At 43.7% G+C, this 72089-nt stretch overlaps 2 protein-coding genes and 1 long non-coding RNA gene across 3 annotated transcripts in view; all 3 read right to left on the bottom strand.

Moving 5' to 3' along the window:
- The window catches only part of LOC144529763 (uncharacterized), a 12092-nt gene extending 9084 nt beyond the window's left edge, over nt 1-3008 (bottom strand). Inside the window, exons 1-3 of the mRNA XM_078269042.1 lie at nt 2816-3008; nt 2155-2387; nt 1-708 (exon numbers count right to left, since the gene is read on the bottom strand). The exon at nt 1-708 is cut by the window's left edge and continues 9084 nt beyond it. Coding sequence (XP_078125168.1) covers nt 457-708; nt 2155-2387; nt 2816-2906 — 576 coding nt within the window. The 5' untranslated portion in view covers nt 2907-3008 and the 3' untranslated portion in view covers nt 1-456. The remainder of the gene's footprint in view (nt 709-2154; nt 2388-2815) is intronic.
- A 27146-nt stretch (nt 3009-30154) lies between these two features.
- On the bottom strand, nt 30155-53437 carry LOC144529761 (keratin, type I cytoskeletal 13-like). Its single transcript, XM_078269039.1, has 8 exons — nt 52887-53437; nt 49159-49241; nt 47701-47857; nt 46558-46719; nt 46045-46170; nt 37094-37329; nt 34889-34914; nt 30155-31043 (listed from the first exon to the last, which is right to left on the bottom strand). Exons 1-8 carry the CDS (start codon nt 53310-53312, stop codon nt 30511-30513), a joined length of 1749 nt encoding a protein of 582 aa, XP_078125165.1. The 5' UTR covers nt 53313-53437; the 3' UTR covers nt 30155-30510.
- A 12457-nt stretch (nt 53438-65894) lies between these two features.
- The window catches only part of LOC144529766 (uncharacterized), a 16591-nt gene continuing 10396 nt past the window's right edge, over nt 65895-72089 (bottom strand). Inside the window, exons 2-3 of the long non-coding RNA XR_013503049.1 lie at nt 69559-69584; nt 65895-68954 (exon numbers count right to left, since the gene is read on the bottom strand). This is a non-coding gene — a long non-coding RNA (uncharacterized LOC144529766). The remainder of the gene's footprint in view (nt 68955-69558; nt 69585-72089) is intronic.

Raw genomic sequence — 72089 nt, 5'->3', positions numbered from 1 at the left:
CTACGTGGCTATGTTTTTTTGACAGCCGACCAATGACAAGCGGAGTAGCCAGACCTGTCGTTTCCTTAGCAACACAGCGAGTTATATGATATGACTGGACGCTCTAAAGATGCAACTAAAGACACTCTCGAGCTGCTTTTAGGAACCGTAACGCCGCCACAAAAGCACCCCTATAGTAAAAAAAAAAAAAAAAGACGCCAAGTGTGATCATGGCCTGAGCGGATTCTTCTGGGATGATTCAATATGTTTGCACCGATTGGCGATGGGGATTTCGAGGCAGTTTCTGGCTGAAACAAAAAGGGCTTCGGGACTTTTTTCCTCTCCGGATCCCGACGCGTTTCCCGTGTTATAGTTTCTGTTCCTGCTCCGTGGACTCTGGTCTAGTTTCTGTTGGGCTTGTTTGTCGGACTCCGTTGATCCCTTTTCCTTTCCTGTCGGGGATATTTTGGACTTTCCTCAAGTCCGGTTGCCGGGGTGCTGGGTCCGGATGTGGCTGTGGAGGCGCGTCGTCGAGGAGAACCTCTTCCCGCAGTGCGAGCAGCGTAGCACCGAGGCGCCGGTGCCTCCGGGCGGGGATGGAGGAGATGATGTGTCGGCGGCGCCGGTGTTGTCGGCGCCGTGAGTCTGACGGTGAGCCTTCAGGAGAGACATCCGGCTGAACCGCCGCCCGCACTCCTCACACTCAGACCAAACCCTCCGCCTCTTCTTCTGCACACACGGGACAAAATAACACCTTACATTAAACATTCCCCCTCTCATTCCCCCTGCTCTGGCGTTCCCCCCCCTCTCATTCCCCCTGCTCTGGCGATTCCCCCTCTCATTCCCCCTGCTCTGGCGTTCCCCCCTCTCATTCCCCCTGCTCTGGCGTTCCCCCCTCTCATTCCCCCCATCTCTGGTGTTTTCCCCCTCTCATTCCCCCCATCTCTGGTGTTTTCCCCTCTCATTCCCCCATCTCTGGTGTTTCCCCCTCTCATTCCCCCCCCATCTCTGGTGTTTCCCCCTCTCATTCCCCCATCTCTGGTGTTTCCCCTCTCATTCCCCCATCTCTGGTGTTTCCATCTCTGGCGTTCCCTCTCATTCCCCCCATCTCTGGCGTTCCCCCTCTCATTCTCCCATCTCTGGCGTTCCCCCCTCTCATTCCCCCATCTCTGGCGCTTTCCCCCTCTCATTCCCCCCCATCTCTGGTGTTTCCCCCTCTCATTCCCCCTGCTCTGGCGTTTCCCCCCTCTCATTCCCCCCTGCTCTGGCGTTTCCCTCTCATTCCCCCCTGCTCTGGCGTTTCCCCCTCTCATTCCCCCTGCTCTGGCGATTCCCCCTCTCATTCCCCCTGCTCTGGCGTTCCCCCCTCTCATTCCCCCCCATCTCTGGTGTTTTCCCCCTCTCATTCCCCCCATCTCTGGTGTTTCCCCCTCTCATTCCCCCCATCTCTGGTGTTTCCCCCTCTCATTCCCCCCATCTCTGGTGTTTCCCCCATCTCTGGCGTTCCCCCCTCTCATTCCCCCATCTCTGGCGTTCCCCCCTCTCATTCTCCCATCTCTGGCGTTCCCCCCTCTCATTCCCCCATCTCTGGCGTTCCCCCCTCTCATTCCCCCATCTCTGGCGTTTCCCCCTCTCATTCTCCCCATCTCTGGTGTTTCCCCCTCTCATTCCCCCATCTCTGGCGTTTCCCCCTCTCATTCCCCCCATCTCTGGTGTTTCCCCTCTCATTCCCCCCATCTCTGGTGTTTCCCCCCTCATTCCCCCTGCTCTGGTGTTTCCCCCTCTCATTCCCCCATCTCTGGCCTTTCCCCCTCTCATTCCCTCTGCTCTGGCATTCCCCCCTCTCATTCCCCCATCTCTGGCATTCCCCCCTCTCATTCCCCCCATCTCTGGTGTTCCCCCCTCTCATTCCCCCATCTCTGGTGTTCCCCCCTCTCATTCCCCCATCTCTGGTGTTCCCCCCTCTCATTCCCCCTGCTCTGGTGTTTCCCCTTCTCATTCCCCCTGCTCTGGTGTTTCCCCCTCTCATTCCCCCTGCTCTGGTGTTTCCCCCTCTCATTCCCCCATCTCTGGCGTCTCCCCCCCTCATTCCCCCTGCTCTGGCGTTCCCCCCTCTCAATAAAACATCTCAGCTGTCCCTTTAAAAAACTGAAACACTCGTATTCCCTGCCTCACCTTCCTCCCTTTGTCCTCGTCCTCTTCTCCCTCCTCCTCTTCCTCATCCTCCCTGGTTGCCGGGGGTGATGGGCCGGGCTCCACGCTGCCTCGGCGGTCGCTGAAGCCTTCAATGGCCAGCGCGGCGATCGTCTCGTTGGCGGCGGCGTCCTCATCGTCGTCCTCCAGCAGCTGAGACGGCAGCGTGAGGAGGCGGTGGAGCATCGACGCCGAGGAGCGGCGGCCCGAAGATCCTGAAAGAACACACGCCATTTATATGAACTTATATTAGTTAGTTATACATGTGTGTGTTACTGTGTGTGTGTGTGTGTGTGTGTGTTACTGTGTGTGTGTGTGTGTGTGTGTGTGTGTGTGTATATATGTGTGTTGGTTAAACGTGTGTGTGTTAGTGTGTGTGTGTGTGTTGGTTAAACATGTGTGTGTTACTGTGTGTGTGTGTGTGTGTTGGTTAAACGTGTGTGTGTGTGTGTGTGTGTGTGGGGGGGAATGTTCCCTGTATGTGTCCAGTGGAGGGCAGTAAAGACGCACGTGTGTGTGTGTGTGTGTATCAGTTTTTGCTTTAATCAGCATGTATGTGTATGTATATATATAAAAATTATATGTATATATAAATAAACACACACACACACACACACACACACACACACAGTATATAGTTTACCTTTGGGGCTGAGCGGGGGTCCCGGCGGCGGGGGTGCGGTGCTCTTCCTCTGGCCATCTGCAGCATCGTCGTCCGGAGAAAACACCTCCATGTCCTCCAGCGGAGTCCAGCGGGGGTCCTGCTGCGGGGAGGACGGGGATGGCTCCAGGGTCAAAGCGGGGGGGGCCAGCGACGCCCCCAGACTCCACCCCCCTGCGCCTGCTCTCCCTCCCCCTCCCCCACCTCCACCACCTCCCCCTCGCTCCTTGATCTGCCAGAGGTCGCTGCACCACTTCTGACCGAAGACTTTGTCCAGGATGGGAACCCAGTCCTGGGAGACGGAGAGGACAGGGGGGCGCTCTGGGTCTGGGGGGGGGGTAGATGAAGAGGATAGTAGACAAGGAGAAGGGTAGAGAGAAAGGAGGGAAAAGTGAGAGGAGAGACTTCAAGGCCCAGTTAGAAGCATGTCTTTGCAGTCTAACGTGCTTTGAGGTTGACTATAAAGTGAAAAAAAAACCTGGTCTAAAGTCAATAACGCAGCATTTCATTGTTATTTTAACAGAGCATTAGTAAAATGCTCCTAGACTCGTGCACAGCGCGCGCACACTATGCTTGTTACACACACAGGGACGCACAGCAGCACACACACATGCAGAAGATTACAAATACAAATATTACGGTGCAAATCCTCCATCATAACAGCAATGCTCCAAGGTCCAAACACGCCTGGCTTTTAAAGGGAATGGGAGATGATCTCTGATTGGTTGATTGCATGTTACGCCCAAAACACACCTCTGATTAATGAAGACACTAAGTACAACCATGTCGAACCACGGACCCTTTTTCCCCCCGTCAAACTAGCAACAGTGGATTTGGACATGATACGTTTGAGAAACCCTGGTACAAACTGAGACTAGTTCTGCTACTGGAGCTAAACAACACTAACTAACTAACTAAACTAACTCAAACGTAGCTGTAGCCTTAAACGTACATAAACACAGACTTTTGATGACTTGGGAGTTGTAGTTTAATACAATTGCCGATTAAAATAGATCTGTTCACGGATAGGTGTTACGTTTAGTAACGTCTATTCATGTCATTCTGATAAAATAGCTGCAGTTTTCCGCACACAATTACGTTTTCTTGATTCTATTTGTATTGGTAGCTAACGTTAGCTAGCTAGCTAGCTGACCAGTTAGCAAGCAAGCAAGCTAGTCACCATTTGTGGGTCAAACATAACTGTAAAGAAGACCGCTACACGCTAAAGGGGGTAGAATTTCAGCACAACACCGCGGCCAGTCAGACTCGGATGCCAGGGGTGATCTGGTACGTTTCCCCGACGGAACATAGTAGTTTACTGCAGTCTCGTCGCATTGTGTGACATTGTGACTGTCTTCCTTTTAGGGTGTTCAGAGCAGGGACAGACAGCTGAGAGACACTGAAGTCAGGGGACAGAGGACAGAGTCATATCAGCCACACCCAAAATGAACAGAACTCTCTCCTTCCAAGAGCGGTGGTACAAGGACTTTCCCTGGTGGTACAAGGACTTTCCCTGGCTGAAAACAGTCATTTCTTTAAGGCAGAAGATGATGTCCTTTTAGCCAAATGGTTGCAGAGGTCCCAGAAAGACTACATCAGTCCACAGATCCAGAATGAAATTCTGTCTACAAAGAGCAACAATATTGTTAGTGGAATAGCTGATACAATCAGAGATCTACCAGTTCTTCAGTATGCAGTTATTATGGATGGAACACAAGACATTTCCGGGCAAGAACAAGAAAGTATTTGCCTGCGTTATGTTGACAACGACCTGAAGCCCCATGAAGAGTTCATTGGTTTGTATTCTGTTTCTGATACAACAGGAAAAAGCCTTGCTGGAGTAGTTAAAGATGTGCTGCTGAGATTAAACTTACCAAGGCATGGTTTACGAGGTCAAACTTATGACGGGGCAGCTAATATGGCTGGGAAGCATGCTGGTGCACAGGCACTGCTAAAACAAGAGCAGCCACTAGCACTTTATGTTCATTGTGGGGCCCACTGTACTAATTTAATCACACAGAAAGCTTGCTTAGCCTCAGTTCTCATCAGAGACTCATTGGATTGGGTCAACCAGCTTGGAGCCCTTTTGTCTCATACAGGGAAGTTTAAGGCGATCCATGCAGCAATAGCACATGCAGAGAATCCATCATGCACGGCAATAAAACCCCCGTGTCCCACGAGATGGACAACACGGGGCAAAGCCATCACAGCTGTTCTGTTGCAGGAGACGGCTTGTGGTGCCTCAAATACTGCATCTACTGCTAACGGCCTGCTAGGGCAGTTTGGGAAAGGCCAAACTGTTTTGGGTCTCCTCCTTGCCTCACCAGTGGTTTGTGAGCGTGAATGCCTGAACATCTCTTTTCAGAAGAGAAGTGAAACCACTGCTGGCATGAGGGCTGCTGTCAACGTTGTTAGGAGCTCACTCGAGGCCAAAAGAGATGAGGCAAGTTTCAAAAGTCTGTTTGAAGAGGAGACGGCTGTGGTTCAGTCTTCAGGGGTTAAGCCCGTTACCACTCCACAGACCAGACCACCCCCAAAACGCTTCATTGAAGGAGCGGAGGCACATCAGCCTAAAAGTGCCAAGGACCACTACAGAGTACTGACAGGCATGAACTGGGTATGAACGTTGTTGGAAACATTTGGGATGGTGTAAGTACACAACTCAACAAACTATAGAACATAGGTGTGGCAATTATTAGACATTTTAAAGCAGCTCTGGACTCACCGTGTGTCTCCGGCGTGCGTTTGGTCGCGGCGGTGACATCGGCCGGTTCGTCCCGGGTGTCTTCAGAGCCGCTGGGCGACACCGAGTCGTTCTCCGAGCCCCTCCTCCTCCCCCCCCCCGCCGCCCCCTCCTCCTCCCCCACCTCTCTTGTCCCTGCGGTCCAGGTTCTCCTCCAGGACCTGGTGCTCCCGCTCCATCTTGGTGATCTCCAGCAGCAGGTCGTCGAACGACGCCTCCACGATCTTCGTCAGCTCGTGGACCGCAAAGTCCAGAACCTGCTCCATCACGGCCTTCAGCTGGTCTGCACACACACACGGTATTATACAGGTTATTATACACTGGTTACACACACACACACACACACACACACACACACACACACAGAGACAACCACACACACACACACACACACACACACACAGAGACACACACGCAGACACACACACAGACACAGACACACACAGAGACACACACACACACACACACACACACAGAGACACACACACACAGACACGTTCATCTCCACATGCAGAGACATGTGAGATGAACTTGCACGCATGCATGCACACATCTGCACACTTGAACAGACAAACACACGGCTGACACGCAACGCGGCCCCTCCCGCCTCTCTTCTCTCCGCCGCTGTCACGCCACGGTCAGAGAGGATCTCGGGTCAGACAGTGACATCACAACGGGGGGGGCCAATCACATTCCTGACCTGACCTGGATTTTATTCTAAACATCGTGTGCGTGTGTGTGTGTGTCTGCGTGTCCATCTGTCTGTGTGTGTGTGTCTGTTCGTGTGTGTGCGTGTGTGTGTCTGTGTGCCTTTGTAAGTGCGTGCGTCTGTCTGTGTGCGTCCGTTTGTGTGTGTGTGTCCGTCTGTTTGTGTGTGTGTCCGTCTGTGTGTGTGTCTCTCTGTGTGCGTGTGTGTCTCTCTGTGTGCCTATGTGTGTGTGTGCATGTGTAAGTGCGTGTCTCTGTCTGTGTGTGTGTGTGTGTGTGTGTGTGTGTGTGTGTGTGTGTGTGTGTGTGTGTGTGTTAGGGCTGAACGATTAATTGCATTTGCAATAATATCGCGATATGTTAAGACGCAATTTCCTAATCGCAAAGGCTGCGATTTGGTCACATGACTCGCAAGAGCAAATCAGTCTGCACCCGCAGAGAAAGCATCAACTTAGCACGCTAACGCTACGCCGTACCTTGAGCAGATTTCTGTCATTCAAACAACTCTGAGTTGTAGTTTAAAACTTTTAGAGCCATTTTAATAAAATGAAGGGTTTTATTCGGGCTGGAGTCCATACGTGCCGTTAATGGATACAGGCACGCAGAACTGAAGGCTCGGTTAGCAACCATTAGCTCTGATTAGCGGTTAGCTCCAGTTAGCTAGCTCCGTTATAAAGATATGGAGTAGAGGAGACTGCCACGGAGAGGGGCAACAACCAGACTCTGATAAATGACGTTCGGGGAGCTTTCACAGCAGCGTGGCTGTGGTGTTTCAACGGTTGTATTAGTACAGTTAATCCCACGGCAAGACCAGCAGCAGCATGCTACTGCTAACGTAACGATAGCCTCTCTGTCTCTGAGTGGGAGTGCAGTGTTGACGCCGTCATGCACGCGGCACGCCACTTCATGAGGGGAGGGGGGGGCTGGAGGCATAAAAATACACCATTGTATATACTGTATACTATATTTTTACTTATTTCACTGTGTAGCAAAGTTCAAAGACAGTGCAATCCACGTTATTTATTTTTATATATATATATATATATATTTTACAGTAAATGATAATTAAATGTGAGGTAAAGTGTGGTAAAGCCACATATTTGTTTTTATATTTCTGCAATCTGCCCTTTAGTGTGTGTGATTAGTTTCTGACTTTCATATGAATGTTTACCAGGCGTGGTCAGTGCTCAGTATACTACTGGGACTGAAGTAGTTAAATAAAAGATGTCATTCATATAAATTCATGCATCACCTAATTTCATCATCACATACAGGCCTCCAGAAGAAGAATCTTGTATTGTTCATACTATACAATGATTTATTGCTTGTCTTTGTTCAATAATACAGAAGACAAAGAGCTTACAAAATAATTGCATATTGAATCGCAGTATTTTTGAAGAAAAAAAAAAAAAAAAATCGCAATTATTTTCAAAAATCGTTCAGCCCTAGTGTGTGTGTCCGTCTGTCTGTGTGTGTGTGCCTATGTGCTGTTTGTGTCTGTGTGTATAAGTAGGTGTCTCTGTATGTCTCTGTGTGTGTGTTTGTGTGTCTCTCTGTGCGTGTGCATGTGTGTGTGTGTGTGTGTGTTTGTTTTGCATACTGAAACACACCCTAACAAACCAACAGCATGACATCTGATGAAGTCAGTCCTGTTCTGATTAGTTTCATCCGGATGAGCTCGTTTACGTCTTTTATTGATGCAGCTAATATAGGTAGCTCTTCTCACACCAGCGCTGCAGCCCTGAAGCTCTCCAACATTACCCGTTGTTGAAATGACAAGAAAATAGGGACGGGTTTTCTGAATCGATGCAATTCACAGGATCCCGATTTGATCCTGTATCGATTGGATCAGTTCAGTGTCAGAATGTTCTGGAGATACGTGGCTTGTTGAAGAATAGTGTGTGTGTGTGTGTGTGTGTGTGTGTGTGTGTGTGTGTGTGTGTGTGTGTGTGTGTGTTCAGTGTCAGAATGTTCTGGAGATACGTGGCTTGTTGTAGTGTGGTGTGTGTGTGTGTGTGTGTGTGTGTGTGTTCAGTGCCAGAATATTCTGGAGATACGTGGCTTGTTGAAGAACGGCTCCAATATTGACTTTGGTGCCTACGGGGCGAAAGAATCGCCCATGATCTGTGTTCACGGTCACTTCTGCCGCTGGGACTCAAAAAACTCCCGCTAGTCTCCTAAAGAGGCGTGGTGGCCAACAACCCCCCGGGGACGCCCAGACAGGAGGTCACTGAGTCGGGGCGCCTCACTTCTAAACCGTCTGACACTGTGTATTTGTTCACCTCAGCTGTTTTCTTCCCCACAGAAACGGCGATTGTAACCCTCGCTGTGGTCCGCCCGGAGGTCTGGAAACTGTAAATCTTATTTTACGATCTCTGCGAGCGTTCTGACATTTATACCACTGCAGCGTTTGTTTTTACAACCTGCATTTCCCCCACCCCCCTCACGATGTAGATCAGGGTTTCCCAAAGCCCAAGATGACGTCTTGTTTTGTCACTTTTTTCGACGTTGATGTCCCTTTTTCTAATTTTTTATTTTTTTTTTTAACTCCCACTTTTTTCAACGTTTAGGTCCATTTTTCCGATGTTTTTTTCAAACCTTAAAAAAGGAGAATTCAGGCCAATTTTTACGTTAATCTTTCGTAAGTACTTTCGATTGAAAAAAACCCGACCTGGATCGGTCCTAGCAAACTGGATTAGCTGCAGCTACCTCTACCAGCTTCCACTGAGCTAACACGGCAGTTGTCGGGGCAGGTTTTAGAGAGCCTTTGTGCCTCTTAACAGACACAAAATGCAATTAAAATGCACACTGCTTACCTTTTCCTGCTACACTGGGACTTCAGCACGAGACTACAGCTACCTTCTCTAACGCTATCAGTGTGCAAGCCACAGACATCATTTGGCCCGTTTCCATGTAGTTACATAGTCACTGATGCTCAATTACCTATTTTTGAGGGGGAATAAACTTGACCTGTCCTCTGGAGGACATCCACCAGACCACCGGGCGCTCACTGGGTTGTTTTCGGGAGCGGGAGGCAACGAAGGCAGGGAGAAATCAGAAGCGAGGATGCCCGGTCGGGCCTGCTAGCGCAGGCTACCACACAAATCGACACTGCCAAGCCTCCTACTCACCAACACCAGATCAATCACACACAAAATGGATGAGCTACAAATACACACGGAACTGCTGCATGACGATTATGACAGAGCCTGATTGAACACTCTTATCACGGACGGCAGCTAACAGCTAGCAGCTATCAGGGCGAGCTAGCTCCCGGCACTTACCTGTGCATGGAGGACCGCACATTTTCTACGAGTAGTAAACATTAGCTTCAGGCTAACGCCAGCTCCATGGCTACCTCCACACCTGGCGAGTCCCCATTTCCCCACAGGATTTTCTCGTTGCTTGAAAATGCAAACAAAGAAATTTCTGACCTTAGGGAAGACGTTCGTCGGCTCTCTGAGGACTTAAAAACCAAAGATGCCTTGTTAACCGCCTACCTGGACGTTGCTCAAAATCAATCGCTCCAAATCACAACTCTCTCAGTGGCCTTCCAGGATACTGCGCTCTGGGACCCATCCGCCTGCCCACATCCATCTTCTTGCTCGACGCCGACCATCAGGCCATCCTGGACTAAAGTGGTTTGCGGCCGAAAGAGCCTCGGGTAGGGCTCCATCGCCTCCTGCCCTCAGCCTCTCCAGTCGCTTCGATGCCCTGTCGAAGCCGAACGTTCCCCCGGTAACGACCAATGTGGTTACCCGGGCTTGCCCCGCTTCAAAGCCGACTGACCAGCTGTCGTCGCGGGAGAGGACCGCTGCCTCGCGGCGAAAACTTCTGAGGGATGCGGTAGTCAGACGGTCCGATGGCCTCCCTTGCCTGAACCGGCCAAATGACAACGTTCCTCAAAAACACTCATCTCCCCCACCGAATGGTAAGCAATATTCCTTTTCTTTTTCTTGTCCATCTGAAACCAATACTGCCACCAGCCATTCACGCCCCCAACACTCCTCGTCCGCTCTTCCCCCCAACCACAATAATTATTGGTGACTCCATCACCCGGGATATACGGTTTTTTAATGCTGCCACACACTGCTTTCCTGGAGCCAAAGTTGCAGACATCCTGGCTAAAGCTGTGGACCTGATACCCTCACTCCCGACCTCTATTAAACACATCGTGGTCCATTGTGGACATAACGACATGTCCTATCAGCAGAGTGAACGCACAAAGAAAGACTTTGGTACTCTCATTGAAGCTTTAAAAAGCACTGGGAAGAAGACTTTTATTTCGGGCCCACTTCCATCTCGAGGTCGCGGAGTATGCCTTTTTAGCAGACTACTCACCCTCAACGCCTGGCTCCAGCATACATGCAACATCCACAACATAGGTTTTATTGACAATTTTAATCTGTTTTGGGAACATGGCTCCCTGTTCAGCAGGGACGGGATTCATCCTAATAGACGCGTGCAGACCCAGACCTTAGATTGACTGTCTGCACCCCGTAAACACACGCACAAGCACACTTCCCAGTCTCACTCTCCCATAAGCTCTCACTCCTTTTCAAATAACTCTGCTAACCCACAGACCAGCTATATCATTCCAGTAAGAATCAGTAATATCAGTAATCACAGGTACAGCGCTACACGCTCCTCTGTGCTTCCTTTGGAGCAGCCACCCATCCATAATCCCATAACTACGGTGTCTGTCCCCCAACTGAGATCGGTAAAATCAAACGTAAACCAGCGAGGTGCTATACTTAACAACCTAATTGGAATTAAAACAACCACTGCAACGATAGAACAGAATAGGAGAATCAAATGTGGACTATTAAATATTAGATCTCTGTCTTCTAAAGCAATATTAGTAAACAATTTGATATTAGATAATCAAATTGATCTATTCTGTCTTACTGAAACCTGGCTTTTTTTTATCTGAATTCTCAGAGTTTTTGTCATGTGTAGTCCTAAAAATCAGATAAAGTACTTATTGTAGGTAATTTTAATATCCATGTGGACGTTGACAGCAATAGCCTTAGTACTGCTTTCAACTCACTACTAGATTCAATTGGCTTCAGTCAGAGTGTGCATAAGGCCACGCACTGTTTTAACCACACACTCGACCTTGTGTTGTCATATGGCATCAAAATTGAAGATTTAATAGTATTTCCACAGAATCCTTTATTATCAGACCATTTTTTAATAACTTTTGAATTCTTACTACCCGACTATATGAAATTAAATAAAACCTTCTACACTAGATGCCTATCTGACAGTGCTATAGCTAAATTTAAGGAAAATATTCCAACAGCCTTTAACTCAATGTCATGTTTTAATATAACAGAGGACCTTTATGTTAACTTTAGTCCCTCCCAAATTGATCATTTTGTAGACGCTGCTACGGCCTGCCTACGGACGACTTTAGACTCTGTTGCTCCCCTCAAAAAGAAGATGATGAAGCAAAGGAAACTAACACCTTGGTATAACTCCCAAACTCGCAAATTAAAACAAATCTCACGAAAACTTGAAAGTAAATGGCGTTCCTCCAAACTGGAAGAATCTCGTTTAGTTTGGCAAGACAGTCTGAAAACATATAGGAAGGCCATCAGAAATGCCAGATCAGACTATTACTCATCACTGATAGAAGAAAGCCATCTATTCCTATAGCTCTTAGTAGTGACGACTTCATGAGTTTCTTTAATGATGAAATTATAACAATTAGAGATAAAATTCATCAGCTTTTGCCCTTAACTTCTAACGGTTCACTTTTGAATGCAGGAGTGCTAGAAAGAACGACAGGACCTGACATATACTTAGACTGCTTTTTTCCTATAGACCATCAACAATTAATGCTAAAGGTCTCTTCAGCAAAGCCATCTACCTGTCTTAGACCCCATCCCAACGAGGCTACTTAAAGAAGCGTTACCCGTGGTAAACACCACATTATTAGACATGATCAATATGTCTTTATTAACAGGTTATGTACTGCAGTCATTTAAAGTAGCTGTGATAAAACCTCTTCTGAAAAAACCCACCCTCGATCCCGAGGTCTTAGCCAACTATAGACCTATATCTAACCTTCCCTTTCTCTCCAAGATCCTTGAGAAAGTAGTCGCTAATCAGTTATGTGACTTTTTACGTAGGAATAGTCTATTTGAGGACTTTCAGTCAGGATTTAGAAAGCATCATAGCACAGAGACGGCACTGGTGAAAAATACTAACGACCTTCCAACTGCTGCTGACAAAGGACTTGTCTCCATACTTGTCTTATTAGATCTTAGTGCTGCATTCAACACTATTGACCATACCATCCTGTTACAGAGACTGGAACATTTAGTTGGCATTAAAGGAATCGCACTAAGCTGGTTTAAGTCCTATCTTTCTGAGCGATCCCAATTTGTCAATATCAACGATAAATCCTCCAAGTACGCTAAAGTTAGCCATGGCTTTCCTCAAGGCTTGGTGCTTGGACCAATTCTTTTCTCCTTGTATATGCTTCCTCTAGGCAATATTATTAGGAAACACTCAATTAACTTTCACTGTTATGTGGATGACACCCAATTATACTTATCAATCAAGCCAGACGAAACCAGTCAGTTAGCTAAACTTCAAGTATGCATTAGACATATCAAATCATGGATGACCGACAATTTTGTGATGCTAAACTCAAACAAAACTGAAGTTATTGTGCTGGGCCCTAAACTAGAGCTGGGGGTAAACGATTATTTATTAAACGATTAATCGGGCGATTATTTTATCGATTAGTCGACTAATCTAACGACTAATTGGACGATTAATATAACGATTAATTTTCTGTTGCTCGATTAATAAAAACCATAATGTATCTCAAATAAATACCAAAAAATTCATAATAATATACTTTATTAAACAACAATTTTGCACAGCAAAAAATCTTCTGCTTTACACAAAATAAAATAAATAATTATTTTACTGTTATACAAAATGAAAGGCCAGCCTGTTTACTCTTTTACAGTACCAACATAACTCTCTTGTTCAAAAAAATCAAGGTGTAGTGCAAAAACAAACACTGTGCAGTTTACAGTATAGACATTCCTGAGAGTGTTTAACACAATATAACAGTCCCAACATAAAACCTGATGTATAATAAAACTGACTCTCTTAACTGCTATTCTGTAAGTTTACATGCTAATGCAGCTGTGCCCTTTGGTGGTGCTAGGCTAACCAACGCATCTTAGCTCTCTGTGCAGTTTGTTCGTGCTAGGTTAGTAGCTAATGTTCACGTTAGCTAACGTTAGCTACTATAGATAGCTGTGTTCTGCAGCCGTAAGCTAGCTATGATCCAAGCCAACATTAGATGACAACTAACGTTAGCTAAACACAGCTGTCTAGGCGCCAGTAGCTAGCTAACGTTAACATTAGCTACTAACCTAGCACGAACAAACTGCACGGAGAGCTAAGATAGTTAGCTAGCACCACCGAAGTGTGCAGAGCTCAGGCTACACAACACAAACTTATTTGTTTATTTATAAATTTAGCCAACGTTAGTACTTAGTTGGTATTGTCTCCTTCACGAGTGACAGTGGGGTGCCTCCGTTTCAGATGCTCCCACATTGCTGTTGTGCTGGTGTGGTATGACAACTCCATTTGGCAAAGAGCGCAAATAACGACACCTTTACGTTTGGGACTATATTTGAAGTATTCCCATACCTTCAATGATTAAGGGCGAGCTGTTTTTTTAGGACTTTTTCTTTTATTGGGGCTTTTAGCAGGGCTTTGTTGGGAATTATGTGAGGAGGTTGCTGTTTCGTCCTCCATCCTGCAATGTTTTGGTCTCCCACGTGTGTGTGGCGAAGCGTCAACGCAAATTTGACATCGACGCGTCGCTACAGGCCTAGCCTAAACACCTCCGAACATCTTTATCCTAAGATATAATTATTCTAGATGGCATTGCCCTGGCCTCCAGCACTACTGCTCCCAGAATGCAGAGTTACTTGTGGTTCCTAGAGTCTCTAAAAGTAGGATGGGAACCAGAGCATTTAGCTATCAGGCTCCTCTCCTGTGGAACCAGCTCCCAGTCTGGGTTTGGGGGGCAGACACCGTCACCACCTTTAAGAGTAAACTTAAAACTCTCCTCTTCGATAAAGCTTATAGTTAGGGAGTGAGGAGTTGCAGCGTCCGCCTAGACCGGCGAGGGAAGGTGTGTAGCCACAGTCATGACGCACCGCCTCCCTATGTCCCCTTCTCTGCAGCTCCTAGTTATGCGGTTATAGTTCTAGACTACCGGGGTACCTCCTTGGACACACTGAGCTTCTCTCTCCTCTCTCTTTCCATCTGTGTGTATTCGTGTCACAGAAATGCTTGTTACTAACATAGCTCCGGGGAGCTTATTCTCCGGAGTCCTTCCGCCCAGCATCATCATCTTGGATCATGGTGGCAGCTGTCGCCATGGTTGCCCTGCCCTGCCCTCGCCCTGCTGTGCCCTATTACACCCTGCTACGCCCTGCTGTGCCCTATTACACCCTGCTACGCCCTATTACACCCTGCTACGCACTGCAATGCCTGGCTTCAACTTGCTATGTCCGGCCAACGCCCTGCCACGCCCTGTTACGCCCTGCTGTGCTCTACGACACCATGAACTATTATAACTATTACAATATCTTTATTGTGACTATTATTGCCATTGTTCATCACACCCCCAACCGGCACCGTCAGACACCGCCTACCAAGAGCCTGGGTCTGTCCCAGGTTTCTCCCTAAAAGGGAGTTTTTCCTCGCCACTGTCGCACTTACGCATTCATGGGGGAATCACTGGAATTGTTGGGTCCTTGTAAATTATAGAGTGTGGTCTAGACCTACTCTATCTGTAAAGTGTCCTGAGATAATTCCTGTTATGATTTGACACTATAAATAAAATTGAATTGAGTTGAGAATGCATCTTGTTGTCATGTAAGGGCCCTGTTCATGTTGCACAGATATTTTAATTGCATTTTGTGTCTGTTAAGAGGCACAAAGGCTCTCTAAAACCTGCCCCGACAACTGCCGTGTTAGCTCAGTGGAAGCTGGTAGAGGTAGCTGCAGCTGCTCTGTGTTGACCACACCGATTCAGGTCGCTTTTTTTTTATATCGACTGTATTCGCATATTTATAGCGATCAAGATTAACGTAAAAATTGGCCGGAATTCTCCTTTAATTTCAAACTTTTTTCCCCCCGCTTTTTCCAACGTTTATGTCCATTTTTCAATTTCTTTCACCGTTTTAGATGCTTTTTGTGACATCCTCAAATGTCTCGTTTTGTCCACAACTCAATGATATTCAGTTTCCTGTCCCAGGGGAGAGAAGAGACTAGAACATACTCACATTTGACAAGCTGACATCACACAAGTTTATACTGTTTATTTCTGTTTATACTTTTAAAAAAAAGACTCAAACTGATTAATGGATTATCTAAATAGTTGCAGATTAATTTAATAGTTAACTAATCTATTAATCTTTGCAGCTCTACACTTTATGCCAGTATGTAAGGAGGTAATATTTCTGTTTATTTTTATATCTACTTAAATATAACTGATGTATTACGTTTTTTTCCACATATTTGTAAATAAAAAAACATTTTCAATGTTGTAAAGTGTATGTTTTGTATGCTGTTTATTTATATACAATAATAAAAAGTTCTGTTCACTCATAACCCTTAAATTCGTCCCGCAGAGTTACGCAACGTGGCTGAGACCCAGGGACAGAGGGAGGAGTGTTTGTTCGGTTGTATAACAGGAGTGTCTAACTCACCCACGACCCGTCCCCGCTGCTCCAGGCGGCGTGTGTCTGTAGGGACGCCGGGCTCGGTGCCCTGCCCTCCGTGGGCGTGTAGCTGCTGTTGCTGCTGCTGCGGATACTCGGGCTTTGTCCTGCCGCTGTCTGCCCTACCGGGCGCCGTAGACCCTCCGCCGTCCGAAGGGTTACAGTTGGGGTTCGCGGTTCCTTTCCCTCGGCCTCCGTTCTTCTCCCGCGACTGCAGCTGGAGCCTGAGCCGCCGATTTTCCTGCTCTTTCACGGCCGTTTCCAGCAGCAGGGTGTTCAGGCTGGAGCCCACCGTCTTGCTGATTTCCTGGACGGCGAGTTGAACGACTTGCTCCAGCACGGACTCCAGTTGGCCCTGGAAAAACGAAATATACACGGCCCCGTTCATGTTTACGCCCCCTCCGGTAGGAGGGCTCTTTCATTCTTTATGTACCGGAGCACCCAGCCCACCCCCCTTGCCCGGTGTCCCCGGTTTCCCCGACGGAAAACTGGGTAAAATCAGTCCCGGGGTCGCTCGGTTGTTCCGGGCGGCTGCTCGCTCTGCTACTTCGGCTGCTGCCGCGTGCACCGCCGCGCGTGTTCATCCGCTTTTGGCTGAGCTGCCGGAAAGACCCGAGTAAAAGCGCAGCAGCATTTTCCCGCCCACATGTCGCTCCGTGAACGCTCGCGCCCTTGCAGTTGCAGTCAGATACAGCAGCCGCGCCATTTTGGCTTTCAGAAAATAACATCAGTCATTCCCAAATGTCAGCAAGACTCCGAGCCAACCGTGTTATTACACCAAAATACCCCAAAATTACACACAGTGGCTGCACAGCACTGCGATAACAGTACTTATACTTAACTACCGCCATTAAAAACACCTCAGGACGTTACTTATGGCGTTCAGGCTACTAAAATCATTAGTTTAGCTTAAGATGTTCTTGTTTAGTGTTTCTGCCCCTTTATGTTTTACCTGGGAATCACTTTTGTAAAACTGATGTGTTGATTCATTGATAAATACATAAAGTTAATTAGCCTTTGAGATATTCAGGCTACGTAGACAAGGCTACGTATACTCAAGTACTGTCCTTAAGTACTGTACTTAAGTCCAAATGTTGAGGAACTTGTACTTTACTTGAGTCTTTTTTTTTTCATGCCACTTCTATCTGATGATACTTACACACTTTCACTTAAGTAACATTTCCAGTGGAGGACTTTTACTATCACAGTGTGGTGTTAGTAGGCCTACTTTTACTGCAGTAAAGGATCTGAATAGGCCTACTTCTTCCACCGCTGCCCTGCAGGAGCAATGAGTTTCCTCTACAAACAACGTTTCTAAGGAAGGGCTTGTATCCAAGGAGGAGACAATACAATATCTGTTGGAACAGTCTATAGGATTACCCACCCCCACACACACACACACACACACACACACACACACATATATATACAGGCCTATACGGGCACACACATGCCTCATGAAACCGGCTGGGCCTCTCTGCTCCACGTCAGCCACAAAAACCTCTGTACAGTTTACTTTCTCTAAAGATAAAACCCAGAGGATCCCTGTTGGAGGAGTGTGGAAAGCTTCAGGGGAAATAAACTTAATATGTAAGTTTGTAACTTTAAAGAAAGTAAATAAAGCCAAATGAAACAAAGAAACCTGCCAGTACAACAGCACGGTCATGGTTTGATGACAGATGTATGGAAGCACTTTACTGCAAGAAAAATAAACATCAGGTTAAAGGTATACGTGTCCACCGGCAGCGTTATTTCTACATTTTCCATTCGTTGTTCTAGTAAGCAGCCAGGCAATGCATTCTGGTAGTGTGTGTGTCTGTGTGTGTGTGTGTGTTATTCTGTTTATGAAGTAATAATAATAAACTGCTCATCCCACAAATGCATGTTCCTTACAAATGGGGCACCATTTGAAAGAGAACTAAACAGGCTTTCCAACGGTATAAGAATTATTGCCAAAAAGCATTGTTACCACAGAGAAATAATCTTCCAAACACAAATGTCCTTACTTTTTGTAATAACTTTACTTTCCACCCACACTGACTCATAATTGTGACTTTATTATCTCGAAAGTTTGACGTAAGCAGTCACAATTTTCTATTTCAATGTTAAAAATCTTAATCTTTATTTGCAGTGTTAGTTTTTACCTTCCCATGAGCATGTGGAATGGATCGATTACTGAACTACTGACTCAACATTCACATCAAGAGCCAGACATTCATAGTTTATTGACATGCTTTTATTTTTGAAAAAGTCAAATATCTTTGACTGTATTGTTGCATGTCTTCATGTAGTATTCTCTCTTACAGTTTGGTCGACATAAAGCCCAAAAATATACACATAAGAACTGCAAAAAACAACACACAAATGTCAAAAAATAGATTTATTGAAATTTATTGAAAACATTTCTGGTACAGGATATAAAATACTCTATTCCAGACTCAAGCAACACAAAACAAATATATATATATATATATATATAAACATTTTAAAATGTTTTCATAAAACACATTCATTTCATGATTGAAATTTTCTAATGAGTAACTAAGTTACATAAATTACAAAATACATTACACCTTTTGACAGGCAAAACGCATCCAACCTATTCTTAAGAGATGATATACAAAAAGATGCCATACAACTACAAAAAGATGCAAAATGACTAAAAGTAGTCTCTGAGTTTGGGTATCTTGTTCTTCTGTAGACAGGGTGGGGTGGGGGTGGGGGGCTCTAACATGCCCGTGCCCATTGTCTCACTAGGTGCTTTCCGACCGGATAGTACTTTTTAGAGGAAAAGTACACTTCTAAGCAGTTCTAAGAACTACTCTCCCCCAAAGTATTTTTTTCCGTTTGCATTCCCACTGGCCAAGTGGCCATAGGGACTGGTAGGAGGGGTAAGGGAGTGACGCAAGCACGGCAACGGTCTTTGTCGGTGAGCTGCAGGACACGCTTGTGGAGTTTAACTCTGAAAAGACAGTTAACCACAGGTTCCCGTTAATCTTATGATGGACATGTGTTGTGATATTTAAACAAACGAACCGTCAACGGCGAAATAAAAGCCTCTTATTTACGAGAGCGGTCTGAGAGACCTCCAGCTCACAGCGGGGTCTCTGAGCAGGACTGGCCCAGCGACGAGCTAGCAGCCGGGACAGGCGCCTGCTGGCTGTCGCCTCACTTCATGGAGGTTCTCAACTCACAAATCTAAACAGTTAATTTCTCGCCTAAAACGTTGTCAGAAGTGAATTTAATGATGAATAAGATGGTGAAAATTGTTAAAAATGTCCCGTTGTTGGTTGTTGCTCTGACTACAAGTTCCGAGTTGGCAGTGGGCGTGACTTATAAGTTCGACCAAGGAAAAGAGAAAAGGGAAAAGGGAAAAGACCCTGCTCTGAAGTAGGAGCTAAAAAAGTACGCTTCTGCAGCCAGAGGAACTTAAAAATCCCCACATTTTTCCTGTCGGAACACGACAAAAAAAGTGTTCTAGGATCGTTTAGTTCTAAGAACTGCAAAAGCCCCTATTATCCACCTATAAGAGTACTTTTATTGTTTGTTTGTTTTTGTTTGTCATCTTTGACATTTTACCCCTTTGTTTTTCACCCTGGCAGAAATCTGCTTCCATACATGACAATATGCCAAAAAAAGACATATGTGTGTACAGGGTTATGTAACACTTCATTGTGATCCTTAAAAACCTCATAGCTCAAAGTCACATAGGCCTACTTAAATATACATAGGCTATTAAATAAGATAATATTGTCTTATGCCCTTCAGTTTGCTCTTGTAATGATGATTAAAGGGATTCAAATGGATCATTTCTGTTTATGTTTAAAAGACCAGCTCATACATATATCAGATTAGAGGCTCTGCAGCATCTTAAAGAGTGCGTGTGCAGTTAAAGTGATGATTCACGCGTTTTGAAAGGGCACTGATGCATGCAAAACCCAAAACCAGAAGGAAATGATTGAAACCACTTCCATATTGCATGAGCAATGTACTGAAAACACACTGGTGACATAACAGCGTTGCACGCACATGTTACATTCACACCACAGGCCTGCAAACGGAAAAAAAAGGCAGGCCGCTGACATGGGTAGATCGCGCCCATCGGCCGTACTGCGCATGCGCCTTCGGCCATTGCGGACGGAGATCGTTGTAGTTTGGAGTATAGCGGCACTTTCTACTGGTATAAATCATCAATACGTGCGTTTAAACCAAAATCCTCACATGTGGACATGTCCCAGAAGCGATGTGATCTTGAAATTGGGGAGAAATTACCAACGTTGGCAGCCAAGATGACGTTAGCATGTAGCTAGTAGTTAGTATACATGCTAACGTTAGCATGGGAATGACTGTTACGGAATATAGCAAATAAAAGGCTTCCAAAACAAACACTACACAGTCGAACATGTTTATGAAATGTGATCCGAATTTTGGGGGAGAAATGCACAACAACATCGACAACCAAGACTGTTTGTTGGATATAAACACTGCAGTAACGTCTGTGTTGACTGCTGTTAGTGTTGATGCCTGCGCAGTAGCATCTTACCGCTGATACCCAGCCAGCGGGCCGCTGCTTGAGCTGAGGCCGCCTCACGGTTCCACACAGGCGGCCGCAGAGGGAGCGTGGCCCCGGTGAGAGGGGCCGGTGCTCCTTTTGTTTTGTTTTCATTTTTTATTGTACAAAAGCTCATACACAAAGGCCCAAACACATAGATAGACAGCACAACAGTCCAAAACGGGAACAAAAGACAACATATTTACATTTTATAATGCCATGTTAATTTCTTATTAATGTTTAATGTGTGTGTGTGTGTCTGTATATGTTTATATGTGTGTGTGTGTGTGTGTGTGTGTGTGTGTGCGTGCACTAATGACCAAGGCAAATTCTACATAGGTGTAACAATATACACAGAAACAAATATATACATAAATAACTGGGAATGGGATGAGTGCAAAATGTGCAAATAGTTCATAGTATGTGAAATGCAGATGACTTTATATTGCTGAAATTCATTCATAAAGTGCAGGGGAGTTGCACATACACACACACAAAAACAACAATGAATAATTGCTTCTCCTCCTCACAACATCAACAAAAAGACAGCAGTTGGACCGTGACGCCGGTCCCGCCCCCCCTCTGACGCGCCAGGCTCGTTCCAGTTACCGTAGCGCCTGGAGTAAACGCGCAGGATTTTTAAGGGGGCGTGTCCCTCTGCTGCGGCACGCGCTCAATCAGAGAGCCGGGGAGGGTGGCTCCCTCTGCGGACACAAAGCAACCCCCCTCCCTCTGCTGCTGACACGCTGTGATGTTTTCAGTGACATAATGCTAAATTAAAGGGCGATGACTCAGGTAAACTGCCAGCACAGATAAACTGAACTGTGAGCATGTTAGGGACTCTCTTTGACTAATCACAATATCTGTTTAAATACAAATGTAAAAAAAATAAAAAAATACTTTATTTTATCAGATATTGAGATTTCTAACCATGTGGGGAGGTCCCGGGACATGTCTGCGTGTGTTGAGGAAAGAGACACAATAGCCTATCATTGGAAAGATGAAGAAAAAAGAGACAAAACATGTCAAGTCTTTGTCGACAAACACTGGGTCAAAATATTAAATGATAAATTGAATGAAAGTTCAATAAGTTTTTTTTGACGTTTTTGTCGATTTTCTTTTCAGCGATTTTGAGGCTTTTTTATTTTTGTCATTCAAACGCTATACAATTAAATAAAACACCCAAACTCAATAAAAAGTAGTGAACTGATTCTTTATTTGACCTGTGAAGAGTAATGGTTGTATGGAAGCATCCACGTTATTTACTTTGACAATTTGGCTAAAATGGAAACTTTAAAAAAGTGTGTGTCTGCGTGTGTGTGCGTGTGTGTGCGTGTGTGTGCGTGTGTGTGTGTGTGTGTGTATGTGTGTGTGTGACAGCTAACCTTATACAACACATGATTCGGTTCATCACACAGAAAGTGGGGGGAAGCTTTTGTTTTGGATTTTAAATGTTATTCTGCTGCCCAGTCCCATTTCTGAGGGGAAAAAAAAACAGGAAAGATGTTAAAGTACTTCTGGTACTTTGAGTAGCCTTTATGTTATTGTTTTTAAGATTATTCTTTGGGCATTTTAGGCCTTTCTTATGGAAGGTAGCTGACCTGCGTGAAGCTGGCCCCCCATGTCATCCAAAAATGATTAAAACCGCTATTCGTTTGTGCCGGTTTGTGCCGTAAAAATGATTGTTTTTGCTGTTAAGGGTTTTAAGTAATTCAACGTTACATTTTCTGGCCAGTGACGTCACCCAGCCCCCCATTAATGTCCAAATCTCCCCAAAATGGTCTCAATCGTTTGTGCTACATTTATGCTGTTAAAAGAAACATTTGTGCTACTATTATATGGTTTTTAAGTTATTACGCTTTATTACACGCGTGACGTCTGCGCTTGAGTTCTGTCCCCAAACCCTGACAAGCAGAGGAGGAGGAGAAGAAACCGGGCAATGAGACAAAATCAATAACAAGTTTTCATCTCCTGATTCTGTTTTTAGCCGCTCCGTCTTTATTTTGTAACTGCAGCTTCATTGTGTCTTTAGGACTCTCTGGTGTTTTATAGGACTTCCCTTAATGTTTGGACTCGGCTGTCTCTGACAGCACGGGTCCATATAGGCGTTATTTCCACCGATGGGATCGCCCCGCTTCCCAGCATTGCACGCTAATGTTCTCGCCACTAGTTTCTCTTCCCTGACCAATGACAAGCAAAGAAAACAGGCTCCGCCCTCCTACAACCGCGATGGCTGTCCTGGCTGCTCCCGGATTTCAAAACGGTCGACATTCATCTCCGATCGACAGCGGTTGATTTCAAAGATTTCCGTCAGCTTTTGAGAGGTGTTGAGCCGAGCCGTCGGCTCCTCATTTGCATAAAGTTGGCTGGATTCAACTTTATGCAAATGAGGAGCTGGTGACTCGACGCCCCGCTTCTCCAAAGTCCCTGCGACGCTCCCAGAATGCATTGCACGGCTGCTCCCGTAGAAATGAATGGGAAGCGTTGACAGTGGACACACACCTTAAAGGCTACTTTCACAAGTCTATTATAATAATAATAAATTAACAATATTATATATTAAGCATTAAGACTTGCGGTGTGAACTCTTTGTGATCTGCTTTCTTAGTGGTTTTGACTTTTCGTTGCTTTGTGTTTGTGTAACTTTGAGCCTCTGCCGGAGGAAGTGATGAAGACTGAAGACAGATGAGGAGGAAGAAGAGATTTACATCAATGAGTGATGGCGACGTCCTCGACACACTGAGACAATAAAAACCAGCTGAATGTTACATAACACATTATATTTATACATATGTATACCAAGGCTCATTTGTGTTGATATGAGTGTGACTGCAGAGACGACAAAAATGTAAAAAAAAACGACAAAAAAACGTAGAACAAAGAGACACAGAGTTCTGCAGCTGTGTCTCCATCCATGTGTTCGTAATCCGATTTCAAAAATCTCCAAATCTGTATTCAGATATGTAGCCCTGTGAGATTTATTGTTTATTATTATTAAGTATTTTGCTCCAAGACTTGGAAATACACACAAGTCAGTGTCTGTGTGTGTGTGTGTGTGTGTGTGTGTCTGTGTCTGTGTGTATGTGTGTGTGTGTGTATGGGTGTGTGTGTGTGTGTGTGTGTGTGTGTGTGTGTGTGTGTCTGTGTGTGTGTGTGTGTGTGTGTGTGTGTGTGTGTGTGTGTGTGTGTGTGTGTGTGTGTGTGTGTGTGTGTGTGTGTGTGTGTGTGTGTGTGTGTGTGTGTGTGTGTGTGTATGTGTGTATGAGTATGTGTGTGTGTGTGTGTGTGTGTGTGTGTGTGTGTGTGTGTGTGTGTGTGAGAGTGTGTGTGTGTGTGTGTGCGTGTGTCGCTGCACACAAAGAGAAAACCTTGAAAACCCTGTGATATAAAGAAAAGACGATACACACACACACACGCAGACACACACAGACACACACAGACACACACACACACACACACACACACACACACACACACACACACACACACCCTTGACCCTGGGCTGAAGGTGAAAGTGTTTCTCAGCTGCAGAGCTAGAGACGGCCTGCAGGGGGAGGAAGAGACGAGAGAGAGAAGATGGATGGATAAAAGGAGAAGAGCTCATATAAAATAGAAAGGAAAGAGGAGGACAAGGAAGAGAGAGAGAAGAGGAAGGAGGATATAGGAAGGAAAAGAGGAAGAAAGAAAAAAGTACAATTATTTTATTCATATTATAAAATGTATTTACACTCCCACAGCTGCAGCATTAGGGATGGTTGCCTTAAAGTCTAAATCCTTTACACAACAGGCCTTCAAACAGTCGTACTAAACACAATCAGAGCACAATCAGACATGGTAATGATTTCAGTTAATGTTTTTGTGTTACAGTGCTCTGGGACTATTATTAGTACTTATTACTATCATATATTATTATTATTTTATTCATATTATACAATTGGGGCTGTCAAACAATTACATTTTCTTAATCACGATTAATCGCTGAATTTCTATAGTTAATCACGATTAATCGTATGTTTTATCACATGATTAAAATTCTATTATTTTGCATTTCAGAACAGTTTTTAAGTAAATATTAACAATCAAAAGCAATTCTTACCAGTGTGTCTTGATTGGGAATCAAATGAATGCAAAGAAAGTTACTTTCTGAACTTGATTTTAACCGTTTATCTGTGTTCTTTGCCCCCAACGGCTCCTTCCAGGCAGCGCTGGAAGGCACTGGTTATGGTTATGGTTATGGTTATGGTTATGGTTATGGTTATGGTTAGGGTTAAACTTAGGTGCCTTGGAGGCAGTAGTCGCAGCGCTGCCTGGAAGGAGCCGTTGGGGGCAAAAAACACCATCGAGCATTTTAAGATTTGTATTTGTTTATTATATATTTAATCTAGTCAGACATTTGAATCTAGAGTCAATATTAGGGTTGGGTATTGTTTGGTTTGGATACCGCTGCTAAAGCGGTACTTTTAAAACGGTTAGCTGTCAGCATTTTAACCGTGTTTAATCCAGCTACTAGCTAGCGGTAGGCTAACGTTACATTTTCAGAACAGTTAACACACAGGCCCAAACAGTGGCACTCATGGTCTAAATGACACATTGTGTTTGCTAAAGGCTCTAACCGTGCCTAAACACAACAAACTGTGGCTGAAAACTGAAATACTGTAAATATTACAAAAAATACATGTAAACCAAATTAAAATCTATTAGAGTATAAGAAATTAAGAAAATATAAATAAAATCTATTACAGTAAAGTATAAACATCTATTACTGTAGAGTATAAGAAATAGCCACTATTGATACTAAGTCTCTTCTGTCTTGACGATGGGGCCACATGGCCTAACCCTGCAGACTGATCTATGGGGCCACATGGCCTAACCCTACAGACTGATCTATGGGGCCACATGGCCTAACCCTGCAGACTGATCTATGGGCCACATGGCCTAACCCTACAGACTGATCTATGGGGCCACATGGCCTAACCCTGCAGACTGATCTATGGGCCACATGGCCTAACCCTACAGACTGATCTATGGGGCCACATGGCCTAACCCTGCAGACTGATCTATGGGGCCACATGGCCTAACCCTACAGACTGATCTATGGGGCCACATGGCCTAACCCTACAGACTGATCTATGGGGCCACATGGCCTAACCCTACAGACTGATCTATGGGGCCACATGGCCTAACCCTGCAGACTGATCTATGGGGCCACATGGCCTAACCCTGCAGACTGATCTATGGGGCCACATGGCCAAACCCTGCAGATTGATCTATGGGGCCACATGGCCTAACCCTACAGACTGATCTATGGGGCCACATGGCCTAACCCTGCAGACTGATCTATGGGGCCACATGGCCTAACCCTGCAGACTGATCTATGGGGCCACATGGCCCTTCCAGAAAACCACATGGCCTAACCCTGCAGACTGATCTATGGGGCCACATGGCCTAACCCTGCAGATTGATCTATGGGGCCACATGGCCTAACCCTGCAGACTGATCTATGGGGCCACATGGCCTAACCCTGCAGACTGATCTATGGGGCCACATGGCCTAACCCTACAGATTGAACTATGGGGCCACATGGCCTAACCCTGCAGACTGATCTATGGGGCCACATGGCCTAACCCTGCAGACTGATCTATGGGGCCACATGGCCTAACCCTGCAGACTGATCTATGGGGCCACATGGCCTAACCCTGCAGACTGATTGCTAATTGAAGATTTGTGTGAAGGAGTGTCAAACAGGTACTTCAGTGATTTCATACTGATGTAGGTAGTTTCTAATAGTTAGGAACAGATGGTTTCTGTTTGGTTACCATAGCTAAAACAATGGAGTTTGGACTGCTTGAATGAGAAAGGGTTAAAGGAACACGCCGACTTATTGGGACTTTAGCTTATTCACTGTAACCCCCAGAGTAAGACAAGTCCATACATACCCTTCTCATCTCCGTGCGTGTTGTAACTGTCTGACGGCTCCACCGGTAGCTTAGCCTAGCACAGATCCTGGAGGTAACTGGTTCCATCTAGCCTACTGCTCCCAATAAGTGATAAAATAACGCCAACATTTTCCTATTTACATGTTGTGATTTGTATAGTCACAGCGTGTACAAAAAACAAGGTCACATGACACACAGCCATCTTCTAACCGTAAACAAACCGGGAACTATATTCTCAGAAATTTGTACACGCTGTGACTATACACATCACAACATGTAAACAGGAACATGTTGGCGTTATTTTGTCACTTATTTGGAGCAGTAAGTTAGATGGAGACAGTTACCTCCAGCATCTGTGCTAAGCTAAGCTACCGTTGGAGCCGTCAGACAGAGTTACAACACCCACGGACATGAGAAGGGTATGTATGGACTTATCTAACTCTGGGGGATACGGGGAATAAGACAAAGTCCCAATAAGTCGGCGTGTTCCTTTAACACATTTGCAAGAGGTGTCTTCTGCTCTGCTGAGACAGTGATGATGAAAACCGAATGGATCCCAGTTTCTTTAAGCAGGTCAAAGCAATCAAGAAAAACTGTAATACGATTAAAAAAATGAACGCATTATGCTCGGCCTTTAATCACATCGCGATTAACGCGTTAATGCTGACAGCCCTATATACAATATATTCTCTGGGACTCGGGTTACCTTCCAGAAAACCAGACAGAATCTGAACTACGGCGGCTGTGCAGGGTCAAAAAGGCTCCACACTAACACTGACAATATTCACACGCTTTTATTTAATAGAAAAGTAAATCATCTTTGACTGTCTCACTGCAAGACATATGTTTTGTCAGTTTTGTTGCTTTTTTAAAAAAATGTGTTTTTTCCTGACACACAGGTAATAAAAACCAACTGTGTGTATGTGTGTGTGTGTGTGTGTCTGTGTGTGTGTCTGTGTGTCTATGAGTGTGTGTGTGTGTGTGTATGTGTCTGTGTGTCTATGAGTGTGTGTGTATGTGTATGTGACTGTGTGTCTATGAGTGTGTGTGTGTGTGTGTGTGACTGTGTCTATGAGTGTGTGTGTGTGTGTGTGTGTGTGTGTGTGACTGTGTGTGTGTGTGTGTGTGTGTGTGTGTGTGTGTGTGTGTGTGTGTGTGTGTGTTAATACAATCAACACCACTGTTGGGCACTGCACAATTCATGACAAGCATTTTGTTAGATTGGAACAACACACTAGAGTAACTTTAAACAAGATGATTTCACTTGTATCTTTTAATTAGTATGATTGAACACATAGCAAATGAAATCATTTTAAAATTAAATACTGGATTGTCAGTCGATCTCCAATGACAAACACCAGCCCTGCTTTACAAAGCTGCTTTTTACTGAGTTGAATGATTTAAATACCAGATTGTGTAATTGGCTAAACTGCATCTGACATGTAGATGGACTTCAAGGTGGTACTAACAATATGCTCATGCCACAATAAAGTGTACTAAATACTTGACAATTTGAATATCATGTTACTCACTAAGTGTTGCGTAGAATTAGTGAAGAAAATCTTTTTTTCTTGCATGCCTGCACGTTAAATGACAGTATAATCCGAGCATGGCGTCAGGGTTATGTGCTCGCAAGCAATCTATATTACTTCACACGAGCAGATATTAGTCTTCGCGCAGCAATTAAAAAAAATGAAGTTGTACAGGTGACTGCGAGCAAGAAACAAGACATAGGGTGAGGCGAAGAATGGCTCCTGCATGTATGAAACAAAGCAGCAAGGACACGGAGCAGCCCTCACACGTGTGAGAGTGTCTGCTTTGGGAGCACTGGAGGGAATACGTACATGCTCTCACTGGTCACTATGCTTTCAAAGTGGATTTCTGAAACTTTTTGGAGAATCATTGAACTTTGACCCTTGAAACACAGAAGGGTTAAAGAAATGCCAATAAACTAGAGCACGTTCTCCTCCCATCCAGAAATGCTGTGTGGACTAGCCAGACCTTGCTCCGCAGCGCTGTGGAGGAAGGTCTGGCCTAATTTTGTAGGATATCATCCGAATTGTTGTGCAAGTTTTCCTACATTTCTAACAAACTCCTTCATGAGAATGCGTTTAACGAACGCCAAACAGCTTCACGAGTGGCCATGCTTAACCCTCAACGCTCCGGCGCGTCCAAACGATGTTTAAACAAACTCAGACTCAAAAATTTCACGTGATGATGCCGGTACATGTGTGGGAACTCCATTCAGGGCCATGATAGGTTATTGGTAAGTCACTCTCCGTAGATAAAGTTTTAAAAAAAAGTTGTTAATTGTAATTTGAACGTGACCAAACTTCTGTATTCTGTTGTATGTGATGTCTCCGCAGCCCTGGACACTGGACATGAACGCTCAACTAAAGCCCACATGCAAGTTATAAAGCGCATGCGCGACGGCGCTGTCCTGCTCTAGTTTTCCCGGTTGCCCACACAATGTGTCTAAGAACCTGACAAGCATTATTTTAACAATGTTTCATGTTAGTTTACCCGTTCAAGTCAGTTTGTTTACACCTGAATGATCACTGAACTGCATATATCAATGGAGAAAAATAACAAAAGCATTTAACATTAGTACTATGGCTGATTAATGCTGGCTAATGTTGAACCGTGTAACGTTAGGCAAACACTGTACCCTCACTGTACAAAACGTTTAGGGCTTCTCAGACGGGGGGCGATTGTCGCGCCTCGTGATTCATTTTCAATAATAAATCTGCATGCAGATAGGAAGGCGTGGGCAGTTTCACAGGCGACGCAACAAGCGGGCACAATCACGTGAAACTGCAACTGCAACAGTTGAACTGTGTTGAACTTTTCCCTATGTGAGCAACATGCAAATCAATGAACAAGAGACGGATTCTTCTGTTTGTGAGTTTTCTAAAATATAAAGCTGTTTTCTAAACAGTTATCAGGACATAGACAGCGGGGCGTCTGCTTGTCAGAGCATCGGCACAAGACTGGATTTATCAGGTAACGTACGTAATTATGACCATGCTAATGTACCTATCAACAATAACAGTCTGTGGTTAGGAAAGACTAGGATTACCACCATTTGTTATAAATATATATATATATATATATATATATATATATATATATATATATAGTTGTATATGTTAGCTGGCAATCCCAAGCTGTGGCAGAGATAGAGGCAGTGATGTTTCCTGTTTCCTGTACGGAACTCCTGTCCATTAAATCAACTAATCGATTGGTCGACACGATCATACGATTGTTAGCGAAAAATTTCTTTCATCGAGGACAGACCTTAACAGAGTATTTCTACACTGTGGTATTGCTACTAGTTTCAGTGAAAGATCAGAGTACTTCTTCCTCCTCTGTTGAAATCATGAGAGACTTAATGTCTTTTGGAAACAAAATGTAAAATGTATTTTAAAACCAGAACAGCCATCTTTGCAATCATTCTTTAACCAGATAATTAATTTGTTATAACAGTGAAGTTAGCTGAAGGATACATGTGAGACTACAGACGTTTTTATACCAAACACATATTCTGTTTATGGAAATAAGATTCATTGGATTATATGCAGAAGAAGAATAAATGAAGAAACAATACCTTAATTGTGAAGGAAACATCTTTATTCATTGATTTGATTTAATTATTTTGATTTTCAAACTGAAACAGATTTACAATTGTTAAAACATGTTGACAAAGTTTTCTTTAATCTTTAAACCTTTATGGAAATAAATCACTAACAGCTGAAGCTGCTCCAATAAAACATGATTAAAGTGAAAATTAAAGTCAACACAGTTTATACAGAACTAGTTTTCATCCCTGAGGACATCATTTCAACAGTACTAAAGAAGAAGAAGAACATTTCTGACATTGAAGACACAATCAGTGAGACCAATGTGAACCAAAGTGAAGCCTCGTCCTTCATCAACATTTAAACCACAGGACAGGAAGTTGTTTCCTCCTACAGACGACACAGAGACACTGAGGAACCAGCTGACCAGACCCTTAACCCAGGATAAAGAGGTTCAGTGAATGTGGTGTTGAAGGTGTGGAGGTGGATCAATGAGTCAGAGGAGACTGTGTAGAAGGACAGAGTGCCAGCAGGACAGTCCACATACACTGCTACTTTGTTAGACACAGAGGAGGAAGTGAGGACTGTTTTTATCTTATTGTGCATGACAGAGTAACCATCATCATCAGAGCAGACCAGACTCCAGGACTGATCATTCCATCCAAACACACAGTCTTCACTGTATCCTCTCCTCCTGATTCCTCTGTAACTCACTGATATATAAACATCTCCTCTCCTCTCGACCTCCCAGTAACAGCGACCAGTCAGACCATCTCTACAAAGCAGCTGATACCATGATTCAAATCTGTCTGGATGATCAGGATATGGCTGATCCTCTCCCACCCATGTCACCTTCCTATTGTTGTCAGACAGTTTTAGTTTTCCGTTTACTGTGTTTGTGTCCAGTTCCAGTTCACAGGAATCTGACGGAGAGAACAAGACACAACACAGCTACAGTTAATAATAACCTCATTAGTTAAACTTTAGTTAATAATTATTATACTGTTAATGAAATTATATTTAATAATTTAATAATTAATAACTGGTTTATAAAGCATTAAATAACTATGTTTATAGATTATAAAATATAACATATAGTTTATAGCTTTAAAAACACTTTATTAACTGTTAACAAGTTACTATAATCATCTGATACAACTTTATAATAACCATCCAAATAATGTTTATTGACCTCAGCTGGGTCGCCTGAAGGAGGGTGTCTGATGTTTCAAAAGACCCGAAACACCCAATGAGATCAGGAACATCACTAATGATGTGCCCTAGCTTAGCATCAGAAGATGTAGCATTACAACTGTCAGTCTGAAGAAATCAGTGACTACCAGGAACAGGCTGGTTGACAACCAAGAAGAGGTTGGTGACTTCTGGAGAGACAGATGGCAGCTCGGGAAAATGGCAACCCGGGCGGTATGGGCTAGCACCCCTAGCTGCAGCCTCTGTGAAGAGGAACCCAAAGCTAGCTATGGATCAATTAAATGAACAATACCCCCAGGAGAGCCCAAAAGGGGGGGAGAATGAGAACCCCAGTCGGACAGACTTAAGGTTATCGACCAACAGCAACAGAAAAATGACTACAAGCGCGGTATGTCTGTGTGGAAAGATTTGCAAAAATGCGAGAGGCCTGAAGATCCATCAGTCACCGATGAAATGTCTGGAGCAACGGCAAGCAACACAATGCACAGGCCCAGTGCCTGGTGAGTCAGAGGAGGAGAAGCTAGCAGCTAATGGCTAATGGCTATCTGGCTGTACACACTCACCGGAGGGCAGCTAGCAGCTAACAGCTACTACCGCAGTACTGTTTACTTTAGGGGGGAATACACTTCAAGACGTGACATGAACTGTCCTCTGGAGGACATAGCCACACCACCGCCACTCCGTGGATTGTTATTGGGATGATTATCACAGAAGCCTATCTGAATACACTCACCGGACGGCAGCTAACAGCTAATGGCTAACGGCTATCAGCTAGCAGGGAAAGCTAGTTACCAGCAGGATCGAGACAGGGACCAGGGTAGGTGAATTTAAACAATGTCTGAGTTGAAAACGCATCTTGTTGACACGTAAGGCCCCTGTTCATGTGGCACAGACATGTTAATTGCATTTTGTGTCTGTTAAGAGGCACAAAGGCACTCCCCAACCACTGCCGTTTTAGCTCAGGGGACGCTTGTACACGTAGCATCCCCTTAGGTGTACAATTACTGCCCAAAGCTGCTACATCGGCTGTGAAGGATCTTTAAAGTCATCTGGAGGAAAGGAAAAACTTTAAAACAGTGGCAGTTTGTCGAGGGAGCGTGGTTCCCAAAAGAAGACTCCAAGACCATCAGCCAGTTCAGAATCATCTCGCTTCTAAGTGTTGAAGAAAAGATCTTCTTCAGCATAGTTACAAAGCGGTTGGCAGAGTTCTTCCTCAAAAATGGATACATAGACACCTCTGTGCAGAAAGGCAGCATACCAGGTGTCCCAGGCTGCCTAGAGCACACAGGCGTGGTTACACAGTTCCTCAGAGAAGCAAAGGAGAACAGCGATGATCTGGTGGTGCTGGAGTACAGGTACAGGAGGCTCTGGAGAGGCACCATGTTCCTGCCATAGTGAGAGACCTTATCCAGGGTTACTACAGTGATTTTAAGCTGAGAGTCTCATCTGGGTCAACAACATCAGAGTGGCACAGGCTTGAGGTGGGAATCATCACAGGCTGCACCATCTCAGTGATCCTGTCCGCTCTGGCAATGAACATGTTGGTGAAATCTGCTGAACCGGAGTGCAGAGGGCCCAAATCCAAGACTGGAACATGGCATGACCTCACAGTGACAACGGAGTCAGTGCCTGGAGCCAGATGGATCCTGAAGGGTCTGGAGAGGCTGACTAAATGAGCCAGGATGTCATTCAAGCCAGCCAAATCCAGATCTTTAGTGCTGAAGAAGGGCAGGATGGTGGAGAACTTTCGTTTTACAACCTGAGGAACTCAAATCCCGACGCTGTCTGAAAAAACAGTGAAAAGCCTGGAAAAGATCTTCGACAGCAGCCTCAGGGATACAACATCCATCAAAAAAACCTGCGAGGAGTTGGATAGGTGGCTGAAGAATGTCGACAAAACTGGGCTCCCTGGAAAATTTAAGGCATGGGTGTACCAACATGGGATTCTACCAAGGATACTGTGGCCTCTGCTCCTGTACAAGTTTCCGATTTCCACCATCTCAGAACTGGAAAGGAGAGTCAGCCGCTACCTGGAGGTGGCAGTACACCAGGCAGAGTCACGGCTGCACCATGGTGTCCTGGTGGGATCAGTGGCCAGAGGAAGGGCTGGGCTAGGAACGTTTCAAGGGCCCCGGTTCGACAAGGCTTGAGGGAAGGAGCAGAGGCAGCTAGTTCAAGGCAAGGTGAGGGCAGCTGTGGAGGAGGAGAGGTCCAGCAAAGCAGTGGGAATGGCATGTCAGGGTGCCTGGACTAGATGGGAACAAGCTGTGGAGAGGAAGATTACGTGGGCTGACCTCTGGTGGGCTGAGCCACACCGCAAGTTCCTGGTTCAGGCAGTCTATGACGTCCTCCCCAGCCCGTCCAACCTGCACACCTGGGGTCTGGTCGATACACCAGGATGTGCCCTGTGCCAGAGAAAGGGAACCCATAAGCACATCTTGAGCTGCTGCCCAAGAGCTTTGGGGGAAGGCCGGTATCGCTGGCGGCATGACCAGGTGCTCAAAACAATTGCAGAAAGCATCCAGGTTACCATCAGCTGCCGGAGGTCAAAGCCCTCCAAGCAAACCATCAGCTTCATCATGGCCGGAGAGAAGCCAGAAAGATCTTCCAGGGTAACATCAGGGATTCTGAACAACGCACAGGATTGGCAGCTGAAAGTGGACTTGGGCAGACAGCTTAAGTTCCCCCAGCATGTCGTCAAGACCACCCTGAGACCTGACATTGTCTTGGTATCTGAGGCAACAAAGAACCTGGTCATGTTGGAGCTCACTGTGCCATGGGAAGACCGAATGGAGGAAGCTTTTGAGAGGAAGAGGGAGAAATATGATGGCCTTGTCAGCGACTGTCACAACCAAGGCTGGAAGGCAAGGTTCTTACCTGTGGAGGTGGGGTGCAGAGACTTTGCAGGGAAGTCCCTCTACACACTGCACTCGGCATCACAGGTGAGAGAAGGACAAGGGCTATTTGCGACAGCACAGAGGCTGCAAAGAAGGCTTGGAGGTGGCTCTGGATCAAAAGAGCGGATCCATGGACAAATGCTGCTAGAGCACAAGCTGAGGCCTGATCAACCTCAGCTGGGTCGCCTGAAGGAGGGTGTCTGACGTTTCGAAAGACCCGAAACGCCCAATGAGATCAGGAACATCAGTGATGATGTGCCCTAGCTTAGCATCAGAAGATGTATCATTACAAAATTGATACGATGTATTAATAATTTACAAATACTTAAATATATCAAATATTATGTGAGCAACAATTAACTGTTAAAATAATATAAATTATAGTATAACTAATAATTAGTAAACATTAATTATCATTTTGTTGTTAGTTAACAGTAAAATAACTATTAACTTATGTTAAATTAACTATTAATTTATCATTTATTAGTGATGGTTATTATAAAATGTTACCCAAAACACAGCAGCAGTTTATCATCAGACACATCTGAAGGTTTTATTCTGTGCTGATGTTCATTTATGTAAAGTTTAATAATGACGCATGTTGTCAGTAATGTTCTAATAAATAAAAATCAGCTGTGTAAAGAAACTAACACACTTACATTTCATCAGATCACGCCTCTGCACCCTGGAGGAAGAAACAGTCAGAATGATTTTCTATCCAACATGAGTCGTAACTGCTTTTAGACATGCAGAGTTCCTCAGTTTGTCAGAGAGACAGAGAAACTCATCTCAGTTAAAGGCACACTATGCAAGATTTGTACCTTAATATAACACCTTCAAAGTCATTTCGATGTTAAACGAAGTCGTAGTAGGGCGAATCATCCCGATAGCAAAGCAGGGGGGAATGCCGCTGACAAAACCAGCAATGCAAGTTTGGAAAAAAAACGAGAAACTGACCGCGTGAGGAACCGGACAAGACTCCCACTCGGTCAGGCTTTCACTCGTTGGCGAGAACTAAAAAGCAGCAAAGGATGCAACAGCGATGCTGACCTGGCGTTCTTGTTGATGGACTAGTAAGTAAATCTCTTATTTGTAAACTTGCTTGCGTTCTATGTTGTATGTTGTTGCGCTTGCTTGTTGTATGTAATTTTTTACGAAGTTGTTCATTCATCCATTGTTGATAATAAGACCAGTCCACTAATTTCCACATATGTCTAGCTAGCTATCGATTAGCAGAGCTGTTAGCAGACTAGCTAGCAAACACTCGTCTACCTTACGTGTTTTTGCATTATGTTTTATTGGCTAGCTTGCCACACGAGCAAGTTTGCCAGCTGAACTCAGGTGTTGTGAGGTGTATTTATCATGTAGTCCTTTGTCTGGTTCTGATTTCGTATGGCGTGTGTACTGTGCTTATGCAAACTTTAACTGGCTAACAGTGAACTTCCCGACTGTACCTTTACTTGAAATTGTGCTTTTTACGAGTCAATTACATCAGGCCGTGAGTGCAGAGACGGCTCTGCGTGAGTGGTATTTACGACAGTAACGTTAAATACAAGTACTCCACACTCTAGGGGTAGCTGTTTGGTAAAACCGGAAACTGCATAGTATGCCTTTAACTGGTCACTGGTATCTAAGAGGAACAGGAAGATAATAGAAATAATAAGAGACACAGACATCACTGATCTGCTCTGGTTTCATTAATGTCCTCCCACATGATAAAACACAATGTGAAATATGCACGTTGAGAGACGTTTCTGCTCATCACATTGTTTGTTGCAGTTCTCTCTGAAACATCATGGGGGTGTACAAACAAAATCATCTGTGAATAAGTAAGTAGTAGAGAAGAAGTCGAGAGCGGAGGTAAAGAAAAGCAGGCTGCCTGGCAACAGCAGTAAACACATTCATAAACACGACGTACCGGCAAACATTACATTTCTACATCTACTCTAATTATTAACGTGACTGTGGTCTATCTATCGATCTAAGGATAATACCTAATAATTTTAAGAAAAGGTGTTTTATGGGGAAAATACTGCTACAGTGCGTAGAGAGAGAGACAGTTGCTTGTTGTTTACGCTGTTAAAGACCTCCGTCAAAGCTCGGCCTTATCAGCAGCAGTTAGTAGATGTTTAGCCGCTACAGAGCTCTGCGACGCCGGCTACGGTGCTCCGCATGGTGCTCCGTCGTATCAGCGGTAGTTGGTGGTTCAGTTACCCGAGAATAGGTGACTGTGAGCCAGATACAGAGCACCGCGAGCTGTTGGTTGTTTCAACTGAGATTACAGTTAAGTTTAGGCAACAAAATGTGCGTGTTATGGGACTTAATAGTTCTGTGTACGTCATTGTATGTACGTTGTATAGAAACCATGCAACATTCTTCACAGGTAAACTTAATGACTACTTTCATTGCATTTTGGGTGTTTTATTAAATTTTATAGCATTTGAAGAAAATTTGTAAATGGTTTCAAAACAGTATCCTGACTAAACTTTGACATAAACCAGTCTGTGATCCACTCAACATCCTCTGATCTTAACTATTAGTCAAAATAATCATTATTTCTACTTCTTTTTTTTTTACTCAAATTAGGTATAATGTCATATAAATTAGGTTTATTGATCATGTAAAAGAAAGCGTTAAAACAAGTGACAAAAACGTTTTTAAAAAAAGCATTGAAAAAGCACTACAAACAAAGACAACAAGTTCATGGTGGACGGGAAGACAACACAAGGGTTAAAATCAGACGTTACTTCACTTCCTGAAGGTTACGCTCGTGAAGCAGAACATGACGTAGCTCCGTCTGTTCCATAAAGTTAAAATAACTCTGTTTCCTTTTCTTTTTCAAACCAACCCTTTGCTTCTCTCACCTGCCGTTGCCGCCGCCTCCGCCCTCTCCATCCAGCAGCCTCCTGTACTCGGCGATCTCCATCTCCAGTCTGGTCTTGATGTCCAGCAGCATCTGGTACTCCTGTCCCTGTCGCTCCAGGTCGGCCCGCAGCGACACCAGCTGCTGCTCCAGACCGCTCACCTGCATCTGGTACCCGTTCAGCTGCATGGCATAGCGGCCCTGCGTCTCGGCCAGAGTCGACTCCAACGACCCTTTCTGCAGGAGAGAGGATTCACGGCCGCACAAAGAGACACTTTAACAGCGCTGTGTAATGGAAAAATTACATAGACCATGATTTTCTTAACCATGATTGTTCATCTATTGAGTAAATTTTAATTATAAGTAGATCCTTAAATATGCCTCTGAAACATGTGTCTCCTAAAGATATTTCTTGAAACAGTCCTCCAGTTTAAAGATAGCTGAAAAGGGTATGATCCTATTGAAGGACTTTTTGACGCACTAGACAGATGTACAGGAACAGTTTTAGACAGCAGTGTTCAAGATTAGAATGTTTTCCAAACATGGTCGTGTTTTCTGCTGTGAAAATGGGATATAAGGAGTTGACATATGTTACGAGACACAGATCGGCTGTCACTTTGTAACTCTGTTCATTGTTCATTGTGAATTGCTGTTCTTGTCACTGTTTGATTGTTCTCTCGAGAAAATAATTAAACCCCTTCCACCGAATACCTAAACTTTTAATCCAGTTTGCAGCCTGTCTTTATTTTGTTTCAACAAGGTCTCTTCTTCACCCAAATTCCTCCCTCGCTGAACAGAAACTTCCACAACAAACTTGGCGTTGTCGGCAGGATTTCAAGGAGGGATCAGATCGGGACTCCCCGGGCGACTGATGACAGTGCACTCCAGGGATCTGATGATCACCTGCCTCTAAACCTCGCCAAAACATCTTTGAGAGACAGAGGGTCAGAAACCACGGAGGGCTCGCTGATTCCACTCTGAAATCCAAACGAAAAGGAAGCAATTTCAAACAGCGGGGGTAAGTTAAAGTTTTCAACTATTAACAAATTGAATTGGATATTGAGACAGTCTGTGAGACAGATATATTGACCGTGGTTTCACTGAGGGTATTCGGTGAAAGTCTATTTCTTTTGCTTTGGGAAAATTTTGGGTTGTGTACAAAACAGGGGAAAAGAGTTTTTTCTTGGCATCCAGGTTGTTTGGTATAAAAGATACTAGCGCCGATTTTTTCATCATTCCATCCAGTCTGGACTAGGACGGGGTGACAGATAGATTTTAAAATCATACGGATAAACAGTCATCGTAGCTGTTCGTCAGGATTTAAGCGGGTTATAGATCTATCACAGATAAACAGTCATCGTAGCTGTTTGTCAGGATTATAAGCGTTTAGGAAATCTATCACAGATAAGCAGTCATTGTAACTTAAATTAAGTTGCAGCTGTTTACAGGTTTTTTCGCAAAGTTTACCGTGAACTAAACTGGGCCGTATAGTGACGATTATACGTAGAGAAGTACTTCGACTGGTTATCTATTTTTCTTTTCTTGAAAATGGGTAACAGGAACACAGTGCCACACGTTCCTTCAGGGCCGGTGGTGGATGAGATGATGAAAAAATTTGGGCCGAAATCTCTAGAATGTCTACCTTACTGGACAACAAAACACGGGTTTCCTGAAAATGGCTCTTTGAGCACAGCTAAACTCAGAATGCTGAAGCGTGATTTAGAAGAAGAGGAAAAAGTCTTAAAAGGGGGAAAAATGATTAGCAACCAAGATCTGATTCAAATAGAGAAAAAACAAAACAAAACAAAGAATGTTTTAATCAGTGGATGAAGGAAGTCACATGCAGGGAAAGAAAGCAGATGAAAAAATCTGGTATCTAAGGGAGAAACTGGTAATTTTGTTGAAACACAGAAACTAGAAAAACCAGAGATTGCCACTGACACGTTTGCATTTTCTCTGTATCCGAGCATGAAACAGGTGGATCTGCTGCTCGACCTCCCGCCCTACCCTCCTCCACACGTCGCTGCTCCTCATCACGTCGCTACGCTGAAGGAAGACAACACGCCTTCCACCGTCACATCCCGCCCTTCTCCCACAGTGCCATCGGCACCCCCACGTTCACGTTCACCTACACCTCCACACCATGGGGTTATGGGAATCCCATCTAAAGAACGCTTTCCTGAATGGGCTGCTGCCAGAGATCCGAGCTGGAGTACTGAAATCATGTATTGGCTGGGATGAAGCCAGACTGACAGAAATCGTCAGACACGCAAAACATGCAGAGCAGCTGGAGCAAGAGTCAACTCGTCAGGCTGAAAAGAAAACAAAGAAGAAGGCCGAAAATGCCCAGATGACATTGTTTCACACAGTAAATCAACTCGCTGGGAAAGAAGGAAAGAAAAAGGGGAAGGCAGAGGTAGAGGGCGCGGCGGACAGCAGGCGCCTGATTCAGTATGTTTCAACTGTGGCGGCAAGTGACACTGGGCCAACAAATGTCCCTCTCCAAGACAACGAAAGGGGGAACCAGTTGGGGACTGCAACTACAGCCAGGAGCAGGCAGATTGACAGGTGGTGGAAGGGGACGGTGATGGAGAGTCTGAGCCAGCGAGATCTGCCCATCTTAAGGAAAGTAAAAATGCAAACTCACAAACACAAATTTCTGCACCCATTACAGACCATAAACATCACACTGTTTCCCCACTTGATGAGAAAAACATTCTAGACGCAATTTCTTACCTAGAGCAAAAGCAACACATAGAAAGTATTCCTACTTATGCAATGTTGTCATTTGAGGTTTATAAGAAATTACCAACAACTATTTTGAATGTACAGGGGGAAGATGTGGAGTTTTTGGTAGATTCGGGTGCAACTAATTCTGTACTTCAGAGGTCCTTGTTCCCGAATCAAAAGCTTTCTGGTAGAATTGTTCTGTGCAGAAGTGCAAGTGGAGCAATTGTCCCAGAAAGATTTACATATCCTATGATGTGTGTACACAGTGACCTAAGTGATTCAGAGCCAGAGAGGAGGGCAAAATGTTCATTTCTGCTCTCTCCTCTGTGTCCGGTGAATTTGTTAGGGAGAGATCTCATGTTACGTTTTGGTATAGGGATACTCCCTACGGCAACCAGCCTAAAGGTTGTGAGATTAGACGTCACTACCCAGGATGACTCGTTCTTTTCACAGAGCGCACGCGGGTCCCAGCTCATATTTCAATGGGCTATTCTTCAGTCTCATGCTGCAGGCTTGCTGCATGAGGCCAGAAAATTGGTCTCCCCCTTCTCTGAGTTTAGGGAAGAACATAACTTACATTGCACGTGCTTTGTCTCTTCAGAACGTGATGACATGTTTGTCGAAGACTTTTTCAAAGAAGAAACCGATGAGCTTGAGTGTACTTACATGTACTGGCATGAAAACAAATGTGCAGTTGCATTATCCTTGACTGATAAACAGAGAATGTTTTTCAGAATTCCACACTCTCATGCTCATATCTCTTTATCCAAATCTTCCACAGATCAGTGGAGAAACTTGGGACAATTTGTCCTGGACTGTGACCGACTGACTGACTGGACTAAAACCGTGGACGGGAACGTGTACACCTCCCCCTCCACGGGAGTTTATCGGAAACTCCTGTCACACCGTGTGACCGCCGCGCGCAGTGTGTTCCAGCGAAAAGAAGCTGAAACACGCACACACATTTTTCTGAATAATGCTGTGAATGTCTCTCCCACAGAAATCCTACCCTGTGGGCAGCGCATAAATATGACGTGGGTCTCATCAAAAATTGTCAGCCTGTTGTCATCACACCGCGCTCAGACTTCAGGCCCAAAAAGCATCAGTACCCACTGAAACAGGAAGCGATCAATGGGATCAGACCGGTCTTTAACTCTCTATTGAAAGCAGGAGTTATTGTTCCATGTCCTGATTCACCTGTTCGCACGCCTATTTTCCCTGTCAAGAAAATTCGTGATAAGGGAAAACCGGTTGAATGGCGTTTTGTTCAGGACCTCAAAGCAGTAAATGCAGCGGTTCACGCACGTGCACCCAACGTACCAAACCATTACACTCATTCTTCAGGGAATTCTGGGGGCACAGTATTTCTCTGTTGATGATTTGTCTAACGTTTTTTTCAGTGTTCCAGTGGACAAAAAACAGCCAGTTCTGGTTTGTGTTCCTGTTTGATGGTAAGGCCTACACATTCACACGTTTGGGACAAGGGTTCGTCGAGAGCCCAACCATCTACAACGAAGCACTGAGAGAGAGCCTGGAAAGTTTAACCCTTTCCCCAGGCTCTGCTCTCCTTCAATATGTTGATGACTGCTTAATTGCCAGTCCAACAAAAGCACAGTGTGAACAAGACACTATTGCATTATTGTGTCACCTAGCAACAGAAGGGCACAAAGCTAGTTTAGCTAAATTGCAATTTGTGAAAAAAGAAGTGCATTTTTTGGGTCATGACATTTCAGCGTCAGGGAAAACATTGTCTCCATCTCGGATTGAGGCAATAGTTTCCCTCCCAAAACCTGCAACGAAAAAACAAATGATGTCATTTCTAGGAATGTGTTCCTATTGCCGAGTTTTCATCCCAAATTATGCTCAGTTAGTTCAACCTTTAGCTGACATAATACATGGTAACAACTTGTCTGCACACGATCGCGTCACATGGACGACCGAGGCGGGTGAGGCTTTTGTAAACCTTAAAAAAAAAGCTTTTCAAAACCCTCCCACTTTAGGTCTGCCAAACTCTAAACTTCCATTCACTCAAACAGTGGATGAACGTTTGGGCTGTATGACGTCTGTTCTCTTGCAGCCACACGGTGACAGGCTCCGGCCTGTGGCCTATTTCTCTGCAAAACTTGATCCTGTAGCAGCAGGTTTGCCCATATGTCTCCGAGCCGTTGCTGTGGCTGAAAAAGCTCTGTCAGCATCAAGAGACATAGTGGGCTATGCTCTATTAACATTGCTAGTACCGCACGCAGTTTCACTGATCCTACTGGAGCAAAATTCTTCCCATTTGTCTGCAGCGCGATATTTGAGATATCACACATGTCTGCTTGATATGCCTAATGTCACTGTTAAACGATGTACAGTACTTAACCCTGCTTCTCTTATGCCTACGCCAGGTGAGGGTGAGCCGCACGACTGTTTGGCCGAGTTGCAACACACCTGTGCTCCGCGCCCAGATTTGACTGACACACCGGTGCCAAATTCAGATCTGGTTTTGTATGTGGATGGGTCAGCCTCACGCTGCCCTGACACTGGCCAGGGACAGGTAGGGTTTGCTGTAGTATCAGATGCAGTAACCTTAATTGCTAAATCTCTTCCCAAACACTTCTCTGCGCAGGCTGCTGAACTCATTGCTCTCACTGAAGCATGCAAACTGGCTGAAGGATCGTCTGTTACGATCTATACGGACTCCAGGTACGCTTTTGGGGTTGTACATGATTTTGGGGCATTGTGGAAACACCGGAACTTCCTCAAATCCGATGGTAAGGCTATCTTGCATCACCAACTGATAAATGACCTGCTGACGGCCATCTTGCTCCCATCACAGATAGGCATATGCAAATGTTCCGCACACACTGGGGCAACTGACGAGGTCTCCAGGGGGAATGCTCGTGCTGACATGGCTGCAAAAGCTGCTGCACGCCTCCCCGTGCCACTGGATGACGCTTTAGTTTGCTCCACCACAGATTTTTCACTTCCAGATTCAGTGGCAGCTATGCAGACACATGCTACATCACCAGAAAAAACACAGTGGAAAAGTGCAGGGTGCACCTTTAAAGAAGGTGTCTGGCTGGGGCCAGATTCAAAACACTGTCTTCCGCGCCATTTTTTCACACATTTTGCAAAGTTGACACATGGAAGAGATCATGTGTCAAAGGGTGGGATGCTGTCTCTGTTAACACAGACATGGTTCACAAAGGGCTTCACAACATTTGCAGAAAAATTTTGTAAGGCTTGCATGACATGTGCACAACACAATGTAGGCAGACCAGTGACTGTAACACAGCAGGCAGGACATCCACCACCGGCACAAGCATTTGAACATGTGATGATGGATTTTGTTGAGCTCACACCGTCAGAGGGGAAAAAGTGTTGTTTGGTGATGGTTGATATGTTCTCAAAATGGGTGGAGGTGTTTCCCGCTTCAAAACAAACTGCTTCAGTGGTAGCAAGGGCTCTAATGGCAGAAATTATTCCCAGATGGGGAATACCAAGTCGATTGTCAAGCGATAACGGCACACATTTTGTCAATGAAGCAATAACCCAGTTAAGTCTGTACATCGGCATAGACCTCAGAAGGCATTGCAGTTACCATCCCCAGAGCGCCGGGTCCGTCGAAAGAGAAAACGGTACGCTGAAAACCAAACTGGCTAAATGCTGCGAGGACACGGGTCTTCCTTGGACAAAGGCGTTACCGATAGTACTAATGTACATGCGAATGAGGGTAAGAACGCGCAGTAACCTCAGTCCTTTTGAGATTCTTTTCGGCAGACCACCCAGTGTGGGGGTAGAGGCTCCTAGAGCACCCTTCCCCTCCACAGCTCTGTGTGAGCATGATATGTTGCAATATTGTGTACAACTGTCTTCTGCTCTCTCTACCATAAGAATCCAGGTTTCTGCTGCTTTGCCTCAACCAGCCGAAGGACCGCTCCACACTCTGCAGCCAGGAGATTTTGTGGTCGTAAGAAACTTCAGGAGGAAGAACTGGCAATCCCAACGCTGGCAAGGTCCTTTCCAGGTTCTTCTGGTCACCCACACAGCAGTGAAGGTTGCTGAGCGGGCTCCGTGGATCCACGCATCGCACTGCAAGAAGGTCCCAGCGCCAGAGGACGAGGCAGTCTCACCAGACGTCCGGAAATCCGTGACCTGACAGACGGCGTTTCTGTGTCACCAACGGTACAACACACACACACCAGAAATGAGGCAGTGGTAAAGACTGACTCCGACGGTGTGTTACGTGCTAGGGGACGAACCTCTGACACCAGAAGAAATCAACGACACCAGAAGCAAGACAGTCCTGATCTACAGGCCAACTACCCACACACACCACATCCCTAAAGGGCACAGCAGGCTTGCTGTGACGATGGAGGGACACAGGAAAAGACAAACGTGGTACCCGCCGCAAATTGTTGGGGGTTCGAAATGTATTCTTGTTCTGTGTTTATGGGGGTTGCATTTTTCTTATTAGATAGATATGAAAGAGCTAAACTTAATAACAGTGTCTCTGACACCACTCTTTTTCCCATTAACGCCACTGATGCACATTCATCCCAGACATTGGAGGTAACCTCACAGACACTGTCCATCAGCTAAAACAACTCGCCACTAGTCTCAAGGCTCAAGATGTCCCTCACACAGATTCTGGGTGGAACTGGGGAGCCTGGTTGCTCGGGGAGGGTTGGAAGGCCTGGATGGGGAAAATTGTGATCCCAGTGATGTCTGTAATGATTTTCTGTCTGATTGCTATTTGCTGCATTATCCCTTTAGCTAAGAAAATGATTTCATCTCTGTTTGCTCTTGAGAGGGTTCAATACCAGGCAGTGCAAGTAAATGATTATATTCCTGATCTGTTTAAGTTGCCCTTCTACAAAGGAGACGAATCTGATTCAGACTCTGCCTCCGAAATCCCGTAGGTTTAAGACAGCTAAGATCCATTTGAATTGTCATGTTTTTCTTTGAGTGTTTTTAGATCCCTCACAGAAATGTTTTTTCCCCTGCATGTCTCCTTTAGTAATTTTTGTATGTAATGATTAAGGTTGTAATCAAAAGTAGGGAATGTAATGGAAAAATTACATAGACCATGATTTTCTTAACCATGATTGTTCATCTATTGAGTAAATTTTAATTATAAGTAGATCCTTAAATATGCCTCTGAAACATGTGTCTCCTAAAGATATTTCTTGAAACAGTCCTCCAGTTTAAAGACAGCTAAAAAGAGTATGACCCTGTGTATTCTCTACTACAAGCAGATGGCAACGACGCACAGGCGCCTGTAGAGATATGCAAAGGTCAGTTTGTCCAAAACCTAACGTTGGAGTCTGAACCAATCTGTAGACGAGATAGATTCCCGACTTCTATTGAAGGACCTTTTTGACGCACTAGACAGATGTACAGGAACAGTTTTAGACAGCAGTGTTCAAGATTAGAATGTTTTCCAAACATGGTCGTGTTTTCTGCTGTGAAAATGGGATATAAGGAGTTGGCATATGTTACGAGACACAGATCGGCTGTCACTTTGTAACTCTGTTCATTGTTCATTGTGAATTGCTGTTCTTGTCACTGTTTGATTGTTCTCTCGAGAAAATAATTAAACCCCTTCCACCGAATACCTAAACTTTAATCCAGTTTGCAGCCTGTCTTTATTTTTGTTTCAACAAGGTCTCTTCTTCACCCAAATTCCTCCTCGCTGAACAGAAACTTCCACAACAGCTGGAAGAAGTATTCTGATCCTTCACTGCAGTTAAAATACTCTGTTAGTGTAAAAGTCCTGCAGTGAAAATGTTACTTCAATAAAAGTCTGTTAGCATCATCAGGAAAATGTGGTTGAAGTATTAAAAGTAAAGAAAAAGAGAATAAACTACATGTGTTTTGTGTGCAGAAATCTGAATGTGTAAAGTAACTAGTAACTAAAGCTGTAACAGATGAATGTAGTGGAGTAACTAAAGTAACTAGTAACTAAAGCTGGAACAGATGAATGTAGCGGAGTAACTTAAGTAACTAGTAACTAAAGCTGGAACAGATGAATGTAGCGGAGTAACTAAAGTAACTAGTAACTAAAGCTGTAACAGATGAATGCAGTGGAGTAAAAAGTCCAATATTTCTCTCTGAAATGTAGCGGAGTAGAAGTAGAAAGGGGCATGAAAAGAAAAGACTCAAGTAAAGTACAAGTACCTCAACATTTGGACTGAAGGACAGTACTGGAGTAAATGTACTTAGTTACTTTCTCACCATGCTGAGCTGCGACTGTAGCTCGATCTCCAGGCCCTGCAGCGTTCGCTTGAGCTCCGTGATCTCTGATTTGGACGAGTGGAGCGTTTCTGTGCTGACGGCGACTTCTTTGTTCAGCGATTCTGACTGTAGAGAGAAACAGCAGGCGGCGTTCACACTGGATATAAATGGGTTCTAAAAAATGTTTTTCAAATATTCAGACGTTTCTCTTTAAATATTCCGTCTTATTCAACAATGACTTTTTTTTTCTAAGAATATTAAACTTTTGTTAAAAAATATTCACCTTTTTTTCTAAATATATAAAAAAAAAGAATATTCAACTTTTTTAAAAAAATCTGAAACTTTTTTTCTAAAAATATTCAGACTTTTTTCCCCCCCTTTTCCTAAAATATTTAGATTGGAGTTTTCAAACCAAAAAGGGGGGCAGCTATGATGGCGCTGGATGAAAAGTCAGACAACCACATTTCATCACAACCCATCCAACAATCGTTGAGACTTTTCAGCGGTCCTTACCTTGGACTGGAACCAGGCCTCCAATTCTTTGCGGCCCTTGTTTGCAACGTTTTCATAGTGCTCCCTGACCTCCTCAATGATCTTCTGGAGGTCCACGGCCGGAGCGGCGTCCACCTCCACGTTCACCTGGCCGCTCATCTGCGTTCGCATCGCCAGCAGCTCCTGCACACAAACACACGGAGACACATTAAACCCGAGGAGACGCGTGAAACCAGAGGAGACGCGTGAAACCAGAGGAGACGCATGAAACCAGAGGAAACTTTTAATCGCTAGAATCTTGAATGTAAACCTATTTTTGTTTAACTTTATTGAGACGTTTCATTTACCCCCAATCAGGGCCGGCCCGTGGCGTAGGCAGTACAGGCAGATGCTCGGGGGCGCCGGTGGTCCAAATGAGTAAAGAAAAGTTCAAGATAATAAGAAAAGAAAAAAACAACAAAAACATCGGAGAAAATGTTGAGAAAAAAACCCCAAAAAAATGTCAGAAAACCCCGACAATAACATTGGGAAAAGCGACAAAAACGTTGAGACATTTTTTTCCAGAAAAAAGCAACAAATATAGCTGTAATCTGGCCTGGAAATCCAGAGTTCTCGCGAGAGCACAATTTGAATTTGCTCAGAGTCACTCATTAACTATGCCCTTGTAGCCGAGCTGCACCAATCACATCGGTGTATCTGATGTAGGCGGGCCAGAGGCGAGCTAAACAGATGTCATTAGTAAACATTGCAAGATGGCTACGGATGAACACCAGTTGTTTGAAATGGCTTTGGTCGCTACGATGAAGGAGTTAGACTTGGCTTTTTATCTAAAAGAGAAACAGAAGACGGCGCTCAAATCGTTCCTTTGCAAGAAGGATGTTTTTGCTGTTTTGCCGACCGGATACGGCAAGAGTTTAATCTACCGTATGGGGCTTGTTGTGATTGGTCGTAGTGTTATCCAATTGCGTGCAGTGAGATTTTCAAATGCATGCTTGGTGCCGCCTCTAGAGTTGGGCCATTTCCATTACTCATTGCCAGACCCTTAATCTTTCGCATTTGGGTCTGGATTTCCAGGCTAGCTGTAACCTGGCCTAGCACACCAAATGGGGTTGGGCCGGCTCTGAAATACCCGATAGGCTCACTGAGATCTTTCAGCGCTCTCACCTCCTCGTGGTTCTTTTTGAGGAAGATGAGTTCCTCCTTCAGACCCTCGATCTGCATCTCCAGGTCGGTCCGGCTCAGAGTCAGCTCGTCCAGTACTCGCCTCAGCCCGGCAATGTCGGCCTCCACCGACTGACGCATGGCCAGCTCGTTCTCAAACCTGCAGGGAAAACAAAGTATTGGTTTCAAAACCTGTTTCCCCCCAAAATATAGCTCGCTGAAGCAGGCCAAGGATGCAAACAAAGAGGGAGAAGTGTATTGTTTCTATTGTGTGTCTATAGAGACAGAACATCTCTCCACTCTCCAGTGACTTGTATAGCGTGAAGGATTCCTCCTCTTTATTCCGTCTGCTAGCAAACAACAGAAACATGTCTAAAAGCTGCTGTGTGCTGATATTCACTACCAACAATGTAAAGAACCCAGAACGAAGGAATCAGCAGAAGGAATGGGAAGATGCTAAGGTAACGTCATGTCTGACGTTACGTGTGTTAGCTTAACTTAACAGTTAACAGACATATAGTGAGCCTAAAACTGACATTTGGATGTTTGACTTGGTAACTAAATGTTTGCTGCAAACGTAAGACATAACGTTAGCTTAGCGTCTCTCCATTCTCTCTGCTGATTCCTCACGTCTGTTTCCACTTTTGTCTTCATGAAAGCTCAGTTTTTCGGCTCGGCAGCTTATAAAAACTTCAGTTCTGGGTTTTTTACATTGTTGGTAGTGAATAGCAGCACACAGCATCTTTTAGACATGTTTCTGTTGTTTGCCAGCAGACGGAATAAAGAGGTGAAAACCTTCACGCAATACAAGTCAGCAGAGAGTTGTTTTCCCCTCTGGTGTTCAGAGTATGATGCGATGCGTTCTGTCTCTGTTGTTTCAAATTGTGATGCTTTTATCCCAGTTGGGATTATTTAAATAATATTTTTTTTTAGGATTAGCTGCCCCTCGCACCGCCATAACCTGGAGTAAGAGGGAGAAGAGCTACTAGATTTAGGGTATCGGTTGGGATTTTTCTGATATTGGTGCTTAAAAAAAGAAGAGCACAAAACGACAGTCAGTGACATTAAAGAACAGCTTGTTTTTTTGCTATGGCCGTGTGGTTAAATGTTATTTTAATTTAAAACGGAGAGGGATAAATGTCACACTTCTCCCTCTCAGTTTTGCGTCCTTTGGTTTCCATTATTTATCAATTACTGATCCAGCCCTGCTGGGATGTACAACTCTCTGCAGCTAAATTAAGATACAGTTTTAACCATACGGCTATAGCAAAGACGTTCTTTCATGTCGTCGATTGTTGTTTTGTGCTCTTGTTTTCTTTTTAAATCAGTTCAGGCACCGGTAACAGAAAAAAAAACAACCTATACCTAACCCTGCATATGTAGGCTACCTGCGATGCAGATTCAAGGACCATGAATCGATGCTGTGTGATGACTCATGAATGAATGAATGAATCGACTCACTTCATCCTGAAATCGTCGGCAGCCAGCTTGGCGTTGTTGATGGAGAGGTAGATGCCGCCGTTGGTCCTGGTAGCGTCCTGTATCTGGGAGAGGAAAAGAAATACTGTCAGCTTTTCATGTTAATCCTTTGTTTTAACAGACTTACTAAGATAGATAAGATAAGATATACTTTATTGTCCCCAAAGGGAAATTAGTTTTGGAGCTTTACAAAGACAACACAAAATACAGAAAATGAGCATCTCTCAACACATACTCTCATGCAACACAAAACATGCCCTCATATACATTAGACAGGTACATATATAGTAAGCACATTAACTACTCCTTTTAGTGTACGTATTGCACAAAATGACACAATGCACTGACATAATGCACAACCCAAATAGCCTACATATTACACAACTGACACATTTCCACATAACCTATGCAGAACACAATGACATATTGAACAATCCAACAGCCCATGTATTGCACCACTAACATATTGCATAACCCCAATAACCTACTCATATTTTAAAGTTCCATCCACATAGATGGAGAAGTACCTGATTATCTAAAGATAGAGGGCGACATCAGGAAACCAATCAATCTATATATTTATACATACATTTTTACGTGATTTACAGAGCCGGTGGCTGTTTCACAAAAGTAGAATTCATAAATCCAGGATAACCGATAAAGCGCAACTTGACCTAGTATAGTAGTATTGAGGATGTACTTCCTGCGGCAGCTGAAGAAATTCAACCTGCCAAAGACAATGATGGTGCACTTCTACACAGCCTCCATCACCATCTGGTACGCTGCTGCCACTGCCGAGGACAAGGGCAGACTGCAGCGTGTCATTCGGTCTGCAGAGAAGGTGATTGGCTGCAATCTGCCGCCGCTCCAGGACCTATACGCCACTCCCCTCTGGCAGGAGGCTGAGGTCCATCAGGACCAAAACCTCATGTCACATGAACAGCTTTTTCCCCTCCGCCACTAGCCTTATTAACAAGGCCCGGAAACCACCCTGACATTCCACCCCTGGCTCTTCATGCCACTGTTTTCTTTCTTTATTTATCCATTATTTTTAATTTAATACATACTGTGTACATATACTTATACTTATATTGTTTATACCTATACTTATATTGTTTAATATTCCATCTAGAGAATGTGTGACGTGCACCAATAACACCAAAACAAATTCCTTGTATGTGTTAAAAAACGTACTTGGCAATAAAACCCTTTCTGATTCTGATTCTGATAATCAGAGCAGCCTGGCTTGATGCGTTTCACAAAGGCCAAGCCAGGCTGAGGAGGAGCGACTAGGTCGAGCATGGCTGAAGTAATTTGGATAGATGAGCGTTCACGGCTTTCTTTAACAGACCGCAATAACAGATTTACTGATGCTAAAATGGAGAATACGCATTGTACATACTTTATACAGAGTGAGCAGCAGCTTCTTGTGGAAGTATGATAACGTGAAACACATTATATGTAAAAAAGAAACACGTCCGCTGTAATGAAACAGCGAGAGAAAGCGTAGCAGACGATCACGGACTGACTGAATGTGCAAGTAGCCTAAATATATACATTAACTGACCACTGCTCTGAATTGAAGCCGTCATAATCATTCCATTCAAGGATTAGGCTACTAATCATTTGCACAAATGAACCGTTGTACTCTTTGCCTTAAAAGTGAGCAGAAGATAATGTTACCATGAAGAATTTTCTACAATGCATATGATGCATAAATATCTCTTTCACTCTGTTCCTTCCTCTCTCTCATGGGCTAAAATATAAATTACCTAAGTGATATTAACTTCCACTGCTTGCTTTTAATGCAAAGTGTACAACTGTTCATTTTTGCAAATGACAAGTGACTCATTGAATGGTTTCAGTTAAGAGCAGTAGTTCGTAAATTAATATTTTTAGACATATCATTGAGTCGGTCCGCTATTATCTGCCACGCTTTTTCTCACGTGTTTTAGTTTTGTTTTATAGAGTTTCCTTCTTTACGTATTATATGCCTTGCTCCCTCGTATATATGGACATAGAAAAGAAAGACACTGAAGAAATTGGACTCTAAAATCTAGAAGCTATAAAGATAATTAAGTGATACATTTCATGCACACTGTAAACATGAATGTAATAGAGTATATTCATTATTTCCCACTAGCAAAATATAAGGTCAAAAACCATTAAGGTGTCCTCTCCCTGTTGTCACATGAATGTAGAGTAGACTACACTGTATAGTTACATATTGGTTCAGTGAACTAAGACTGTAATTTGGGAGGTTTGTACAATTAGGATATGCTCTTAAAATTGTGAAATCCTCCCAAATTATAGTCATAAAGAATACAAAAAAGGTATCAACTAAAACACATTTGGCAACTTTATCAGCCTTTTGTAATTACCTCAACAACTGCAGTAATATATTCATCAAACTTCTAACAACAATATGAACAGCATCTTCATACAGACATATAACAGTAACAATGACTGTCACAAAAAGAAGGGTCAACTTTAAATAATAACTTAATTTTAAGTCTTAAATGAACAGCAACATGCACCTGTTGTATTTAAATGCAGGCCGATAACAATAAGGTAAACCCACTGCTGAGTGAACAGAAAAGGCTCCAGGATTAATAAATCCTGGCTGTTAGCCTGGTCAGGAGCAGGCTAGCTGTTAGCCTGGCTGTTAGCCTGGTCAGGAGCACGCTAGCTGTTAGCCTGGCTGTTAGCCTGGTCAGGAGCAGGCTAGCTGTTAGCCTGGCTGTTAGCCTGGTCAGGAGCAGGCTAGCTGCACAAATTAAATCTCCATGGTAACTTAGGTGCCTCTGCTTTTGTGAAACCGAGTCAAGGCTAAATTCATCCAGGATAACTGGGAAATCCCGGCTTAATCCCTTATCTTTTTGTGAAATAGCCCTCTGATCATGTGTTTACGCTGTAGCAGCATTGTGAAAACAATCGTTAGCTGCAGCCCTAGTTCTTTCTATTCACCGTTAAGTGGTTCCTTGGCAAATAAAGAGCCAATTCCCCAAAATAAGTCTAACATAAACCAGAAAATAATCCTAAAGAGGAAGAGAACTAAATGACTGATGTCTACAGTACACTGCTTTTGATAAATATTGATTTGGATTAAAACAAAGTCAGTTTGTCAGTTTGTCTGCCTGACAATCTCATTTTGCAGCATTAAAAATGAAATGAGATGAACAAACGCAGACATTCATCTGATCAAATTAAACACATGTTGACAAAGTTTTTCTTGGGCGACATAATTTGATGTTGGAAACAAGGTTATACGTTGCAATATATTGCAGAATATCACAATAATTACGTAGGCTATTGGGGTTGGGCAATATGTTAGTTGTGCAATATCTTATTGATAAAGGCTGTGCTATGTGGAGAATGCAGCCGATAGGGTTGTTCAATTAAAAACTGCCACTGAAAGGAGTAGTTAATGTGCTTACTATATATGTACCTATCTAATGTACAGTATATGAAAGCATGTTTGTGTTGAGAGATGCTTATTTTCTGTATTTTGTGTTGTCTTTGTAAAGCTGCGGAACGGACAGAGTCCAAAACAAATTTCCCTTCGGGGACAATAAAGTATATCTTATCTTATCTTATCTTATCTATAATTTTATTTTGTTGGGCCTCTGCCGATTCCCATCCCTAAGGATTATTCTACACCTTCCTGTTGTTGCATGCAGACAGTTTTGGGGGTTCCCAGGTGAGCTTACCTTCCCCTGCAGCTCAGCGATGGTGACGTAAAAGGCGCTGTAGTCTCTGGCCGACGGGCCAACCTTGCTCTCCAGGAACTGTCTGATCTTCAGCTCCAGCTCGCCGTTGGCTTTCTCCAGCTTGCGCACCTTGTCCAGATAGGTCGCCAGGCGGTTGTTCAGGTTCTGCATGGTGGCCTTCTCGTTGGCGGAAATGTCCACGCCGCTGCCTCCTCCAGTGCCAAAGCCAAAGCCGCTTCCTGCTCCACCACCAGAGCCGAAGCCGTAGCCAGCTCCACCGCCACCGCCGCCAAACATGGACATGGAGGAGCCACCGGAGGAGATTCTGACGCCAGAGCCTCCAGATCCTCCGTACATGGATCGGCTGCTGCTACGCATGTAGCCACCGCCCCCACCGCCGCTGGTGGACTGAGAGTGGAAGGACATGTTGTGTTTCTGTTTGGCGTTGAAGAGTGAAAGCTGTCTATCTGCTTCAGATACTCGGGAGGGAGCGAGTGGAGAAACTCCGAGAGAGTGGCTGATGTTTTATACTGTTGTGTGAGTTTTGTGAAGAGGCGGAGAGAAAGGATGGTAAGCTCTTGCCAAGCCTGGGAGAAGACACCTGTCCTTGTTTAACTTGTTTAACTTGTTTAATGGGCCGTGGGTGTGTCTGAGAAATGTGGAATCCACTTATACAATTGCCTGTATGTGCCGAGTGGCTTTGTCACGCCATCTCTCGTTTCCTACAAAGAGCGAGGTGATTAAATCTGCAGGGCGAGTTCAGACATGGGTGACATTTAGATTTACAGTTCACGCCCAGCCCAGCATAGCAAAAGCAATCAATCACTCCACAGCTGTAAAAGGAAAAGTCTTCCTCAGAATAACCTTAATCTGTTATTAGAGTTTTTATAAATCGGATAACTGTTGGCAGCCCTAATAAATAAGCTCTATTTTTACATTGGTGTGTATGGGATGGAATGCTCAGACTCAGAGGGCAGGGCCCAACTGACAGAGTGGCAGCATTCACAAAGAATTGCCTAGAGCAGGGGTCTTTAGAGCAGGGACGTTTTTTAAGCTAAGGACCCCCCTAACTGAAAGAGAGATGGAATGGGGACCCATTGCTACATAGAAAATTAAGTTGCACATTAAACAGGGCCTACAAAAACATGTAGGGTGGCCTAAAGCCTTCATACCTTTGTTTGCATAGGCTATTAAAATAGCCTAATAATTGTTGGCATGATTTTATAAATCATGTTTTAATGTTAAACATATATATGGCACAGTGAATCCTTAAAATTAACTGTATCTGTGCCTTAGTGACTACTTTGCCTATAGGCCAGTATGCCTATTATCAGTGGGGATTTATATTTGCTAATAATATGTTGGATTCATGTTAAGACATTTTCATTTTTGAAAAAATTTAAAAACGTAACAATAATTTAGAGGCCTCCCTGCATTGACTCTGAGGACCCCCCTAGGGGTCCCGGACCCCCTGTTGAAGACCCTTGGCCTAGTGGTTCTCAAGCTTTTTTCAATAATGTTCCCCCTTTGAACAATGTTTTTAAGCCATGTACCCCCTAACCAGCGTAAATAATTTTTTGCAGAAAAAAAAAGTCTCTATAAAGAGGAAGAATACAGCGATGTCAGCGATAGATTTACTAAACAACAGCCTTGGACCTGGAAAACATTTAAATGCTGATGACAAAAGGAGACAAAAACTTAAAAAAATACCTGACAAAACCTTGGAAAAAGACGGTAGAAAGAAGGAAGTAAGGCAAGAATAGGTCGAAAATAGTATCATAAACTTTGAAAAAAGAGACACAGTGGAAAGAAGGAAGGCAACACTAGGGCGACAAAAACTTAAACTTGAAAAATTAGACACATACCTCATGCAGTCCTCCAAAGTACCCCTAGGGGGACACGTACCCCCTGCAGTCCTCCAGAGTACCCCTAGGGGGACACGTACCCCCTGCAGTCCTCCAAAGTACCCCCATTTGAGAAACACTGCTCTAGGCAATTCTTTGTGTCTATCACAATGACAAATGACTTATTTTGAGGTTGGGGAGCTAGTTGTAACCACAGAGTTATGGTCATTTGTATGGATCATGTTGCGGTTGTAAAAATAATACATTAAATGTAAATAAAATCAAATATATATGTTTGCATACCATAAAACTTGTTAGCCTGAGTAAAGGTCTTTCTGTTAAATGCATCAATGCCTACCTGGTTTTGTTCTGACTGTTTGTCATTGGTGCCAGACATGTTTCAGAAGCTACCAAGTAAAACTGGAATCCATTCAAATATTTGTACTGCAGAAATGGTGTGATTATTGGAGCAATTATAGCCTATAGCTTATATTTCCCAGTACATTAGATGTGTCTCAATATCTATGGAAATATACTGATAACCTATTTAAACAGCACCCAGTGCACCTTGGATTTCATTAAGGTGGCTATGTTTTTAGTGTTTACTCTGTACCATTTGTATTTTATTGTATGTATGTATGTTATCAACGTGTGACTTTGCTGCCTTCTTGGCCAGGACACCATTGATTTATAAAAGTCAAATATAAAATAAAATAGCTGTAATTGTAGGTTTACATGCGGAAGACTACTTAATTATTATTATTAAACATCCTGTGTCACAGCTGTGTCTGTGACCTCTGGATTCCCCTGTGTTTTCTGTTTGTTTCCCTGTCTGTCTTTCCCTGTGTCTCCTCCCCTGTGTGTGTGTGTGTGTGTGTGTGTGTGTGTGTGTGTGTGTGTGTGTGTGTGTGTGTGTGTGTGTGTATTCTTGTTTAACTATATTCGTGGGGCCCAACAACCGGGCGTATACTTGTGGGATCCCGACAGCTTTGTGGGGCCAAAATGCTGGACCCCACAACTTTAAAGGTCTGTTTGAGGGTTAAGACTTGGTTTTAGGATTAGGGTTAGAATTAGGTTATGGTTAGGGTGAGGGTAAGGGTTAAGGTTAGGCATTTAGTTGTGATGGTTAAGGTTAGGGTAAGGGGCTAGGGAATGCATTATGTCAATGACGGGTCCCCACAAAGATAGTTCCACAAACCTGTGTGTGTGTGTGTGTGTGTGTGTGTGTGTGCTCATCAGCGGGGGTGTGGCTCTACAGGCATTACCAGGCACACCTGACTTCCATTTACAATCAAGCTCAGTACAAGAAACCCGGCTCTCCACTCACCCATCGCCAGATTGTTTTCTGTTCTCCATGTGGTAACTCTTCAGGCTTAAAACTCCAGTGAAGCATTTGACTTTGACCTGAAAAATAACCTCACCTGTGTCTCCTATGTCTCCAGCACCTGCCAGTAGTGATGGCAGTCTGACACTGAAGCTCCAATACGTGTTTCAAACCATTAACTACAATTCCATTTGAACTACTGCTCCGAAGGTTGCTTTGGTACGGGAAAAACCACGTGACATATGATGTCCGAAGCAGCAACTACTTCATTCTCTGAATGAATCAGTTGACTGGTTCGCAGCGCCACCGCCACACGCGAACCAGTCAGGTGCTGCCACTGCAACTGGCACCGCCTCGTTTGTACTTTGAATTGTAGCGTGCTCAAAGCTATTAGCCATTAGGCTCTTTGAATACAAAATGCTTTTTTTATTTACAAATAATGATAAAAATATCTCTGAAGGTGAGGTGCTTGGTGTGTTTCTTATACTTCATCCATGAATAAGCACTTCACCACAAAGCATAGAGCTGCTGTAAATCAGGGGAATACAAGTCATGGTAAGGTATATGTTTTATTATTAGACACACCACTGATTACTCAATATGATATTATGTTATTCCATAACTCCTGGAATTTTGACTTCCTGTAATTTTACGTAAATCTTTCATTTATTTTGTTAATTCTATTTTTATGTCTTTATTTATTTGTTTGTTTTAGTGGACCAAAAGCAAGAGCTGGATGAGGCTCTTGTGAATATGATTGTGAAAGACCTGCAAGCCTTTTTCCATCGTAGACAACAGTGGATTGGTGGCTACAGTTCTTTTGGGAGTACTACCTTTCCCTGTGGCTCATACAGCAGATAACCTATCAGCTGCACAGAGGTCGCTCATGGAGGAATGGGGCATTGAAACCAAAGTCACCTCCATTGTGACTGATGCAGGAGCCAATATGGTTGCCTCTGTGAGAAATTTAACTCTTCGCCACGTTTGCTTTGCATATGCTCTTAATTTAGTGGTTAAAAAGATACTGGATGCAACTCCTGGCCTAGCAGACATATGATTAAGGGCAAGGAAGGTGGTGACATATTTTCAGACCAGAACCACAGCCAAGGAGAAGCTAAGAGAAGTGCAGGAGCAAATGCAGCGTCCATTCATGAAGCTTATTCAGGAGGTGGATACCTGTTGGAATAGCACTTTTCACATGCTTCAGCGCCTTTTTGAGGAGAGACAATCAGTGGGGGCAGCTCTTGCAACACTTAGGACTGACGTGAGACCTCTGTCCTCAGAGGACCATGACACCATCTCTGCATGCCTGAAATTGATTGCCCCGTTCTACCAGGCCACAGTAGAACTATCTGAGGAGAAGAGAGTCTCTGGGTCAAAGATCATCCAAATGATCAAAATGCTTATGCTATACCTGTTGATTCAATGGGAAAAGCAAGTCATACGACAGCCAACCAACTGGGAGAGAACATGATCATAATGATGCAAAACAAATTTGACAGCATTAACCCATTCCACTCTGCTGGATCCTAGATTCAAATTACAATCAATCAAATGCACAAGCTGCTGTAAAACGACTCACTTTACAATGTTCAGAATTATTAAGAAACACACCACCTGCCACGGAACAACCTTCCACATCATCTCAACCAGGTCCAGCTAATCTTGAAGTTCCAGTATCTACAGGTAATGTGAAAAGTAAAAAGGGACACAAAATGAAACCTTCCAGTACTGATTACTGTCATGTTTGTCTTTCAGATATTAACCTTTGAGAATCTCTGGACAGAGATGCTTCTGAAGCAAGAATGTCCAGGAATGCCGGCATCATCCGTTCCCTCTGAATGCATTTTCTCTAAATGTGGAGAGGTTGTGAGCAAAAAAAGAAACAGGCTCGGTCCAAAAAGTGTGGAAAAAATAATGTTCCTTAATAAAAATCTTTGAGTGTTCCCTATCCCACATACCCCCTGGCCATAGTTACATAAGCACACCCAACTTGTGCCCAAGCACTCTTTCCCCAATACCCAATAATACAATCCACAAATTCATCAATCTTTATTTTAAAAATAATGATATCTCATTGTTAATATACGTGTCTGTGTGTGTGTGTTTGTGTGTCACTAGTCTAAAAGCCTCCTGTCCACTATCTTGCCAGGATAATTTAGATGCAGCCTTGGCACTTCACCAGGTGAGGTCGCTGTTACTGAAGCTTCTAGTAATGAACCCATTTTCAAAACAATTCTTCTAAGTGGTTCAGTGCTTCACCAAAGCTTAATTTGCCCATCACTACCTGCCAGAACTGAGCCTGCCTTCCTGCGGATCCTCTGCCACTGCCTGCCACAAACTCCTCACCACCAGACCTCACCTGCTTTCACCAGGATTGTCTCCTCACCACCTTGATTAACTCTCTCTTACTTGCAAGTACTGAGATAAAATAAAGCTTCTAACTACAATCCATTGTGCCTGTGTCTGAATCTGCTACTGGGGTCCAAACTGGGAGCAAATCGTAACATCCTGAGCTGAGTAAATGTCTTTCTGTTAAATACACTGACTACGTTTACATGTACATAATATTCCAGTTTTTGCACTTATTCTAAAAAAGACAATATTCCTAGTAGGCTGTTTACATGGCAAATGGAAGTGAATGTTCTATAAATATTACTTTTTACATGCAGCCTAATCCTGGTTGACACCAGAGCCTTCTCAGTTGTAACTGAGAGTGGGTCTGGGCAAGGTTCATTCGCAGCGCATTTCCAAAGGGGCATCACCAACGGACGTCGCTCAAATGCCTCTGGGCGAAATTGGATAGTCCAACCAATCACACCAACAATCCGGGTGACGTAGCAGCAACAGCGGCATCAACTAACTTAATGTCAAGTCAATGTGCAATTACTTAATGTCAAGTCAATGTGCATATTGGCAGTTTGGTTTTGAGAGTTTCTGTTTTTATTTCTTGTTTCCCTCACCTGCGTCCTCTGATAACAGCTAAGAGTAGATGAACGTTTCACAGCGCTGTGCTGGCTCCAAAAACTGAAGAAACAACAAGAATCCCAAAGCAAAAGCCCTCCATCTCGCCTGTGACTTACACAATCCTACACCGTGTGTGCGCAGCAGGTGTAGCCAGTTAAAAGATACATTCAGCAGTGTGTTCGATACGGTTCAACAGAAATGCAAGCGCTTCAACACAACTACAAAAGCCACAACACAAAGCCGTAAACTGGCCATAACTGGCTGTGAACCAGTGGTGTGCAATACTGCAATATTTGGTATCGATCCGATACCATGTAAATACAGGGCCAGTATCGCCGATACTAATACGATACGTTTTAATAATTAAGGTGGATGCATCATCAAATTGCTGAATCTGAATGAATTTTCATGAACATTAAGTGTTTTTGTGAATTTACCTTTGGGTTTTTAATAAGTTAAAACCCAGGAAAGAATTTGCTTGTATAATTTGTTGGGTTACCACTGTATGTTACAGCCTTTTTACAAGTTATACAGCTTGCCATTGTTTCATTTTCCGTTGTTTTCATTTTTACCGTAAACTGTCCCAAACTACGGCAAAAACCCAGATTGAGACGCATATCCCCAATGTGCTGTATACATGTCCAAAGAATGCTTCTAAAACCTGAATAATACCGGCATATCCCACAGGTCTTAATAGGAAAATGCTTTATTTGGAAACCGTCCTTTTTCGGGCTATCCAATATGCTGTTTCCATGACCTGTATCAAATTCTGAATATTGCCATATTAGGAATAATAGTGGTATATTAGTGTGCATGTACTCACTAGGGCCTATCTGATTTTTTTGATTGATTACATATTAGGTGTAATAAGTCAATGTACCTGCATTATTTTTGCAATCTTGGCTTGTATCCACATGGTTGAATGCATTCATTGTAAGTAGCTTTGTATACAAGCATCAGCTAAATACATTTAATGTAATGCAAAACACACCATGTTCTCGCCACTCACTATCTGGGAATTCTGCTGCTGTAGACACATGTTCCCACACTCAGACGTGTCTTGTTCTGTGGAAGTCACACCTCAGTAACACACACATGCACTCACTCACACACACACAGACACACACACACACACACACACACACACACACACACACACACACCCTTGACCCTGGGCTGAAGGTGAAAGTGTTTCTCAGCTGCAGAGCTAGAGACGGCCTGCAGGGGGAGGAAGAGACGAGAGAGAGAAGATGGATGGATAAAAGGAGAAGAGCTCATATAAAATAGAAAGGAAAGAGGAGGACAAGGAAGAAAGAGAGAGAGAAGAGGAAGGAGGCTATAGGAAGGAAAAGAGGAAGAAAGAAAAAAGTACAATTATTTTATTCATATTATATAATGTATTTACACTCCCACAGCTGCAGCATTAGGGATGGTTGCCTTAAAGTCTAAATCCTTTACACAACAGGCCTTCAAACAGTCGTACTAAACACAATCAGAGCACAATCAGACATGGTAATGATTTCAATTAATGTTTTTGTGTTACAGTGCTCTGGGACTATTATTAGTACTTATTACTATCATATATTATTATTATTTTATTCATATTATACACAGTGTTGGGGAGTAACAGAATACATGTACCGGCGTTACGTATTCAGAATACAAATTATGAGTAACTGTATTCCGTTACAGTTACAATTGAAATAGTTGGTATTTATAATACAGTTACATTGTTGAAATCAATGGATTACATGACGATACTTCTCTGTTTCACGGGTTTATTCACTCTCGCAGCTCCATGCATTTCCCAGAAGCTCCAATATGAAAACGAAAAAATTAGCTATTTGCGTGATCACTGATAGCGGTAAAGATGGAGCCGGAACCGGCACAACAGAGCCAGGGCAGGAATGCGTTTCTATCTTGGAAATTCAAACAGCATTTCACATTAAAGAAAGAGAAGGGAGAACGAAATATAACTGTGCACTGCAGTGCAACTTCTGCTTGCCAGCAACCAACTTCCTTTCAGCGTCCAAATTCCTCCACCTCCAACCTGAAGAAGCATCTTAAAGTACGTTATTTTTAGCCAAGGGTAGTCGTCTGCTGTAATTTTACTGGTCACCTTGCTATTTTATAGTTGACGTGCGACTCTCCTACGTGCTGATTTACAAACCCCAGAGCCGTTGAAAGACTGACTAGCCCTGTTTGACATGTTAGCTAACGTTAGCTAAAATTAGCTCGTGGTAGCTTAGACAGTAATATTAGACCTTTAGGCCATATATGCCCATATTAGTTACCTACCATTCATAGAGGTCTCCACACTGCAGTGCTTCATCTTCATTTTGTAGTGGCAAATGTTGCATTCCATCTTCTGTTTCAGAAGTTTTCTTTTCTTTAGCCATTTTATTAGTTCCTTGTCGTGTTTTATTTTCAATTGGCTATCTTCAATTAATTCCCTTAGTTCACTTGCTAAACCAGGCATTTTCCATTAAATGGACTACACAGAAAAGTTATTCAGACCAGATCTGTTGGAGCCAAAAGTGTGCCTTAATGCCCACAGCCCGCCCGCCACTGGTCCGTGAGTTTGTTCCCTAAGCTGGAACCCGCCCCTACTCTGCCTCTGATTGGCTCTGACCCTACCCAACCATTTTACTCCTCATGCATATCTGACTCTGAACATACCCAAACTAAAAAAAACGAAGGTAACAACTACAAGCCAATCAGAGGCAGAGTAGGGCGGGTCTAAGCATAACCAGGGAGCGTTAGCAATATTGCTGAAATCAGAGAGGGTTTCGAACCTAGCTAGCTACAGAGTATCTGTGCTAATATTTCTAACTTCACCATGTCGGGAAAGAAAAGACATTTTACAAGATATGGCAAAGCATTCAAAATGGATAACAAATTAGGGACACTAACGCCGTCGAGGAAAGAAACGGTAGCACCTGACGTTACCATCAGCAGCATGGATGATGCTAATATTGGTGAAGGTGCACATGGACAGCAAAACCTGGAGGACACCACCGTTAGCAAAAACATTAATGCCAAAGTTACCAGCGATGAGGATTTCTCCGCAAACAAGAAGTGTCAAGGTTTTGAGAGGGATAAATCCAGTATTTTATTTGATACCAGCGATGACACAGACTGTGAAGAGCACAGGTAAGTTTGGTAACGTTAACCTGTTGGCATGTAGCCTACTTAGCTTAGCTACTTTAATTGTAGCCAGCCCTCGCTGCTCACTAAGATTTCTAAACAGTAACGTTATGGATAAGTATGGAATTGGATTTTAATAATTTACAGGCCTGGATAGCATTGAACAATATTTGTGCTTCCAGGCTATTTCCCATATTCTGTTTTCTTAAATATACAAATCTTTTTTTGGGGGGCATTTTAGGCCTTCATTTGACAGGACAGCTGAAGACATGAAAAGTGAGAGAGAGAAGGGTGAATGACATGCAGCAAAGGGCTGCAGGTTGGAGTTGAACCCAGGCCCGCTGCGTCGAGGAGTAAACCTCTATATATGGGTGCCTGCTCTACCAACTGAGCTATCTGGGCGCCCCAATTCTTAAACTTCTAAATATTGATCATATAACGTTAAGCACAGGCTCCATGCCTGTTTGTCACAGTTCTGCTCTAAGTGCCTTATAACTTATACCTGTACCAAATCCAGACATCCAAAACTAAATAAGTGTGAAAGAAATGTGGCAAATATTGTTAGTTTTCTTATATACATAGCATCACAAATAACCAAATATTAAGATTGTCTGAGTTATGCAGTGATGTAGTTATCATAAAATTAAACAGACTGTGTTTTCTGTAAGGAAAGCATAAATTTATGTCTGCGTAATCGTGTAGACTGAATGGTCACAATAGGTCAATGGTATTTTTCTGAGGGCAGACTATTGTACTCAGATGTCAATTATGGTCTAAAATATTCTACTGAGAAGTTTAAAATTTCGCAATTGTTCAGTGGAAATCGTGTTGGAACATTCGTAATCACACAGAGCTGGTTTAAAATCACCAGGTTCGCTATTAACCAGCAGTTCACATAAAGAGGACATGTATTTAATAGGGCTGTCAAACGATTCATTTTTTTTAATCACGATTAATCGCTGAATTTCTATAGTTAATCACGATTAATCGCATATTTTATCACATGATTAAAATTCTATTATTTTGCATTTCAGAACAGTTTTTAAGTACATACTAACAATCGAAAGCAATTCTTACCAGTGACTGTAAACAAAAGAAAAATGTGTGAATCTGTCATTATTGCACAATTCCTCCAAGTACCTAACTAAAAAACTAAAGATCCCTATCCTTACCAGAGTCAATATAGTGTTAAGTAACTCCTAAATAATGTTGATTACTCACTGACGTCCAGTGATCACCGGTTAATGAGACAGCGTTTGCAGCACCTTGCAGCAGTTCCACTGTGGCTGCTTTCTCCGTGTCATACAGGCTGTGTATCCATGAAAACTACTGTCCCCCTCGACGGCAATGAGACAGGTCAGAACATGCCAACCATAGTACGTCTTTAAGACCCGAGTCCTCTACAATGCTGACAGGTCTGCAGTTAGTTGCCACCCGTTTCGCAAGAGCTGTAGTCATTTTTGGGGATTTGGTTTCATCCACAGGTTGGCAAGAAGCACTCTCCAAAATACTGCTTTACCTGAGTGGGTAGCATGCTAGCGGGTAGCATCACGTTAACTGTATTACTATGCTTAGCTCCTTAGGTGGTAGCTCAAGCTTGACGTGCTTTGGTGATATTTTAATTCGGCTTTACACAACGTGCATATGGCTTTGACTTGTCTACGAGCCTTTGGAAAATAAAAAGCTCCATTCAGAGTTATTGCTGCTGTGTTTCTCCATAATGCCTGCAGCCTGCAGCAGCAGGATGTGTTAGGAGGAAGTGGCAGCTTGATGATAAGTAATGGTGCTGCAAAGGGTCAAAATAGTAGCCTGTTAGGCACGACGCAAAGCCGAGTGAAGTGTAAAATAAATTAATAAATGCCAGCATGCGATTAACGTGATAAAAAAAATGAATCGCATCGTGTCGGCCCTTAATCGCATCGCGATTAACGCGTTAACGCTGACAGCCCTAATATATATATATGGCCGTATGTGTTAGCTGGCAATCCCAATCTGTGGTAGAGATAGAGGCAGTGATGTTTCCTGTTTCTTGTACGGGACTCCTGTCTATTAAATCAACTAATCGATTAGTCGACAAGATCATACGATTGTTAGTCAGCGAAAAATGTCTTTTATCGAGGAGAGATCTTTTTCTACAATGTGGTATTACTAGTTTCAGTGAAAAATCTGAGTACTTCTTCCTCCTCTGTTGAAATCATGAGAGAGTTAATGTCTGTTGGAAACAAAATGTAAAATGTATTTCCAACCCAGAACAGCCATCTTTGCAATCATTCTTTAAACATATAATTCATTTGTTATCAGAGTGAAGTTAGCAGAAGGATACATGTGAGACTACAGACGTTTCTATACAAACATTTTTTGCAATCATTCTTATTCTTATCTGCAAAAAAATACAACAGCGTGTATATTTTCTCCATCGATTGAGATCCTTTGGAGCTAGTAGCCAAATAATTTCTTTGTTTTTCACATCAGTAATTCAGAGTATCATGCTCTATTGTAGCACTGCTTGGCTGAGTAGCCTATCAGTAAAAAATACAAAAACAAAGCTATTGTTGTGGTTTTGGATATTTCTGTTTCCCGTTTTGTATATTTATTCTGTATATTTCTCTTCGTTGTGGTGTAGATTTATCCTGTTTTGTGTATTCTGGTTTGTGTATACTTCTGTTCCCTGTTGTTTGTATTATGTTCTGTTTCCTGTTATTTTGATAGTCCAGTTTTCTGTCTTGTCATGTCTAGTTTTGCTTCCTGTGTTTTCCCGCCTGTGTGATTGTCTAATGTGCTCCACCTGTTCCCCAGCCCTGGTGTCACCTGTCCCGTGTGTGCTTGTTACCTAGTTTATTTAGCCCCTGTGTTTCCTTTGTCTCTTTTCAGATCGTTTTGTGTCTTCGTCCGGTCAGTTTGTGTGTTTGTTACCTCCCTGTGTCAGTCAATTCAAGGTTGTTACTCCCTGGATTTCCTTTTTTATCTGTTTCCTGGTTTTTTGAGACTCTTGTGGTTTTTGGTTTTCATCTCCTTGTGTTTTGTATTTTTTGGATGGAAGTTTTTGCCCTTGGCTTTTGGGGACTCTCTCTGTTGGCATTTTCCTTGTTTTTTTGATGAAATAAACCCCCGCGCTCAAACCTTCTCCTGCCTTCCTGCCTCATCTCTGCATTTGGGTTCACTATTCACTGCTCGCGTAACCGCTATTTATTCAAATTAACATTTGTTCAAAGATTATAGGACTACCTGTAGCACACTCCTTTCAGGAAGCTCACAATAAGAGTATGCTCAGACTGGCCAGGAATATTTCAAATGACTCATCACATGTTTTGCACAGAGAATATCAGCTTCTGCCTTTAAACAGACTCTTTAGAGTTCATTCTTTCAATCGCAACAGACTTAAAAACTCTTTCATACATCAATCTATCCTATTGTTAAACCAGCTACATTAAATCCAGTGCAATATTTATCCAGGGTTACAAGTCTCCAAGACCTTGTCTGTGTGCATGTCATTTTCTGTTGTTATACATGTATGCTTTGTTTCCTTACTTTGGTGTTTAGGTCATTTGTGGTAATGTTTCCTGTATGTCCTTTGGTGTTATTCATCTTATGTATGTCTGTATGTATGTCTATGTTCTCTTTTTTTATATGAGCTACCCAGGGATGCAAAAAGATTTTCAGCCCTGGCTGACAATAAAAAAAAAGTACTGTATTCTTTAACCAGATAATTAATTTATCACAGTGAAGTTAGCAGAAGGATACAGGTGAAACTACAGATGTTTTTATACAAATCACATATTCTGTTTATGGAAATAAGATTCATTGGATTATATACAGAATATATGACAGAGCATTAGGGCCACATCAAAGAAAAAGAATAAGGAGGAAGATTTTTTTATTTATTTAGCATTTCGAGAATAAAGTCGAAATGTCGAGATTAAAGTTGAAATGACGAGAATAAATTCAACTCTTTTATCACTTAATCACATTAGAGCGACTGTCCGCCATGCCAGCTGCATGTAGGCAACATCGTAGATATGGGTTCATTGTTGGAGTGTAAAGGTGAGTTTCTGAAGCGGTGCAACTGTATTCTTAACCGAAAGCTATATCATATCAATAAGGTAAAGCCTATTTATTTATGCTTAACCTTGACGTTACCAGCCTAGCAGAATTGAAGTCATCAACAGCCCACTATCCTAAAAACTGTTAGATGCTATCAAAGAAAGATAGAAACAGATCACTAAGTTGATTGTCATTACAATTCAACTATAAACGAATAGCTCATGTGAACCTCATGTGACTCTTTTATGTCAATGTTAAAGGACCATAATTCGCCAGAACACGGGTTCCATGTTCCTGGCAAAAATGTCAATCACTGTGACAGATTTCCTACGAGATCGGGGGGGTCCCAGAGGAAGCCCTCACACTAATGGAGGAGCAAAAGATGCGTATATGGCAGCTGAGATGCAGAAGTCCAGTTGACAGGCTAGCCAGGTATCCCCTGGGTAAGGTTAACAAATTAATTAATTTATTCTCTGAGAATACAAAGTTAATTTAACAGGATTGCTGATTCCCTTGTGATTTATGAATATGTTTTGTACTTAGTCTATTTCAGTTTGACTGTATAAGCATTTTCTTCAATCTGTCTGTGTTTGATGGGCAAGGTTTGCACTTTAGGGACTGTACAATTGGTTCTTGTGTGAATTCAAGGTTGACATTGACACTTTATTGATATGCATTTTGCTAACCATGATTCTTATGATGCTTCAGTATGCCTAGTGGGTTCATCAAGCATAGTCACAGCTGATTCCTTACAGATAGATTCACATGCAAAAAGTTCAGGAAGAGCACCTGAATAACATATCAAGTGATGTGAATGGGTTGTAGACCTCACTTAATTATTGCACATACAGAAAGAATGACTAAATTAAACCACATAGTAATTATATGTCAATTATAGAACCCTGAAATGGAATACCATAAAAAAGCTGTAGCTATTAAACTGATGATTCTTTCCCCTTTCATGGTTTTCATTTGCTTCACAGATTGACATAGATGTCATCCTGCTTATGGATGATTCAGCTTTGGCCAAATACATTCCCTCATATGGAGACAGAATTGCACTTTTCAATTTTTGCAGACATCAAAAGCCTGCCTCAAAGTGAAACCTGGGTCTTCTTGAAAAGCTCAGGGAGAAAATGAAACTAAGAAAGGAAACCAAAGAAAGCCAGGAGGAGCCTCAAACCTCTAAACCTACCTATCTGGACGAAGGCTAACTACACGGACTATTGAGATAGGTTGGATACACCAAGACAAAAGTGACACTAAACAGGTTAGAGCAAAACAAGGAGGGGGAACCAGAAAGGTTGTTATGGACATCAATAGTGGATTTAATGACATCCTGAAAGAGGGAAATCTCCCCAATTTCCCCAAATGGTGTTTCAAGTAAAGGCCATGAATCAGACTTCACATTTCATGTATGGGACTTCAAACAAAACTCTTTTTCTGATGATGTCTCAATTGGAAAAATATATGAAACTGTCAAACTACCCAACCTGCGTTTCTACATTGCCACTCAGCCAAAACCAACATTAGGTGAAGATGCATCTACTACTGAGTCTGAACACAATGATGAATCTAGCGTTGAGGACCAGGAAGAAATTATTGAAGTTTCTGACAGCCAATCCCTGTCTGAGGAGTGTAGTTACTCAGCACAGGACCAGGACCAGGTCAGTCTGCATCATCCCGTTGCCACAGATCACTCACTTGCTACAGATCACATCACAGATTACCCAGTGGTGTCAGAGATCCATTTTATTGTACCAGAGATATTGCAGGAGGATGCAGTTGTTCTTCAAGATGTAACATATACCTCAGACCCTGAAATTACATTTGGGCCACACACAGAGGCTGAATTTGATCTTGATGACACACTGATTTATCAGCCTGAAACACCTGAACATGCACCGCAAACAAAATGGATCACTATACACCATGCAAATTGCTTTATTGACATGATTGAAGCATTTTCTGACCCCGAGACTCTAACCAGACCACTGGCAGTGAGACGATTACTCCCAGATAATTCTGAGGAAGCTGGTAGTGGGTCAGGGGTTCTGAGAGATGTCTTCAGTGCATTTTGGCACGAATTCTATGATCGTTGCACACTCGGGACAACAATGAAAGTACCCTTCATCAGACATGAGTTCAAGGCTGACACATGGAAAGCCATCGGCAGAATTTTATTGAGAGGATACCAAGACTGCCACTACCTTCCTATCAAGCTCGCGCCCCCTTTTGTTGAGGAGATGTTATTTGGAGCAGTGCACAGTGATCTGACAGAAGCCTTTCTTCATTTTGTAAGCTGCCAAGACCGAGAGATCCTCAGGCAAGCCTTACAAGATTTCTCCTCTGTTAACCTGATGACCTGTTGGAGGTCCTTGACAACTACGAATGCAGAAGAAAACCCTCAGCAGACACCCTTCCACAAATTCTGATGGAGATTTCAGTTTGCAGGAATGCGGCCACCTCTTCCAAGTTTGTGTGGTTTCTCCTTCTGAACAGACACAATTTACGGCACAATCTCTTCAAAGTCCTAATACTTATCACCATACTGTGTTTATGCGCTAAAAGAGAAAGAATTTCCTTGTTATTAAAACCGATTCAGCATCTGAGGACAGAATTTAAACCTCTCTGGATTATCAGGATATGACTGATACTCTTCCATACATGTCACCTTCCTGTTGTTGTCAGACAGTTTGAGTTGTCTGTTTACTGTTTTTGTGTCCAGCTCCAGTTCACAGACATCTGATGGAGAGAACAAGACACAATACAGCAGCAGTTTATAATAACATCATTAGTTAAACTTTAGTTAATAATTATTATACTGTTATTGAAATATTTGATGAATTAATAATGAATAACTGGTTTATAAAGCATTCAATAACAATGTTTATTGATTATAAAATAAAACATAGTTTATAGCTTTAAAAACTCTATTAGCCGTTAAGTTATTATAATCATCAGATACAACTTTATAATAACCATCTAAATAATGTTTATTGATACAATTTATGAATATATAAAAATATTATGATGTGAGCAGCAATTAACTGTTAAAATAATATAAATTATAGCATAACTAATAATTAGTAAACATTAATTATCATTTTGTTGTTAGTTAACAGTAAACTTAAACTTAAGTTAAATTAACTATTAATGTATCATTTATTAGCAATGGTTATTATAAAACACAGCAGCAGTTTATCATCAGACACATCTGGAGGTTTGGTTCTGTGCTTGTGTGCTGATGTTCATTTGTATAAAGTTTAATAATGATGCATGTAGTCAGTAATGTTCTAATGAATACAAGCTATTGGCTGTGTGTTTAAAGATAAACTAATACACTTACATTCCATCATATCACGCCTCGGCACCCTGGAGGAAGAAACACAGTCAGAATGATTTTCTATCCAACATGAGTCATAACTGCTGTTAGACATGATGCAGAGTTCCTCAGTTTGTCAGAGAGACAGAGAAACTCATCTCAGTTAACTGGTCACTGGTATCTAAAGGCTGTTTTATGCTTCTGCGTCAACTCCACACCGTAGCTACGCCGTCACTCCTACAGCATCGTGACAGTTTCGGAGTTTTACATTGGGTTTGCTTTGAATCGCAGTGCATTTCACTGCCATAACGCTAGGAGGTGTGTGGCTTAAATAAGTCTGAGGTTATTTGCGAGGTGTCTGCCAGCCAGTTTATGTTATGTTAGCAAGCAAACTTTAGCACAACTGCCCACAAAGTACTGCTTGCTGGCGAAGTGCTAATTTCAAAAGGTTACTTATTGTGTTTGGGGTTTTTGTTCCAGTTTTCTAGTTCCTTTTTGTGTGTTTTCCACAGTGGCCCTGCCTTTTTCTGTGTCTCTTGTGTTTTCCCCTTCCCCCTACTGCTGCCAGCTGACTACACACACCTGTTGATCATTCCAATATCACCGCTCTCCTGCCATCTACAATCAAGTTCAGTATTTCAACCCTGGCTCCACTCACTATCTTTGCTGGATCGTTGCCTCCGCCACACTGCCATCGTCTCCATACCTTGCTCTGATCCCCAGTCAACTGGCTTCACCACTCAGTCCCCTCCTCACGGCTCTCCGCTTCATCCTGTCTCCTATCCCCGCTTCCAGCCTTCCCCTCTTGGACTCTGCCTGTTCCCTGGACTTCAGTGTCTCCTCCATGGTTCCCGCGGCCCCTGTTTCCCTGCGCTCCCCGAGCTTCCTCGCCATTCTACTCTGCCTATTAATCCCTCGCCGTTCTATTCCCAGCCCTCACCATCCTACTCCAGCCCTCAAGTCCCTCACCATCCTATTCCAGCCTTCGTCATCCTTCCCCAGCCCTCGTGTCCTCCTTCCTGTCCTTCATTTTATTAAACCTGATTTCATTTGGGTCCACTGAGACTGCCCCTGAGACTTTGACGGTCTCCAGCGCCCCTGAGACCGCCCCTGAGACAGCCCCAGTGACTTTGCTGGTCTCCGGCATCCCTGAGACCACTCCAGTGACTATGCCCTTGTCCTGCCCCCCAGAGACTTTGCCTTTGTTGTTGGTCCGACCGACTCCTGCCCCTCATGTCTTGTCGGCGGTCAGACCCATTCCTGCCCCCCGTATCCTGTCGGCAGTCAGACCTACTCCTGCCCCTCGTGTCCTGTCGGCGGTCAGACCTGCTCCTGCCCCTCGTGTCCTGTTGGTGGTCAGACCCACTCCTGCCACTTGTGTCCTGTCAGCTGTCAGACCCATTCCTGCCCCTCGTGTCCTGTCGGCGGTCAGTCAGACCCACTCCTGCCCCTCGTGTCCTGGGTGTCCTGGGTGCTCGGCCTCCAGAGGGGCTCCGCCTTGGCCGATCTGCTCGGCCTCCAGAGGGGCTCCGCCTTGGCTGACCTGCTCGGCCTCCAAAGGGGTTCCGCCTTAGCCAACCTGCTCAGTCTCCAGAGGTGCTCCGCTTTGGCCGTCCTGTTCGGCCTCCAGAGGGGCACTGCCCTCGCTATCCTGTTCGGCCGCCAGAGGGGTTTCGCCTTCGCCGACGGCCGCTTAAGAGTCCTCGACGTCCTGCCTGGCCGCCCGAGGGCCTTTACCTTCGCCAACCTGCTCAGCCTCCAGACGGTGTGTGCCCTCAACGACCTGCTCGGTCTCCAGAGGGGCTCTGCCCTCGACGTCCTGTTCGGCCGCCGGAGGAGTTTCGCCTTTGCCACCGGCTGCCTGGGAGTCCTCGACAGCCTGTTCGGGTTCCCCCTTGGCTGCTGTCTGCAGCCTTTCTGTCCACTGTCCCCGGTCCCCGAGTGTCCACTGTCCCCAGTTCCCGAGTGTCCACTGTCCCCAGTTCCCCAGTGCCCTCTCTCCCCAGTTCCCCAGTGACAACTGTCCCCAGTTCCCCAGTGACCACTGCCATCATGTCCCCAGTTCCCCGAGTCTACGGCCCTCAGTTTACGCCCCGTTGACTCTCTACCTCCCCTGGACTCTCTCCGCCCTCATTGCGTCATTTGTTTTCCCGAACAATTTTAGTTTTGTAACCTTTTGTGTCATTCTTCCTCTGGACCTCCTCGCCCGCCCTGGGTTGATTTTTGTTCTTTTTCTTTGTTTTGTTGGGGGGGGGTACTGTTGTGGGTGGGGTTTTTGTTCCAGTTTTCTAGTTCCTTTTTGTGTGTTTTCCATGGTGGCCCTGCCTTTTTCTGTGTCTCTTGTGTTTTCCCCTTCCCCCTACTGCTGCCAGTTGACTACGCACACCTGTTCATCATTCCAATATCACCGCTCTCCCGCCATGCACATCTGCCTGTCACCTACAATCAAGCTCAGTATTTCAACCCCGGCTCCACTCACTATCTTCGCTGGATCGTTTCCTCCGCCACACTGCATCGTCTCCATACCTCGCTCTGATCCCCAGTCAACTGGCTTC

The sequence above is a fragment of the Sander vitreus genome, chromosome 15 (assembly GCF_031162955.1).
Source record: "Sander vitreus isolate 19-12246 chromosome 15, sanVit1, whole genome shotgun sequence".
NCBI classification, from domain to species: Eukaryota; Metazoa; Chordata; class Actinopteri; order Perciformes; family Percidae; genus Sander; species Sander vitreus.
Note: the sequence above shows the minus strand (reverse complement) of the source record. Positions and strands in the feature narration are given on the sequence as shown.

What these genes read in the sequence shown, in the direction of transcription:
- LOC144529761 (XM_078269039.1), bottom strand. Translation starts at nt 53,312, where the DNA reads ATGTCCTTCCACTCTCAGTCCACCAGCGGCGGTGGGGGCGGTGGCTAC. An exon ending in TCGCTGAGCTGCAGGGGAAG is followed by an intron (nt 49,242 to 52,886) that starts GTAAGCTCACCT and finishes TTCCTCTCCCAG; the next exon opens with ATACAGGACGCTACCAGGAC. An exon ending in GGAGGCGGCGGCAACGGCAG is followed by an intron (nt 34,915 to 37,093) that starts GTGAGAGAAGCA and finishes TTCTTCCTCCAG; the next exon opens with GGTGCAGAGGCGTGATCTGA.